The 72,089-nt window shown below is 37.3% G+C and overlaps 4 protein-coding genes across 5 annotated transcripts; 3 read left to right on the top strand and 1 right to left on the bottom strand.

Moving 5' to 3' along the window:
* Positions 1-12,542: 12,542 nt before the first annotated feature.
* On the top strand, positions 12,543-24,075 carry smad3b (SMAD family member 3b). Its single transcript, XM_041996699.1, has 9 exons — positions 12,543-13,058; positions 17,073-17,266; positions 17,358-17,492; positions 17,832-17,906; positions 17,999-18,049; positions 20,852-21,064; positions 21,185-21,322; positions 21,442-21,586; positions 22,423-24,075. Exons 1-9 carry the CDS (start codon positions 12,856-12,858, stop codon positions 22,544-22,546), a joined length of 1,278 nt encoding a protein of 425 aa, XP_041852633.1. The 5' UTR covers positions 12,543-12,855; the 3' UTR covers positions 22,547-24,075.
* Positions 24,076-24,226: 151 nt separating this feature from the next.
* aagab (alpha and gamma adaptin binding protein) lies at positions 24,227-27,633 on the bottom strand. Its single transcript, XM_041996700.1, has 10 exons — positions 27,433-27,633; positions 27,001-27,191; positions 26,808-26,904; positions 26,637-26,726; positions 25,877-25,960; positions 25,697-25,776; positions 25,412-25,499; positions 25,168-25,272; positions 25,025-25,074; positions 24,227-24,919 (listed from the first exon to the last, which is right to left on the bottom strand). Exons 1-10 carry the CDS (start codon positions 27,524-27,526, stop codon positions 24,842-24,844), a joined length of 957 nt encoding a protein of 318 aa, XP_041852634.1. The 5' UTR covers positions 27,527-27,633; the 3' UTR covers positions 24,227-24,841.
* Positions 27,634-28,088: 455 nt separating this feature from the next.
* iqch (IQ motif containing H) lies at positions 28,089-48,918 on the top strand. Of its 2 annotated transcripts, XM_041996697.1 has the most exons (21): positions 28,089-28,209; positions 28,520-28,642; positions 28,736-28,833; positions 28,971-29,043; positions 29,794-29,907; positions 31,224-31,296; positions 31,484-31,564; positions 32,022-32,209; positions 32,309-32,854; positions 33,875-33,941; positions 34,852-34,935; positions 35,017-35,192; positions 36,104-36,376; positions 36,519-36,707; positions 40,981-41,101; positions 41,353-41,639; positions 44,571-44,729; positions 45,881-45,997; positions 46,602-46,663; positions 47,703-47,811; positions 48,021-48,918. In XM_041996697.1, the coding sequence occupies exons 1-21, from the start codon at positions 28,159-28,161 to the stop codon at positions 48,099-48,101; spliced, it is 3,072 nt and encodes a 1,023-aa protein (XP_041852631.1). In that variant the 5' UTR covers positions 28,089-28,158; the 3' UTR covers positions 48,102-48,918. The 2 variants fall into 2 exon arrangements, with proteins under 2 accessions (XP_041852631.1, XP_041852632.1); XM_041996698.1 differs by lacking the exon at positions 36,519-36,707.
* Positions 48,919-49,988: 1,070 nt separating this feature from the next.
* c10h15orf61 (chromosome 10 C15orf61 homolog) lies at positions 49,989-51,138 on the top strand. The gene is made up of 2 exons (XM_041998222.1): positions 49,989-50,723; positions 50,832-51,138. The coding sequence occupies exons 1-2, from the start codon at positions 50,381-50,383 to the stop codon at positions 50,957-50,959; spliced, it is 471 nt and encodes a 156-aa protein (XP_041854156.1). The 5' UTR covers positions 49,989-50,380; the 3' UTR covers positions 50,960-51,138.
* Positions 51,139-72,089: the final 20,951 nt, after the last annotated feature.

Genomic DNA, 72,089 nt, shown 5'->3' with positions numbered 1-72,089 from the left:
CTCTGCAATGCTAGTACCCCAAGGGAGACAAATCCCACACTAGTCTCTGTAATGTTCCTCTTACCTTTATTGCTGCCACTGTAGTTTGACCCTATGATAGTTTTTATAAAATTTTCCTCAATCGTGCAAAGTTTCTTTAGTTTCTACTTATGTTACTGTCTTAAAAAAAACAATAAACATCTCTCTGTGTAACTTTTAAAGCACTCTGTGTAAAAAAAAGTGTTGGTATAAACTTGTAAGAATGTCACATTTTCTCTGACCAAACTCATTTCTGTTTTATCTGTCTCTTCCTTTGGTTTTTTCAGCTTTCCAATTTCCACTCTCCACCACATGAATTTGAGCTCTGGGAGAGTTTGTCCTCTTCTTGCCTCAGTTTTTCCCTCTTTCCATGCAGTCATGGAGATGGTTGCCTGTTCCCACACTGACAGAAAGTTGAAGCAGCAGAAGAAAGGTTTGTCTACCTTCCCACTGACTTGTTTGTTTTCCATCTTACGCTACACACTGAGAATGAAACCATACTATTTTAGAACACTTGAAGGAGGAAAATTCTCCACCTAGAAGTTATGCAATGTGAAAACATAAAAAAATATCTTCCACAATTTTTTCATGGACTTTTTAAAAATGTCCACATGTGGAGTCTGTGAAAGGTTTGCTGGACGGGCATTGTGGATGCACAACTCAGAAGGAGTGGAAGTGTTCTGTCATGGTTGAACATGGGCGTCTGGAGATAATTAGAGACCATTTGTTTCTGTCAGAGCACAAAGCTTTAGGCTTCTCTGTGTGATAGATAAATTAATGGAAGTTGAGAGGATAAAAGGGGACACATTCATGAATGAAATACTTTGACATGGAGACTCTGTGCTTCTTTGTGCTGGAAAGTACTTCTATGATTGGTAAAATAAAGACAAAAAGAAAAAGAAATTCTTTCTCTGTGTGTGTGTTCTGTTTTCTCTTGAACAAAATTTTCCATTTGTGTCTTGTGCCCCTGTATCCAAACTTTTCCCTCTTCCACCCCCCTTGTTTTTTTTCTCTTACTCTCTGTCTCTCACATGCACAGACACACATAGATACACTCATGCACATACATAATAAACATATTAGTTAATGACCTGGCTAATGCTTGTTCCTTGCCTAAAGAGTAGAGATAAAGACAGAGAGGAAAGCAGTGAGCGGTGCAGCAGATCCCCCCCTCCTCTCCTGTCCTCCCCAAGGGGATCGGATGTTCTCAGCCGTTATAAGCAAGCAAAGCTGGCGGCCGGCAGACCGTCTGGCTCCAGTGCAGCCCGGGCACACAGACAATGCCAGACCTTCTGTCATGAGGTTTGCTTTCACTGAGGTCAGCTAAACAAGCCTCCAGGCCCTAAACAGAGCCATGTGCACACACTCCTCCATCCTCATACACAACGCAAATCTGAACACTCAGTTTAACTTACTTTTTTTCCTCTACCTTAGGCAACAGTGTCAGTCTCTTGTTTGTGTTGTCTGCATCTGTGTTTGCAGTGTCACTCTGTCTTAGAGTCAATGACCTCCCTCTCCTTCTTGAGCTCAGAAAAGAGTCCACCACTGAACCTGCTCAACATACTCCACATACTGCGGCGAAAGCATTACTGTACGTTGTTGCTACTATTTTGTTTACCATATGTCAACAGCAAGCATCAGAGTGATCTGCAATAACCAGTAGTATCACAGTCATTCAAGTGTTGACAGCTGTTGAAAGGTTTATTAAGTAACTAGAGTTTTCATGCAAAATATTATGGTCACTCATCAAAATATCAAAGCTTGTTATAGACCTAACAAAGTTCTGCTTTACAATAAGTACAGTTTGTTTGTGTTCCACATGTAAATTTTATTTTTCCCAGTCACGTTACTATGAACTTCAGTTCGGTCAGCAGCCAACTGATTCAGAGAAGGTATAAAGCTGGGAAATAAAACATCTTCAAATATTGATGGTAAATAAATAAACAAATAAAATATTGACATGAAGTGGTCTTGTTCAGACCTGCTCAAACCAATCTCAGACACGAAAGAGACAACTCTGATGAACTATTTTATCTTCCAACCCTAAATACAGTCCCCCCCCCCCTCATCTATCTGTTTTATATTGTGTATTTTATATTTGTTAGTCTCATCCCTTCTTCACATCATAAAATGATTAAACCTGATAAATGTAGGTTTCCTTATTTCTTTACTGAGACATTACAAATTCTAAGATATTTCATGTTTTCTGCCTAATTTGGACCTCCACTAAATTTGAACAATGTTTTGCTGCACAGCATGCATTTGTTTAGACAGTCCTTTCCTGCATGACCAATTTGATGCTCAGACACACATTTTTTGCATTTAGCTACTTCTGTAATTCAATCCCACATTTAGCCTTTTTGTCCATAGTAAGAAAAGCAAGTTTGTTGCAACTGTGTTTTATTGCAGTCAAATACCTGAAGGGAGGCATGGAAGCGAGAGGAGGCCTTGGATGATTCTGGTCTCCCATGTTCAGGGATGCACCAACATACCTGCATTTAAAAGAGTAACATTTTGTGAGTGAGTTATTCCAGTGAGGTCTTCTTTGTAGCCTGCTGTTTTTGATTTCACAGTCCATACCCGCTCCTCTCTCCCAACAAGCATCTCAGTGCAGACTCCTGCTCCATTACCACCTCTATATGACACAATGATATTCAATCACCTCATGTTGAAATGGCAACATGCACCACAACAGGTGTTTACCCTCGCTTGTCTTTCTGTACGAATTCTGGGTTGATTTATGATCGATGGGAGGAAATTGGAACAGTGTTAAAGATTGTAGTGTGTGGAGTATTTATTTTATTTTATTTTAATTATTATAAAAAAAAACAATATATCTCATAGACAGCTTCTGCTATAGTGCACCATGTCCAAAGATGCTTGCAATGATGTGCACTTTAACTAAAAATCTGTGCAAAACATTAAAAAACAAAATCACGCTGTTCCAGCATAATTGTGATGTTTGATTTATTTATTTATTTAATTTTTTGAATGACAATCCCACTTTCATTTTGAGTCTGTCACAGCTATCAAAATAAAAGTTAAAAATAATGTTTAAAACAACACTGGAGTCTAACTATGGTGCTTTACGTATATAAAATACTCAACACAAAAGATTTGACCCAGAAAAACAAACAAACCAGTCATTTCACAATGAGAAGCCCACAGTGTTGCCTCAAGAGAAATCAAATAAATCCATACGCAAAAGTTTCCTTTCATCCTCTTTCCCCTTTGGCCGGGTCCCACTCTGCTTTTTAGTCCATCTTTCCTTTTTGTATCTCCTTCTCTTACTTCTTACCCCCCCCTTTCTTTTTCTTTTTTTTTTATCACTGAAGGAGCTGCCCTTGGATTACTGGGGCTTGTGGAGGTCTATCAGAAACATGTGTGGAGGTTTGGAGGCGGCTGATGGGAAGTCCTTTATGAAGCTGCTCGCCCTGGTTTCTCCCAAAGAGCCTGAGCCAGTGGGGGAGAAAAACTCTCAGCAAGTTCAAAGACAGAAACCTATTGGCTTTATACAGGATATTATTTTCCACTGAATGGATAAACAGGAAAACTTCTCACACTTAAGCAGTTCTCTATAAAATACAGAAGCCAGTTGGAAAACAGGATTGTTCAGCCCTCTTGGAGTCAACACAGCATTCAGTCACTTTTAACATGGGATTTGCCTTTTAACTGATCCTGTTTGTGTTTGGCTGCAGATTTTACAATCAGAGACTTGACATGAAGAGATTTTAGGTGATGACATATAACTATGAATGATTATGTTGAAACACAACAGTAATCATTAAAAAAAACTGTAGTAAAACCAGGATATATTATCAGGTCTGTTGACTGATTATGTCCCATCACATCACATTACATCATAGTAGCTAAGTGTGAAAAGTATGTGTGTATGGCACACACTGAATTTAATTTCACTTTGAACTCCTCATCTTAAGAACATAAACATATATTACAATGCCACCCTGTGGACTCTAACTGTACTGACTGCATAAACTTAGACAAAGCTTTTATGAGTATTTTCAAAGCATGGAAATGAGCAAACACATACTGAAACACTGCATGAGTGTGAGAGTGTTGGATTTGTACATAAGATAAACACATTTTATTTTGACACATGAGAGTACTCAGATTTTATACTTCTTCACATCTCATTAACAAAAATGCTGTGAAACTCTGAAGCAGGGGTCACTCCTGTCCTTGAAGGCCATCCTGCAGGTTTTAGATGTTTCCCTGCTGTAACACACCTGGTTTAAATTAAATGATTATCCAACAGTTGTTAATGACCTGTAAGTCAGCAGGTGTGTTGGACAACATATAAAACCTGCTGAACAGTACAGTAACCCTTGAGAATTTGACTGTATTTACAAATGCAAGACAAACTTATATAGAACTACTGACATTTTTTGTCCCCAAAATTTTGTTCTTGAGCACAAAAACCATGCCATGTTCATGCTAACGCTCCTCTGTTCCATTACAGAGGAGCGTTAGGAGGAACATGGCATGGGTAATCCACACTTCCACAGCTATACAGAGATTTTAAAGCTGCATATGACATGAACCACATAATGTCTTTCTCAGAGAAGGCCTTGCCTATTTTCTCAAAATGATCCCAACCACATTCAGCATTTCTTGTAACCATATGGTGCTACTGTAAAATAATCACAAGAGGAAATGCAGAAAATCTTTATCCAGCAACAACAGGAAGCATTGGGCCTCATTTACCAATATCCTTTCATGAATCTTCTTAAATTTCTTCTTATGTTGTACTTGAGAAGTGTTTTACCAAAGCCCTACATCAGATTTATTAATATGGTCATAGACCACAGAATTGTTTCTTATCTTTCCTCTTGGTGAAGTGAATATTAATCTTTCACAGATTGAAAGGATAGAACAGCCAGCTCTACTTTGCATAAAATGCCCCCAAAAAAGTTGTGACTTGCAGGATGTGTGCAAACAGAGGAGAACAGAAGAGGAAAAGTAACAAATAAAATGACAAAATGATGAATGAAAACACAAAATAAGAAAATGTGTGCAATGAAGCCTAATTTTCCCCATTTCAAAGTGTTTACTATGTCATAAATAATCATATGGTGAGTTTAAATAATATAAAAACAGCTTTATATACAAGGTCTTTTTTTTTTGTTGTTTTTGTTTTTCTAACTTGTCCTGTTCAGCATCATAGCAGCAGAATGATGGCCTGGCTGCTGTGTTGTGCTGAACAAACTTGCTTTGCCAAGGGGAGCTTCATGGGTATAAGGCTCCTCTTTATAATCTAACTTTTTCTTTTTCTTTTTCTTATTTATTTATTTTAAATTATGGAATTTATGTAATCTTGTTGGACATGACTGAAGGGGATAGAAAAAAAGAAGAATGAGAAAGATACAGTAGATAGAAGGCAACAATCTTCAGTCCAACCTACACCTGTAGAGAAACATAACAGAGAATTTCATACAGTTTTTACAGGTAAACTAAGCTGACAGTCATCAAGGGTTCCTCAAAAAAATAACCAAGACAGCAACAACAACTTGTATCACAACAACAACCAAAGAACCAGAAACACACACACACAAAAAAAACTAAACAAAGGTAACTCTTAGTGCATAAACTCCCTGGAAAACTCAGTGGTTGTGTCAGCATGTAGAGTATGAGGAATGCGGAGTGATCAGAGATGAGTGTGATTGTGCAAATGTGACCATGCCTCTATGGATGCTAGATGGTAGACTAGGGATGCCCAGAGACTCGATTGATCAGCTACAATCCCAGAGCATGAGCCCAAGCCACCCCACCACGAAGTCAACCCTGGACCCACCCAGAGGGTGGCAAAGGAAGCCCCATGGGTTCATGGAGACAGGCCCCGGCTGGCCAAGATTGGCATCCACCGACCCCGCCAGGCACCGCCCATCCAGGCCAGCCAGAGCGAAGGGCCCAGGGCCCCAACAACACACCAGCCCAGGAGGACCAGACCCCCCCAGACAACCATCTAGGGCCAACACTCACCCCAGTGTTCCAGCTGCATACCCGGGAAACTAGGGCATCATCAATCACCCTCCCATCCTCCTACACCCACCATTTTCCACCAATGAGTCACCAGCAGTCAATACTGTGGACATTATTTGCAGCAAATATCAAAAGTCTGTGGCCTTCTCCCGTTACCAACACACTTCATTTCTTTCATTCTGCTTGGTGTGAATTCACCAGTTACCTTATGCAAGTTTAAAAAAAAAATCTGGCCTTTCTGCTTATCGAGTACTAACCTCCCGAGGAATGCTGCTGAACCAAGAAAAGCTCCTCTGGGTCTCAATTTTGGCAACCAAGCTCACTGTGAGCATGCGAATGGTCCAGAAAGAGAATGGAAAAATCCACGGCATTTGGGTACAGCCATGTCATAAAGGAAACACTAATGAGCCAGAGGTTTTAAGAGAGGGAGAGGGGGAGGGAGGAAATGGTTTACATATGGATTTGAAAGGGCACAGGCATCACAACTATGTTGTGTATTTAATGAAGCAAAGTAATTCTGGTTTACATTTCTCTCCCCTGCTGCTGCTGCAGCTGCAGCTGCACTGCTCGTCCTCTTTTCACACTTGCATCAGTTTTATCTAAAATTTTTATGTTATTCACGCAAAAAAAAAAATTGTATGTTTGTGTCTTGCTGAAACACTGAAGAGATTCATATGATGGACCATGCATCACTGAGTTTTCTCACTTTATCTTTGTTTCTTCAGACTCTCCATGTCTCTGTATATGTGGCTACCAGCACTAAAACCAATAATTTGAGATCTGTTTTATGTCTTCTTGCTAAGCTGCTTGAGTTCAGTGAACGTATGGCTTGACCAGAGGCTGTGCATAATGATAAAAGCAGACTATTGCTGAAGATTACAAGAAGCCTGATTGCTTTCTTTTCCTTGAGCCACTTTGAATTACCTTCTAAGCCACATTAAACTTCACTCCCATTACAAAGATAATAAGATTGAAGTTTTAATGAGTTATAGGTAATACCAAGTATCATTCAGTTGATTTATCTACACATAAAACACATTATGAAAATTAGAACTGGTAAGAAAATCTGAACAAATAGTTTAATTACAACTGGGATAAGAATCTAACTCTAAAACTAAAAATCATTACCACTTAAACTGTTTTTACCAGTTTTGAAATCGATACAAAAAAGTACATTTTTAATGTACCTAAAAGTGTACTTTAGGATTTCTCTGAATTACCTCAGTTAATGCAATTTTATGTTTAGTAGAAATGACTTATGATTTATATTACAATTACAATGATATTTATTTGATATGTTAATTTTATATTCAAACAGATGTGTGTGTGTGGGTGTGTGTGTGTGGGTGGGTGCACGCACTGTTGAAGAAGTCCATGCACATCTAACAAAACCTACAGAAAAAGCAACCACAGTGCATTCCTTCTCCTGCAGCTTCCAATTCATCCTTACACTTAACGCTCACTATAGCCACTTCTACAACAAATCCCAGATACTGTCATGGTTATCACAGACCCCACACTGTTATTACTGCTAAAAGACCCTTATGTGATAACATCTGACTTTGCTATAATGATCTGCCTAACCCTGCTGGTTCACTTTTATGTACCAACATTACCATGGAGAGCATTTTTCTGTTTTGTATGGTTTGTCCAACAGTAAACGCTGCCTGGAGCAAAGCATTTCAGTGCCCGCTGAAATATCTTGTTTGAAGGCTTTTCTTGACATCATCATACAATACATTTGCATATTGCCTGACTGTTAGCTACTTTGCAATCTTGAACTAAGAATGAGCAGCTGTCTCAACCAAAATCCGCACATTCATAGGGATTTTTAAAAGCAGGTTTCCCTTCCTTATTTCTCAAAAAGCAAAACATTCTTTTAAGAAATAATCTAATTTCCTTCATCAGTTAATTTTCATGTGTGATCTTGCCTCAACTGCTAAGCAGTACAGCGTGCACACAACTTTTCTGACAGTGTGAGAGGTGATCTGATAAGAGAATAATCATATATTCATGTTCGAACAAGTAAAAGGCCTTGTTAGGTTGTCACAGCCTTACTTTGTCCACATCTACTGACTACACAACAACATTGCAAAAATTATGTTTCTAAATATTTTCACCCCCAAAAGAGTAAAATACATTTGGATGTGAATGTTAATCCAAGATGTACATAAAAAGATTATTTTCATTACAAATGTCAGTGTTGCAATTTACAGGCTGAGAATAATAATTTTTCTAAACATTAAATCTCTTTTAATTGAGCTGAAAGCATTGGCATTATGAACTGCAAACAACCAAATCACAACAGATGAATGACAAGGGTAGGATCTCCAGTCATCATTAATCATTGAGGAATGTGCTCATCTACTTCTAGATTTTTAAACTTACTTCAAATTTTAGATTTGAAATGTTTTACTAAGGTAACAACAGTAAATATACTCCTGCTAATGGAACTCAATTTCATGATACAGTAGAGAGAAGTAAAAGTTCACAAGTGCTTGCATACTATGCTAATGAGAGCACTTTACAAGGAAACACCAGAAACAGTGATGAGTCCAATAAGAGCTCTCTACTGCCTGCAGCTCTCTCTCCGAAATAAGCAAGTTTTAATGTTCAAGAGTAATGCTTAATTATCCATACATGGCCATTTACAAGCACATTGCCACAGGGCTTCAGCTTCACAACAGTCTAATAGAAGATAGCATGATTGCATGCAGTCAGAATTATTCACTGCATTACCCACGATCCATAGCATGTATTAACACAAGCAATTTCATGCATACGGATACAGTGGGTCTTAGCAGGGGAGCCTCTGATTGCTTTGAAACTAATTTCACAATCATTAGTTTTGGTGATGCTGTGAGTGACACAGTGCATTTACCAGATTTTAGAAAATGACAAGTTCCACACACTTTATGCAGGAAATTTCGATTCCTGTGAAGTTGTGTGTTATCAGAAGAGACGATGACAAAAGAAGTGAAAGCAGTTTCAGGAAATCTTTTGTTTTATTAAAACTGCTCTTTCCAAATACATACCAATAGAATAATCAAATAAAATGAAAGGTAATGATTCTTTTCTTCTTTCTGTCACTTAAAAGATCCATCCTAAATAAAGGGAGAGGTCTGTTACAAATAAAGGGTTAAGAACCTAAGGTGTAGGCCACACAAAAAGCCATTTTGCCTCGAGGTGAAGTTAATGATTCATAGCGAAATGCTGCTTTCCATATATGTAAGATGAGATATTTTGCAAAGCCTCTGGATCAACTTAATGCTGTCATGGGTCATTGTTCACAATAAACATGTAAATTGTGTTTAGGATGTAGCATATAAGTTAATGGTTTAATGGCACTGATTCACAAATAAATTATAATCACAGTGTGTTGTATGAGTTAAAGCTTGGATATGTGAAAAATAGGAATAAAGCTGGGAAAACAGCAAGCAGGGCAGAAAGGGCACATTTTAAAATGAAAACATTTTCATCATGAACGTTTTTATTAAGAACTCTTCCAAACAGTCATTTTGTTGAAGTAAAAAATAGCAGGTGCTTTTTTTCCTATGATGGCTCTGCTCTATTCAAGTGACCTAAAATGTGTGGCGGAGTTCAGTCATGCACAATGCAGGAATTCTGTAACATACTAAAACTAAATGGAATTAATTTATTTTTGCTTGATCGTGTTGTTTTTAGGATGCACAGGTGAAAAACTGGAGGAATGTTGCTCATATGAATTCTTGTGGGGAAAAATGAAAAACCTTCCAGAAGATTTGTACAGTATGTGTTGTATAAATTTCTTAGAATTTTCTATAAATACAATTTTAAATATTTTTTTAAATTAATTTTAAAATGTTTTTATTTGATTTTTAGTTTTTACCAATTGCATATTAATGATACTTTTTCTGTCTGTTATACTATTTTATTTATCTTTATGTTCTTTAATTAAAGTTTAATATATTGTATATTATTTAATAACTGTGATACTGCATTAATTATTTTTCTGCATATGCCATAGTCTTATTATTAAAATTGTAAATTCAGTCTTGTTTTCTAGTTAAGTACATTTATCAATCAATAAAAACACTTTTAAATTAAATTATTTGTATGAACGATGCTATTCAAATTAAGTATGATTAAAAGTTAGAATATGTACATCCTGGTACTCATCTGTGCTCTGTGGCATAGAGTAAATACATGACTTGAATTGTAGCAACAGAATAAATCCACTAGGTGGAGATGTGTTATTTATTTTCTTTGAAGTATACTCAGTTTCAGCCAAGTCAGTGACTTTAGAATCATTGTAATAAATTGGACCTTTTGCCTTTTGGTGCTCTTGATGTACAACTTCAGAAATTATCTAAAGACAATATTCTACAGTTAATGAATGAGAAATAAGTACTACAGATGTAATGTTCTATAATCAATTATATAAAGCACAATTTAATGATTGTAATAAAGTAATCAGTTGTGTATTTAAAAAGAAAAGGAAAAAGGGGATCACGAAACAACAAGAAACAGTGAGGAGGCAGGCTGAGAAAATGATCTCCTCTATAGATCTGAAACCAGAACGATGGAGGGAGGTTACTTCTGCCCCAGATTTGGAGTTGCCACTGTCTGGAGAGAGATTGATGGCTGCAAGCAACAGATAACAGCTTGCAGTGTGAAAAGAGATTAAAAAAGGAGGCAGAGATTGTAGGGGGAACTGAACCCCACCCACATGGAGCTGTCTTGAATGGCCATGTGTACTTGTAACAAACTGCAATTAACCGCTCAGGCAATTACAGGTTAGTGGAGGTAAATGTGACCTAGTCATGTTTTATTTTAATCATACAATATACAGGAAGGTGCAATTCATCCAACAGAAATATGCTTATAGCAGATCTGTCATTGTAACTGGAAAGCGTGTTGTAACAATCAGTCATTTTATATTTTCATATTAATTCAAAGCTCTTATATCTCTTTAAATGTCACCACAATTTGTCCATATGGACACACAGAAGACTATTTGCTCCAGCTGCCATTCAGGACTTGTCTAAATATTGATGTGACAGCAGACCAGCTGATTGGGCCCCTCCATAGTCATCATGCTTGTTTCCCACACTAGTCCACGAGTGGTCCTTTACAATGCCATTGTTATCCATCAGATTGCCTGCAAGCATTACTTATTCAGCCAGCCATCATGCCTTTTGTCCAAAATCATTCTACACCCTGTCCCTGAGACCTTCTCTGCCCACTGTGACCCATCTGCCCCCCTGTCTGACACATACTGCACGAGCTCTCCATTTTTTTCTCACACGAACACTCACACAAAAGCTCTCTACACCAGCTGTCCAGTTCCTGTCCCATGGTAGTAAAAGGTGTCAGTCCCAGAAGAAACTACCCAAGTGTACCAAAAAACAAAAAACAAAAAAAAAAAAAAACCGAAAAAAAAAAAAAAAAACCAGTGCTCACAAAAGCAGTAAAGTCTTTTAAGCTTTGATTTTGCCTAAGCAGAATAACTTACTCATGTTTATGCACTTGATATACTTTGTGCTGTTGGGGTAAACTGTTTAACTGCTAGGTGAACAAAGCAAGACATCTGAGAACAGGGCTGTAGAAAGCGGAGAAAAGATAAATTTCTGACACATCAAAACCAAATTAAAATTAGAATGTGAGACTAAAAAGGTCTATAAATCTATTATTAAAGTAATAATTATTAATAACTGCAACCATCTCAGTGTTTGGTGATGACTAGTTTTGCAGAACATACTCTTTCACTCTGTTATGCTGACTCTTCAACAGGAAGTCACAAAAGTGTCCTTTAATATTACCTTTCAGGTGACACTGCCAAAATAGCTGTAATATTTATTTAAGGGAGCATGAAGGAGCTGTGCCAAAAAGGTGCTTAAAAACAGAAGGCAGTCATTGATGGAGATTATAAATAGAAAGAAGGAAGCTTGGATCATCCTTTAGAGGGATATTTATGGTACTAACACACTGCTGTTTACTGGAGGCAGCCATGGAAGCGCTTATCAATAATACCATAAAATCTCAAATACCACTGGATGCATGGTCACCTCCCTCATCCAGTTCTGGAAAGATGCATCTGAAGTGAAATTAAATCACTTTTATGAGGGGATCAAAGGGATTACTCCTGGGGGTCTTCTATTCGTGGACACAGTAAATGCAAGAGTTGGATCACTTTTCAGTGTTGACATTTATCTGATTACAGTTTCTTTTCCATTTCTTTAAGTATGATGTTGATAAGATATATAAACGAGGCGTTCAAATGGTAAAATTATTTTATTACAATCATTACTCGATATAAGAGAAGGTTTAAGAGGACAATAAAATGCTTTATATATTGTATATTGCACATGATTTGGCAGTAAACACAAATAACCAAAAATTAGTTCACCACATGCATTTTTGTTTACAGTGGAACTGAAAGTTTGCTGGAGACTTTCTTCCTCCTTCATCACTGTCGTTAATTTAGCGTGGGTAATGACAAAGTTATGTCTTGAACACTTGCATGTTACAGGTGGAGGGCAGACCAGCTGACTCAGAGGCAGTAGGAGGGGCAGGCAAACAACCTGCTTGGTTGCCGGGGGTGCTGCTGCCGCTGTTCTCTGACAGTGTCAACCCGAACGGAGTGAACCTGCGACGCAAGCCGCTTCTGCTGAGCCTCGGGCTGCCTCCAGCCATTCGTCTGTCCGGGAGATCAACCCAGCACTCTAACTAGCTGCATTTATTTATTTTTTTTATGGTCATTCTTTTTAGGGAACTGCAAACTGTGCTTTGTGTCCTCTGGACTACCAAATACATAAATCAGAATACTTTATGTAGTTGATTTAAGTGCAGTTTAAAATGTCTATATTACCGTTCACTCCTCCAATTGTTAAGCGGCTACTAGGCTGGAAGAAAGGAGAGCAGAACGGGCAGGAAGAGAAATGGTGCGAAAAGGCTGTCAAAAGTCTGGTGAAGAAGTTGAAGAGGACGGGACAGTTAGACGAGTTGGAAAAAGCCATTACAGCACAGAATGTCAACACGAAATGCTTAACCATACCCAGGTAAAGAAATTGGGCTTTAACTCACTCCCTAGTACAAGTTAGCTAATCTAGCAAGCTAGTTGCTAATGACATTTTCGTTAGCCATGCTAGCTAGCTAGTTACATATAGCTAATATTAGCAACTAATTTTTTTTCAACTAATTTTGTGATCATGTAAGAGCATGTGATATACTATATTATTAAAAAGGGAAAACATGTTTTATGTTACACAATAGCCTTTGCGAGAATTGATGGTTATTAGCTTTAGCTAGCTGACTAAAAACAAACAGTCCTACATAGCTAAAAGAGCTAACATTAGCTCAACTTAGACTGTTCATTGATAACAACCATGTTGTGTAAACATGTAACCTTCAGTTATCTGTATGTATTAGCTTTGAATACATATAATTATCAACTACGTTACAGTTATACGATCTGATGCGCTTCAACCCATAATTTAAGTCTGTATAACAGCTGTTTTTCAGGGTTAGTTTGCACAGTAAGTGACCTGTGGACTAACGATAACCTTAAAGTGAGAATTGTGTATCCGTGGGGGAATGTGATGAACAGTAGTAGTTAATGTTTCTCTAATGTCAAAGCAATTGTTCAGAATGTGTTAGGCAAGTTTCACCTGCTTACACCCATGCTTCAGTACATCCATCGCTGCGTGAGCATTCCCACAGTTAATGTGTGATAAGCAGGAGAAGTAATTTGGCAGAGCTAAACCCTGACTCACACAGGATATTTAGACTGGAGAGTGTGCGCTCTGGGAAAGTTGTATTTGGAGTTCAATTTGGGATTCCCCATATGGGATACTGATCTGTCTTAAGAAAATAGTAAATCAGGTATGAGGCGAACTTGCCCAGTTTGATAGTGCACTGTGCAGACATCAGTTGTACTTCAGCTGGTTTGAATGAATGGACAGAAGTAGATGTACTTTAATAATTAAATTAGTCAATAGTAACAATGAAAATGCAACTCATTCAGAAGTTCATAATACTGGACAGAAAATTTATTACAATTATACTGCATAACTTCCTGAGCATTTAAAGTTTTTAATACAGACTTATTTTTGTCAAAGGTGAGTCCACATCTCGGTCTTACAGCCTTTATCAATATATATATATATATTTCTCAAGGGAATATTGAAAAAATCAATTTGTAAGCCAAATTGCTAACAAAGCTGGGATTCCCCCATTATGGTTTATGCTGAGGTCAAAACATGGGCAGTAACCTACATTAAAAACTTTTTCTCAGTTCTTAGGAATGTGCTCCAGGCTTTAGGGAGGGTGTGGGCCACTGTTTGGATATTAGTTCAGTCTCACTGGGTTTTGAGACTGCCACTTCACAGAGCTCAGCTGTCTTGCTCTCTCTAACTTTAATACACTGAGTAAATGATTTTTGTACTTCATTTGACCTACATTTTGCGATACTTTCATCACCCCCTTCAGATTTGGTTTAGAGGGAGAGGGGGTTTTATCAGCAATTTAAGCAATCAAGTTTGCTCTTGTGCAAGAATGGATTTAATCAGCAGGAAATTTTGAAATATGTTTTTTTTTTTTTGTCATTTGGTATTAATGGACAGATTTCCATTGACTTGGTGGATGAAAAGACAAAGCTCAGCCTTACTGATGCAAAGTTATATATTCTTTTTTGGATAAATAAAGCAGTACTATAGTTCCAGTACTGGAATATCAGCAGTTGATTATGCTGTGTAACACAGAGTTTCTAACTGACAGGGGAAGCCATATTATCCCACAAAACAAAAACTGGATTTGTAAAATAAGTATTATTGATTTTTAAACACAGTTTTTGGTTATTGACACAATACCACAAGATGCACCCTGAAATATCACATGTATAGATGCTTATTTATATAAATTCAATTGATTGAAGGATGGGATCAAGACAAAACATAGCTGTTGCCATTTTCCTATATGTTTTGCATACGTAGACATGCTGGCTAGTACCTCTGCTGAAGTCTCTTTCCCCCCAAAAAAACTTTTATGATAAGAGGTGTTGGACTGCTTTATGGGTGCTTTTGAATCTCAGGTAGGTGGTTGTTTTCACTCTTCTGTTGAACAGCAAGGTGGCCTTAGTTCTGCTGTGCGTCAGAGTGACAGACCAATGCCCTGCTCAGGGAAGACTCAGCAGAGGCATGGGAACGCTAACCTCACCTTACCATCTGGGTTCAAGAAGATGAGCCTGAATTAGGGATGGGCATTTAAAGTCGACTAGTCAGGCCTTTCAAAATTTATTAGTTGATTGGATGTGATGTTATCAGTAATGAAATGAAAAATGAAATGGGGATCTGAGTAACATCACAGAGTCGGAATACAAAACAAGGTAATAAGTGTAGAGACAGACAGTACATTGCAAAACTTTTACAGATTATTTATGACAGATGACACTCCTGAATGATTTCAATGAACTTATACAATGTTATATGACTTAAATGTGACTTTATTTGGAGATGATTTGGTCATTGTTATTTTAGTCTACTTTTATTAAAATGTCAAAATATCTTGTTTTTCTTTTCTGACACAAAGTATGGTTTGTGTTTTTAATGCTTTTTTTGTACCTTGGTTCATTTAGCAGTAGTATGACAACGAAACAAAGCATGAAAAGCTGTCATAGAACTTGCCTTCCTTTACAGGAGGATCAAGGAGTTGAACAACAGATGGCATTGGCAACACAAAGCGTTGTGCTCTGTTTCAATGTCATCAAATTAGTCTGAAATTACATGAGAAGAAAAATCGCCTAAAGAACTGTTGCAAATTGAAACCCGCTTGGTACCTGGAAAATCTAGGAAACTGGTTGGGAGAATTTATTGATTTTAATGGACAGATGAGCTTTAGTTTATATGAATGTATTGATACATAACTGCTCTTTGCATCCCCCCCCCTTCATTTTCAGTGTCCAAAGCATTTGCATAGTGCTCCACATCTTGGAAGGCTGAGGCATGAGAAATTTATATTTCTTCCCTAATAACTAAACAGTCGTCTGAAGGATGGAAGAAAACAAAGAAAAATAAGAAAAAAAACTACACATCGGCCCCTCCGTTTGTTTAAGCCATTTGTATTACATGCAGTGTACTTGTCAGGCTGTATATTGTGTAAGTACACAATTACTGTTACAGAATTACAGAACTATCAGTAGACTTTGTTTCCTGTGCATAGTTTGTATTTTATTTTTGAATTAGGTTTCCATAAGATCCTTTCTTTGTACCTATACTAAAATAATTTGAATTGGTCAGACATAAGGTGAATGTTCTGATGTTTTGCCCTAACAATAACACTTAGCTGCATGGGGCAGTTCTTCGATACAAAATCTAACAAATCCTTATTGAGTTTGGTAGGAAACTTACAGATCGCTTACAGGCTCTGTTTTGAAATTCAAAACATAGTTTAAGTTAAACCAAAGGAATTCTCACACAAGAACACTAGCAATTTTTTAGGAGAAAGTCTTGACAACTAAGTCTCACCTTCTTCCACAGTGGCTGTTCACACAAGTACATCACAGTGGGAGGCTTTCTTTTGGAGATGTGCTCTGCCGGCTGAAAAAGGCATCAAGGGCAAGATGCAGGGGAATGACTTATCTAAAGTTTTTATGACACAACACGCAATGCAGAAATTAGGCTTTTGACATCACTTTTTTCTTTGCAGAATTTAATAATGGAAAATAGTAGATGTGACTCGTTATTTTGTTGGTATTAGTACTGCATGTATCTTCACGTATCCACAGTAGCTGGGAATGGGTAAAAAGCAGCATCCAGGTCAGCAGAAAAAAATAAATAAAAATCTCACAAGCACATGCTCAACTGTCAAGCTGTCAATGAAGGGTTTGGATTATTTGCTGACATGTTTATACATGGTCTCACTCACTGTGATGTTCCAGGTTTTATCAGGAGGCCTGGGTTTTATTGTTTTCTGAGTGGATTGTCATTCATTTCACTCCAGAATATCTCTAGAACATGTGCGGACTCCAGTGGATTTGTGACAGTGGCTGTAAAGAACTTGCTGGTTGTGTCTTTCAGGTCATTAGATGGACGTCTGCAGGTTTCCCACAGAAAAGGTCTTCCTCATGTGATCTACTGCCGCTTGTGGCGCTGGCCAGATCTGCAGTCTCACCATGAGCTGAGAGCTGTCGACCACTGTGAATTTGCCTTTCACACCAAGAAGGACGAAGTGTGTGTCAACCCCTACCACTACCAGAGGGTGGAGACGCCAAGTAAGTAACTGACTGCTTGCTACATGATAGAAATCATTGGATGCTTTTGACAAATTGTGTACAAAATTGAAGCTGCTTTTTGTGTTTCCAGTTTTGCCCCCTGTCCTAGTGCCACGCCACACAGATATACCCACTGATTTTCCACCATTGGACGACTACAGCCCATCCATCCCTGAAAACACCAATTTCCCTGCTGGCATTGAGCCTCAGAATAACTATATTCCTGGTGAGAGGAACTGTGAAGAAAACAATTTTAAACTTTAAAGTCCACAATATTCTTTCCTTTTTCCTGAGAGATAATACAGTTTGTTACTTGCAGTGTATAAGAGTTTGACAATGGTTGAAATGAGTAACTGCAAGCTGAAACATTTCTCTGGGTAAACACCTCTGGATAATACTGTTTACACCTTGTCTTATCATGCTTTATTATAGATCAACTGCTTCTTTTTGTTTCCATAGGCACAAAAATGTGTTTCCGTTGCTTAAAATATATCAGTCAGCAGGTTTTAAATGTTATCCTGATTAGCAAAAACGAAAGCGTAATCTCTGTATTTTCATCCTACAGACACTCCCCCGCCAGGTTATTTGAGTGAAGATGGTGAAGCAAATGATCACCAACTCAACCGCAGCATGGACACAAGTGAGTGCACACCAGCAAAGCCTGTACTTTTCTAAGTACACTTTAACAAGCTCATAAACCTGCCCTCTATTTTCCTTCACTGTTTTGTTAAGGTTCGCCAAGCCTGTCACCCAATCCTGTGTCACCCACAAACAATAATCTTGGTAAGTGAAATCAAAAGCGTGATTTTTTTATTACTGAGATCATTTGCACTTATTTATTCAGTAACAAATACATGAGGCAGGATACATGTTACACATATCTGCCATTGATATCTAATGACATTTTTTTATTTAGCTTTGCAGTTTTTGCTGCCTGAGTTGCTAAAAATCATGGTGCCACACCCTAAACAGTAAATGGTATAGCGTGGCGTTTTTGTGTAACGAATTGGAGCTGCTTTGTATAATACTTAGCAACTGTAATAACAGCATTTATTTAAAAATATATACTGAATAATTCTAGGGTTTGTTATCAAATAGTGGAAATAAAGTGCAAATACAGAAAATAGTTCATCCTAGGGCAGTAGTGTTGTTCATCTGTACATTAATCTAAAATGGAACAAAAACATTTGACTCAGATGTGTCCACTGGAAATAAATTAACATTTGTCAGTAGGGCTGGGCGATATGAACCAAATCTTATATCTCAATATTTTTTACCTGAATCGCGATATACGATATATATATCTCGATATATATATTTTTTTTGTCAAGTAACCAAAGCCTTCAGTGCTAAATATACTTTTATTAAGGATTAGCAGCACATGTGCATTAAACAGCTGACTGAAATTAAAGTACCTTTATGTTAAATTAAATGCTCCTAAAACAAAATACATTAAAAATACTTTTCAATGACCATAACAAAAATACAGCTATGCAAAAACAAAAGAAAAGATGCTTTTAACTCAAAACAAGATATCTCTATATAAACTATATTCCCTCCTTCTATATTGCGTCTGATAAAGTCTCGATATATTTGAAAATCTCGATATATTGCCCAGCCCTATTTGTCAGTGTATTTACACATTGGCAGTTTTGCTTATTTAGTTGTATTTATTGAACAAACATAGCCCTTTTTAAACTACCATATTCCACATTGATTTGTCAGTTTTCTGCCATTTTTGCTTTAAAAAGAATAGATTCAACCAGTCATTAGCTACATTTACATTGACAGATATTTCATCTAGGCGTTAGTAATCGGTCTGATCAGAGATTACCGCTGACCTGTATGCATAGATGTTTGATAAAATGATCCGATCAGTTGTATTTACATGATAGATTTAATATGATTGTAAAGCTTTTGACATACTAGTTCAAAAGAAGAGGGAGTTTCTTTTTTCCCCATTTAAAAATTTTTGACCATTTAGACGCTTAATGCTTTCAGTTTCTAACAAAAATATTTAGTCCGCCACAGTTTCGTTCTGTTTTTACTTTATTTGTACCTTCTGTTGTCGTTGATTTGAGTTGTTTAATCTGTAAAGCACTTTGTAACATTTTTAAAAAGTGCTCTATAAATAAAGATTATTATTCTTACTGCCACCATTTTTCACCAGTCTTCTCTGAAACTGATCGGACCAGCTGACATGTTTACAATACACAATTTTTTGCATTAATATTCCTATTGGACATTCAATCAGATCAAAAGTGCCCCATGTACACACAGCTATTGTGTGGGCTATTTGAATATATACCACGCGCAAGCATCACCCATTCCTTCATTCAAATGTCGGGCTGTATGACAAAGCAGAAATTGTGAAGATGATCAAAGTAAATGTATGGAAAAATAGGGTAGGAGTGCTCCTTTCTGATGTGGTGAAACCTTTTTGTTCTCAGCAAGTCAGTTAACTTTCCCGTTGTGGTTGGCAGTGGTTAGAGCTGGCAACCAGCTCATCTCCTCTTGTTAACTTAATCATCTTGTGTGGTTTTCTCTTTTTTCAGTTTTGTGGGGGCTTCACTGTTTAGATATATTTAGTGTAAGAGGCTCCATGTCATAAAAGTAATTAAAGTTTGTAAGGTTGTTAGATGTTATGTGGGGTGTTTTTTAAAGATTATGCAAAATCATTTCCCAAAAAAGGATTTACTTGAATAGGCAACTTCTGCATTGTTTATTTTTGTAACCCTGCATGTGTTAGGACCTTCAGTGCAAACTGAAAGACTCAGTAGCCATGGTATGAATTCAGATTTATTTACTGAGCATCCCTTTGACTCCAGTGGCTAGAGCGCAGTGTATGATGTAGATATGAAAGTAAACTTCTACAAACAGGACCATTTCTGCAAACTTCTTAACATAATTTTTTTTTGTATTTTTCCATCTCTAAATAATGTTTACTACACAGCTGAATGTCAGTATACCAAAGCAAGCACATCTATCCCTTTTGTAACTTTAACCTACAAGAATGCCTCATTCTCCAGCATTAGACATTTTCTCAGTTACTCTAGATAAAATTTTCTTCTTTTGATTTAAGATGTTGCAACTCACCAGCATGGTTAGCAAAGTCTTAGGTTTTCAGTAATTGTGTTGTTTATGTTACCCCAGTGTCTAAACTTGAGAGTCGTTAGGGTGGTAGTTTGAGATGGATGAATATTATATGAGCAGTCAGTGCATGACATCTGAGAGGCTTAGACTTGAGACAGTAACAGTGTATAGTGCAAATGGAGTCTTTGCCTTGAGTTTCTCTGTGTCAGTGGAAAGGCATCTACACACCACTTTTTTTTTTTTTTTTTTTTAAATCAATGTGGAAACCACTGCAAAGATATCATTTAAGAGGGAACAAAAGGCACCTCTTGTCTGATCAGTTACTTTCTGGGACCACAAAGGACTTGAAAAAGACAATTTGAAAGAAAACTAAAAGAGATGGTAAACAGCTTCTATCTTAAGAAAATTATTTAACTTCAAAGTAGTTGGCCTGTTATTGTAGACCTAGCCTGAGCTTACATTTTAAATGTCTCTTCATCTCCACCAATCCAGGTTTACAACCTGTGACGTACTGTGAATCTGCCTTCTGGTGTTCCATCTCCTACTATGAGCTCAACCAGCGTGTTGGAGAGACCTTCCATGCATCCCAGCCTTCACTTACAGTAGATGGATTCACAGACCCCTCCAACTCTGAACGCTTTTGCTTGGGCCTGCTGTCCAATGTCAACCGCAACTCAGCAGTTGAGCTCACACGCAGACACATAGGTACTCATTTAGTTCCAAAGGGGCTACATAACCTTTGATTTCATTTGCCTTTTATGTTTGTGCTTGATATAATCAGCAGGTTGTGTGCTAACCTCCAGTCTTTCGTTATTCCCTTTCTAGGACGGGGTGTGAGGTTGTACTACATTGGGGGGGAGGTTTTCGCAGAGTGTCTTAGTGACAATGCCATCTTTGTTCAAAGTCCGAACTGCAACCAGCGCTATGGTTGGCATCCTGCCACTGTGTGTAAAATACCACCAGGTCAGTGTGACATTGATGCACACAAAGTAGTATGGCTAGAACAAAACTATGTTCTAATAAACCAGACACTCATATGTCTTTTTCTGCATTAATGAGTCTTGTAATCAATATCTTGTTAGGTTGCAACCTCAAGATTTTCAACAACCAGGAGTTTGCTGCCCTCCTCGCCCAGTCAGTCAACCAGGGTTTCGAAGCTGTCTATCAACTCACCAGGATGTGTACCATTCGCATGAGTTTTGTGAAGGGTTGGGGAGCCGAGTACAGGTAGTATTCTGTAAAAACGTCAGTTGACTATCAGACATCAAATATGTAAAGGTAGAACTGAATTCTCTTACTGTGACACTGCTTAATTTTTTAAGAGCAAATTTTCTACAAGTGTGATGAAATGAAGAAGAAAAAAAAGAATAAAGCTTTATTATTTTTGGAAATTATAAAGGATTTGATTATAAATGACATTATGTGATTACTTGATGTCCTTAAATTGTGTGATTCAGAAAGCATCTTGTAGTCAGTAAAATCTTGAAATGAGAAAAGAATCTGCGTATTCTTAGTCTGGGTAGACATAGGTATTATTAAAAATAAAATCTAACCACAAACTAACATTTTAATTGAAATCCTACTAGATATAACTTAAGAGTATATTTTGGATGTTTCAATTTAATCTGGCAGTTGTGCAGAAGTGACTTAAGAAAAAGGAGGGTAATGGGGGAGGGTGCAGCTGTGAGCTGGCAACAGAAGAAGAATGCAGCAGGCATGCAATGGTGTGGGGGACATTGAGTGGGAGGGTGAACATATTTCAGACTCCCTTTGCATAGGGGATTCCCACTGTGCTGTGAGTTGTGCGTGTTGTATTTCTGGCACCAAACACCTTGGAGGAAAACATCTTTGGTAAAGACTTGAATGACTTCAAAAATAGCCTGCTGAGTTGGCTTCACTGTTGGTGCTATGCAAAAATACTTAGAAGGCTTTGACTTAAAATTACATTACCAACTGTAAGTACTTGTCTCACAGTGACTTCCCATTTATAATACCACAATGTAGTATAAACAAAGCTATGGTGATGAGATATTGTAACTCTGGTCCTTCTCTCTATCTTGCAGACGTCAGACGGTGACCAGCACCCCCTGCTGGATAGAGCTACATCTCAATGGTCCCTTGCAGTGGCTTGACAAGGTCCTCACACAGATGGGCTCTCCTAGCATCCACTGCTCTAGTGTGTCTTAAGACAAGTAGTCTCATCCACATAACTGAATGCAAACCACATAGGAAAAGGCAAGTATTTCTGTGTGATATAGAAAGAGACACCTCTCAGAAAAGCATCAAAAAAGCATCAAAACACCTTTCATCACATATGTCACTTTTAGCATCATTCAGTGTCTCCATTTAAGTTATGTTTGAACGTGTCCGTTCTTTAGTTTTTATGTGCAAGACAGCCACATGGTATTTTCTGTGGGTGTTAGACGCCGGTTCCTCCCCACCAAAAAAAAAAAAAGAAAAAAACACATTTTCAAATTACTCAGACATTGTTATTCTTTGTCATTTAATTTTTTTGCTCCCTAAGATGAAGTCATATATTTGTAGCATGGCCATCTTCAAGTTTCAAGGCATTTTTAATTCTATGAATTAACTGAGAATAAGAATATGCTTCCATCATTGGTGTTTCAGTGTCCAACTACTACTCTTCAAACTCACTGAACTGTGAGGATAATTTATTGATTGATCCTTGAAATAACGGGGAAAAAAAACTTGTGATTCACTAGAATATATTTAATATTTCAAGTACAAAGTACTTTCCCTTTATTCATTTGCATTAATGAAAACATCAAAGGTCTAATAGATACTTTGACTATTTTATCTATGACATAAGAACTAAAATATAGTCACCTTTGTTTCTGTAAAAGATCCCTTGTATGAAAACTATTTTCCTCAGCAAAAGAGACATTTTATAAGTTATTTTTGCATATTGTCCTGCATGGGAATATATTTTTATTATTGCCTCAATACGATTGTACATAAATATTTATAGCCTTTAATTTCACCTAGATGCATTGCTTGAAATAGTGGACCTGACTGAACTTTAGCATGAAGCTAGCTCACAGTAAGATTTTGCTTCAATCACCTCAAACTTGGCCTTCTTAAATATAACTCGGGTCAACTTACTGTATCGGCTATTAATTAATTTCATATGTAATACCGAATGAGTCATCAAAGTAAACAGATTGAATTTTGACACCATGTGATTTAAGTGTGAAGGGCACAAAGACCAAGGCTAGTGGTATGTGAAATGAAAACAAAAAAAGCAGGTTTTCTTCATTAACAATACACCATGCTCTTTGTGAATAAATGATGCACTTCCATTTTGCTGTGCTGATCTGTGTAACGCTTAAGTTGTAGTGGTAATCTGCTTGTCCAGTAAACACTGTATATTAAATGTACATTGATTTAATATAAAGCATGTGTAATACGCTTGCTGTCCTTAGTCACGGTCTCTGATGCAACCACGTTAATCCTGCACTTACAGTTCACTAGACTGAGGCACCAGGTAATCTATAAGTTACACAGTGCTTTATTAAAACTTCTTCTGTAGATAGTTGGTAGATCTGTATCAACTCGTGTTCGATGATGTCCTTAGTTGGTTCTCTGTTCGAAGTCTTACGTTTTTTTTTTTTGTTTTGTTTTTCCATGTAGCCTAATATTTGTTCTCAAATTACCATTGTTTTAAATGTGAAATTTTAATAAACAAAAAGAGCAACGGGTTGTCTTTTTTTTTTCTTTTTACACCAGTATCTGTTATTCATTGATTAGAATTAAATAAACCCCTTTGTGATGAGTCATCTTCTTATTCAACTTTAGCCTTTAGTTGGTTCCTTCACAGGTCAAAATAGAACAAATACACCCAATACATCTGAATGACTCATTTTAATTATTGCAGAAATATTCCAATTTAGCACAAGTTGGAATTAGTCGAGTAGTATACACCCATGTAGTAGGACAGTGTTCATGATAAATACACATTCACTAAAATAAAAAAAAAAAAGAATAAATCACATGGTTTTATGTTTATTGGTCTAGATGTGCATTAAATCTGTTACAACTGTTGCTTCAAAGAATAAGGCACATATGTAACAAATAAAAATACATATGGCCACTCTACTTAGAGAAATGCATGAAAGCCCATATTAAATGTCTGCCACCTGGATCACCATCTTGGTTCTCTTAGGGCACAAACATAGTGAAAGACCCAAGGAAGAAGACTGAGGATCAGAGCCACTCACTGGCTTCTCCTCTAAAAAGGATATCCATCAGATTTTTTTTTATTTTATTTTTTTTCCCTCAATGCACAGATCACTTCATATCCAAAAATCAAAAGCTTCTAAATACCACTATGCCTACAGTACCATCTGTAAGCATCTCCACTTCCAATCATGAGCAGGACGTCATCAGGCGGTGAGTCTTATGTGAGGCCTGGGAAAGGCAGGAGGATCAGGAGAAAGAAGACTGCACTACTGGCAGTTGCTTCTAGCTTTCCTCACCTGATGATAACCCATCTATCTCATCATCATCACCACCAATGGCCATCCAAAAGGCTTTTGCCACCTGGAGAGCAAATAGGTCATTAATTTTTAACCAGCAGAGGTTTCCCATTAAAAAAAATGTTTGCGTTCCAAATGATCTGATCTAAAACTGATAAGAGTTACTTACCTTTTCAGCATGAACTTTCCTCTGCTCGTGTGGTAATGTGGAAGCTTTATCTGAAGGATGAAAGTCCAAAAAGACCAAATCACGCCAATGATACATGACATCAGGAACGCAAATATTTAACCTTCATGCCGGTTGCCAGTTACCTTTCATCTCCTTTAATTTGGTAAAAAGGCGCTCAAAATTATCCACATCTGCATCACCAGTTGTAAGATTGGCAAGCTCCTGAATGTCTAAATCAGTCATAGCATCTGCAAGAATCAAAAGGAGATACAATATTTGTATATGCATGGTTAATTGTGCTGGCAAAGAGATTTAGATTAGTTTGGGAAAATTACTTGGAGACACAGGCAAAAATTTAAAAAATTCTAACAGAAGATTGTTGCGTACCAACTGCTGAGTCCACCTGTGTGTTGGTGTTTATGCCATCTGTCTGGCTAACCTCCTCATTAGTGCCCTCTGCAGGCAAGGTGGAGGACTGCCACAGAAAATGAGAGTTAACATGACAAGTCTTATTTAAAAACTTTTTTTATGAGAATGATACATTATGTAAAACTATACACTGCATGTAAGACGTTTACATTTTATGACAATTGCTTCTTCTTTTTTACATAAAAAGCTAATGTAAATGGAATATGATGAATACAATAAAAATGAAAAGGGTTACAAAATTACCGGTGGGTCTTGGCAGCTGCGTGGGTTATTATGTCTGGAGGCCACCAAACTGCTCATTAGACCAAAGCCCTGATTGTGCCCTGTTAGATGAAGATAATAAGCTATTTCTATAGATCTATCCTTCTATACACTGGGACAGATCATACACAGCTGAATATGCAACTGGTTATTTCAACTCACCATCCTTCATCTCCACACTGGACCACACATTGGCATTCAGAGCCTGAACAATTCTTTTCACCCCTGTGGATTCTGGAAAATCATCTGAAAAAGGAAACAACAATAATTACTAATAAGAAAAGATATCGTAAAGATTGAAAATGTAAACATGAGTCATTTAGAGAATGTAAAATTTGACATCATACTTTAGTGTATTTAACCTATAAGAGCCCGACGTGACATATTTGTCACATACAGTTTGAGACATTTTGCTTCAATTTATGATATAAACTTTGCTCAAAATCCTGTTGAACACAATCTGATACTTGTCTTCTGTCCCCTAAAAGAAGCTGAAGACCATATTATAATATTTTTAATATATCACATGGTAATAAATGGTAGATATCCCCCCCTCCAAAAAATGTATGCAAAAATGTTGATTTCTAACTCAGGATAGGGATATGTGGGATATCTTCTTTTAAACTGCATTAAAAAAGGTCAGATTTAGCCAAGAATCAGCTTGTAAATGTTAATATCCTGTTTGAAATAAACCTATAAAACTAAATGAATGGTCCACCCTCCCTTTTTCTTTATTTGTCTCTTTTTCTAACAGATCTGACTGCTTTTAACCAAACAAAACAAAATCTAACCAGGAACACCAGTTGTAAACTAAGTATTTGGAAAACATTTTGTACATGATGGTGCTCCTGTCCCAGCATGCAACACAATATGATGTACCTTCACATTCTGTAAAGTAATTTCTGCTACTTGTAAAACTCACCCTCCTCATCTGGCAGCTCCTGTGGATTGAGCTCCACAAGTTCAAATGAATGAGCCAGACACCACTGTTGTGCGTCATGTCTAGTGATACCTTGAACACAAATTAAATAATTTGCTTAATATAATAACATCACCCAAACTGTATCAAAACTGTCTGCATACGGTAACTAACCATTTTCACAGACTTTGTCACACACTAGTATGAGCACCTCTGGGGCTAATTCTTCCACCACTGAAATCCACGGGTTGAGCTTTTCCAGACCATCTTTCTATAGACACAAAGCACACTCCATGTAAGCTACAAGGATATCACCAAGCAGGCTGCTGAGATTTTTCGAGATATGGGTTATTCTTGAGTTACATACCACTTTACTGTCAAAGTAAGCGATGAAAGCCTGCGTGGACTGTGCAATCTCTAATGACATTTGAAAAGTGCTAGGTACCACACACAATCTGACATCTGCTGTATAGTATTTGTTGTTGATGGTCCAAGCATACCAGGCTACTGTTTCATCTCGCTTGGTCGGCTGGGGCAAAATATTCGTATTGAGGATTTCTAAGGCAAACACACATTTGTTATCACACAAGCAAAGACACAAACCAAAATTTTACCGCGTTAAAAATAGAATTTGGAGCAGTTAACTCCTCCTGACAGCATTGGGAAATTAGGTATCAGCCTATATTATAACACGCAGGGAATTCCAAATGTAATCCGCAGTACTAAGAGTAAGTTAGGCTTGTTTGTTTAACATTAGCTCTTCTGCTAAATCATGCACAGAATGTTTTAAATAACTTACGTTTTATCAGCTCTTCTTCTTTAAACACGCTGTCACAGCTAGTGACAAGTACACATGGGAGTACGGTCTCTGTGTTTTCACCTGTCGCTGACATATTTAATAAATCTAAGAAGGCTTTTTTTTTATCCTGTTGCGGCTAGCTTGCCGAGTTGCTAACCAACTTGAAGAACCTTTCAACTTTGACAGGACTTCCGCTGCACGTTTCTTCCGGTGTAACGTCATACAGAAAAACTGAGCAACCTCGTTTAAAATCTGGGCTCGTAGGCTTGGTTATTAACATCCGTCAATACGTTTATTGGCGTTATTATGAAGCTGTTTATAACGCTACGACAATATTAAAAATGTATATACTGTGTAAACTGGGCGACAATCCTACATAATGTTAAAGTAGTTTGGTAAATTAACCCCCAGTGTAGTCTTATAGGCTAAACGGTCTTTTGATAGAACACGTTATCATATACATTTTTATAGATGGTTAGAGTTACGTACAGGTAGAGACTTGTCAGGGAATTTCTGTCAGTCGTAGTGAAAGGTGGTCGTTTGTAATCAGTGGGTGAGCCGAGATGCTTCCTGACAGTCCAAATACAGGGAAACAAAGCTCAATTTAAAAATTTTGTCGTCATGGTTACGAGTACTGTTTCAAGAGGTGTTCATTTCTTACTACTCTTTCTCGGCTCAGGAAGTGAACTAGTTATTTTATATGTTTATATTCAAGTAATGTAGAACATGTCTGAGATACATAGAAATGAAGACAATTTGGGAGCAATTATTGTCGAGGTAATATCTTCATTTTACAGTTGGCTTTTGCCAACTTAGTGTTGTTTGGCTTATACTTTCTGCAGCTAATGTAATAGTACACCAGTTAAATCCAGAGATTATAACCCAGTTATTGTTAAGATAATTACAACGACTTTATGCCAATGGAACCCTTAAAATTTTTTGCTATTGTAAATCCTATGGATTCCATGGTTTCTATGCTTGGAAAAAAAACTAATTTGCAAGTCGTTGCAAATTGTTATTATTTTCTTTCTTTTTTATTTCAGATCTTTTAATTATTTTAAATGCACCACAAACCTTTATTTTGCAGGTTCAAGATGATTTATTACAGCTAAAGTCTAGTCTTGAAAAAATTATTGTGAATGATAGAGGAACAACATTGGATATTCAAGCCCTGGACAATGCCATTTGTAGGACTGAGAAGAGCATCAGGGTGAGAATGCTTAATGCTGAATAAACACATTTCTATTAAATAGACATTGAGCAAAGGAGTTTTAAATTTTGTATGTTCTTTACTTGTGTTCAGAAACATGCTGAGGATTATTTGAAAACAGTTAATAAACAGCTGTATGTTCTTCCAAGCATTGAAGACTTTCCAAAACAGTCAGCAAAAATTCCTCAATGGTAAGACAGAAGAGGCAGGTCTTTCAACTGCCGACTTGACTCAACTATCACATTAGTTAAACTTTGAATACCAGTGTGTAGAGTTGTTAAAATTATTGTCTAGAAGACTGTGGGCCTTAAAGAAAGATTTTTCACAGGAAACCTCTTGAGGCTATTCCACATGTGCATCCACAAAAGAAGAACCTTCTAGGAGCCTCACCTGGGGAAAAGGTAGATAATTACTCTATTTTTTTGGTCAGTGATATTTAGTTCAAGCTAAAATATAAATAGTCAATAAGTAAATTGGAGTTCAACTGCTTTTAAACTAAAACAGAAAAGATACTCAAAGAGGAAACAAAACAATCATATTATGTCTTTTTAGCTAAACAGAAACCGGCATTTTGAGCATCAGATATGTTTTTGTCGTTTTAAATCTCTTTTCTATTGCATTTCGATACCCTAGAAAACCACCATGATTTAGCAATGTTTTTTCAGCCTTCTTTATAGTGTACTCTCTGGGCTCTTCTAACATATTTATTCGAATTTGTTTTATAATGGAATCCTGATTTTTTTTATTTATTTTTTAAAAGAGCTATTAATTTTTAATAATTGAATTATGCCCACATATTTTATAACAGAGTGCCAGACATCTCTCCATTTTAGTGAAATAATTCATCTTTAGAAAAAAATATGTATTTAAGCCCATTTCTATTCAATTTTTTTTTTTTTGCTTTTTTTTCTTTAAAGTATAACAATTTTTCCAGTCTTTCATTGCACCTGTTCTTTTTCTGATATGTGCTCCTGACACAAATTCAAACTATATTTGTCAATAGAAATTATATATATATGTATATATATGATATATACATATATCATTCAAATAATTTATGAATCATTGACTCTTCCTACAAAATCCACAATTTCTATAGTATTTATTCATACAATTTAGAATTGAGATAATTCCTTTTTTTCTCTTCTTAGCAAAAGTTCAACAGAAATTTGATGTGTAATCCTGCTAATCCAAGCAACAGACAAATTGTACCCCAAAAATGTGGGATATCACTCCCTGATGTTGTCAAGAAGAACATTAATACAGTAAGTGATCTTCCATAAATGTACAGTATTTTCACTTTTTCCTGTAAATCTCTGTCTATGTTTACAATGTTTTCTGTGTTTGATTACTATGTTTTTAGGCTTTGTTGAATTGTTAACACATGGCTTAAAAAATATTTTGATTAGAAACCATAGCAAGCATTACAAGACACAACTATGATAGATTAGCTATCATTTCTCTTTTCAATGATTTTTCTTCCCTTAATCCTCAGAATAGACACTTTATTCTGGAGGGAAATTGATGGTAGAAGTCTGCATTTCAGGTCTCCTCCTCAGACAAACTGTGACATAAAGGTCACTTGGCTTAGTGATGGTATCCAGCCCTTGTCACAGCAAACAAATTAATCTTTGCAAAGGTCGGCATTAGTTTTAGATGTATTTTACACACTTTCTTTTCCAATATGTTTTTGGTAATCTGAACCTGACATGAGAAATGGAGGCCAAGACTGTCACTCTGATACAAGAGAGATGGAAGTGCTGGCTGCAGAGAGCAGAAAGCAGCAGATTGCAGCACATCAGCATTCTTCTAAAGAAACAGGCGCCTGATTGCTGTGCTATGGGCTACTGGTTTACAGCTGTCTCAAGACAGAATCGGCTACCTGGTCCAGCATGCCAATAAGACAGCCGTAGCTTCCCCAACTGCTAACCACTGGCTCTCTGCCTGCTGCCGCCTCCTGCATTTCAGTCCAGCTTTTTTCTACTCCATACCCGTGCCAGGGAATGAGCTTTTGCATTTTAGCAATTTTACAAAAGGTGGCACCTTTTCCCAACCCCATATGAAACAGATGTGTGCCTTTGAGGGGAGAATCTCCCAGCACCTGGCTACTATCCGTGATCTGTCAGAGAGCTCAGTGGTCTGAGGAGAACGAAGGAGAGGACATGAGGACACTAAGAAATTAGTCCGGAAGACCACAAACTTTTATGTTTTATGAGTTGTGAATCATTGGAGTGTAGTTATAGCCCCAAGATCTGAGACTACAACTAAATTGTCTTCCTTTTACCTTAAATCAGGACATTAAATTAGCTCTTTACTTTTATTATAAAACTGTTTCACTTGGTGAATTAAAATGCTAAATTTTAAGCATTCTGGTAGTGTGCCTAATTGTTAAAAGAGAAGGTATTAAACTGTGAATCATTACCTGGAATGTCTTTACAGTGACATCTCTTTCTACTTTTTGTTGCATTTAGTTTAAAGAAGCAAAAGCCAGGACTCTGTCAGTGTGGATAACACTAAGAAATGTCACATTCATTGCTACGTTTTTATGTAAGATCTCTAATTATAGAAATATTCTCTTTAGACAAAACATCAAAGAAAAATTGTTGTCTCTGGATGTCACTTCCCATCTATACCTGAGGATGACATGAGGACAGGTTAACTGACTTTTACTGATTCAATTCAGCTGATATTAATAGTACTTTGTTTACACCACTACACCCACATGATGTATTACCATTTTTGGCACAAGACAATTGTACTTTCATAATGATGAAGAGTTTTTAATTTACAAGACAAAGCACAACATTTTAGTCATTTTTATGTATTTTGCACTGTCCCCAGTTTTACAACCAAGCTTGCTTTCTCTGGCAGTCCAGCACAAGGCTGCATCTCTTCATCCTAAAGAGGACACTTTTAAGACAGGTCAGTGCTCTAAAGACAGTGCTGGAGACAATACATTTTACTGTATATGGCCTTTGCAGCATTTGTCTATTAATCAAGGAATTATTAATGAATTTTAAAAAAATATCTTTGTTGGAAAATTTTCAGACATTGTTGACTTGTGTAGAGTCGATTATTATATACCCTGATAAAAAGATAGAAAGCCTCTGCCATTTAAAATGCCAAACTTTTAACAAAATTTTCATTGGAGTCTGGTGACAAATATCCTGCAGCTTAATCCTTCCACTATCTTTTCTCTTCTCTGTGTAGATCTCTTACAACTTCACTCAGTGTTTTTCATTTTGTATTGTTTTGTCTTAAATACCCACCTGATTCTGCTGAAGATGGGCAACAGCTGCTCTTTTATTTGACAGTGATTACTGCGTGCACTTTTTCAGTCATTCATGGTTGAATCTGTTTGTTGATTTTGGCCTGAAAGGATCAAATTCCAGGTGTGATGATCAACAAAAATGGGAAACAAATTCAGAATCCCCTTGTGTGAGGAAAGTTGATGAATGCACACCTCTTTGGGCCACCAAGACACCACTTCCATCCACAACCTCAATGAGTATGGGCCAAAGTGAAATTTTGAAAGGTACCAGCAGCCTTATCCCTAAAACCCCTCAGGTATGAACACCTTATAAAATTTAGATAGATTTAAAATTAAACTAATTAAGATAAGGTGATAAATTATTCACATTTAACTTGTTTCTGTGTGCCCAATAGGTTCCACCTGTGGAAGTTCCTGTAAACACTACCAAATTCCCCTTTACAATCATAAAGGGGCAGATTGACCCAATGGCGATAGATTTCTCTCATTTCAAGCAGAATTTTAGTATGTGCTGGAGCAGTGTGGTTGATATGCTGGAGGTGCTTAAAGAGCTGCTCGGGAACTTTGCAGTTCCTGTAGGTAAAGTTAGTGGAGAGCGGCTTGTGGAGTTATGTCGTGGTTGGGAAAATGGTTGGAGAAAGACTCCTTCAGTGAATACTCTCCTCTCAGTGCTTGAAAATCAGGAGGAAGTTTTTAATCTGGTCTCAAGCCCAGGTCAGCGTTACAAGGGAGAGGGTGGCATTGAGGCAGCTGCTATCCGCATCCAATCCTGCTGGAGGCGCTACTTAGCCAGGACAGCCTACTTGTGTCACTTGCGCCGCAAGTGGGCAGTAGACATTATCACCATCTCATGGAAGATGCGTGCTCAGATTCATCGCACCAGGAAGGCTCTACAGGCCCGGCGTAATAGTCAGCTGGAAAATAGTCGCAGCAGAGCACAGGTGATGTCCTATCTCATACCCAAATGCTTCTCTCTTTCTCTCTCACTTAATATTTCTTTGATTCCTTTTTAAAACACTTTTTTCTTTTTTTCTGCAAACTAACATCAAACTGAGATGTATTTCACTTGTAGGAGTGTGGCTTCCACTTCTTTTAAATAAAACCCTGTGCATAAACTTTAAATGTTAACGTATGTCTGTGTGAAGATAAAGACTTCTAAAACACTTTTCCTGAATAAAAGTGTTGGAAAAGTTGGGTGTGAAGAGAAGAACATGAGGAACAAACAGAGAGATGCAAAATAGAAAACTTCAAGTTATAAAACTACTGCCTCAGTACTTACAAAATATGATTAGAAAAGGGGAAAAGCATGGTAATAAGTAACCATTCAGACTGTCATATGTGTTGCTAAAATATATTAATATCACAGATAGATAGACACATAACGTTTTTTCTTTTTATATAAAGTTACAAATATTTGAGCTTCTCTTTGTCACAGCTGAATATCACAGAAAATAATCTTGTAGTTTCAGATAAAACTTGTTCTTCAACATAGCGAGATGACAGTGCAATTGCGCTGGAAGTGTTATATTCTGTAATTTTATTCCCGTTCAGTGTCGTTGTCATGTCTGCGCTGTCATATGGCCTGAACATCTTTACAGCGCTGACATAATATTAATTAGTGCCTACAAGTTCATTTAGTTTTAACATTGTTGTGTGTGTATACATGCACTAAATGTATGTTCTCACTCTTTAAACATCCATACCCTGTTAATTAAGTCTGCTAATCTTCCCCTGGCAGTAGCATCATGTACCTCGCTGATTGAATTAATTGTGAAAAGATGTTTCTAAGGTAAATGCTTAATTTAATTATGGTGGTATTTTATGCTTGGTTTGCTTCTGTGAGCCTACAGAGAGATTGGCTTGGTGTGTTTTATCCATGCTGTGATGTGATGATTTGTGCGCATGTGTGTGTGTATGCCCAGCCAGTCCCCTCTCTGATCACTTCTTTTCTCCGTCCCCAGCATCTGGCAGCCAACTGGAAACGCATCCAGTCGTCCAAGAGGACCATTATCCACATCCCTTCATTAGGTAGCTTTCGTTCCCTGCTGCACACACACATAAGCATACACACATTTGATCTAGAGGCAGCCATCCCCAGTCTCACCACTCTGCTGCCCCACTCTGTATCCCTGGTGCAGACACTATGTCTCGTTCAAATGACTCTCTGCAGGAAAGCACTCACAGGATGATGACAGTCCCTATGCCAGGGAACTGAACAAATTAGTTTCAATTGCCATTTAATTTGCAGATTAAGCAAATGAAAAACCATTATGTTGAATATTTACAAGCAGCACAAAGGCCTTATTTTATTGCTGCACAAAAAAAAACCCATGCACACAAGCAGACAAGAAAAAGACTGCTGTTTTTTTTTTTTTTTTTTGTAGCTTAAAGTAGACTTCAAGCACTGATCACTTTTTGTTCTAATTTCTCCACTGCGCTCACATTTAGACTGTAATCAGGCATGTGCATTGTAAATCATTGAGCGATTGTCTAAAATTATTAAGCCTAATTACTAGCAGATGGAATGCTTTATTTGCACTTGGGGTGGCTACAGAGAGTGCTGTGTGAGCAAGGATAATTAGAAAGTTGAACCCCATTGTTGTTAATTAGCATGAATCCAATCATTTAATTACCTTGATTCAGTTGAGGATTCTCTCTCAGGCAGAAATCTAGACATACATAGGCTGAAATCCTGGTGGTATCACAGGATGTAGTTCAGTGGTGGCTGGACATGGAGCAACAGGACTCCCAGCACACAAGAGGCTCTGCACCTGCTAGTTATTAAGCAGAATTAATCATTGGACTGCTGTACAGTGTGATTAGGCTGAACTCCCTTACTCCCAGCTCTAGTCACATGCACATTTTAAGGTGTGCAGAGATGTGGATTTTTTTGTAATTTTAGAGCAGATTTCAAGTTTTTGTGACCTCTGTTTGACAGGGTACTCTCAGAGCCAGCGACTGAACTTGAGGAGATTCGACATCCTCCAGAACATCCAAATAAGCAGACTCTTTGACATTAGAGGTAGAAGCTTATAAACAGAGGTCTGTATATTGGCTTCACTGTAAATGCGCAAATTATAAAGGTCTCTTTGTTTAATCGCAGATAAAAATGTGGAGGTTATCTACATATGCCCCCAACATCTGGGGGATGACATCTTGGACTATTACAACAGCCTCCTCAAGTGTGATGGAGCCACAGATGGAGCTGACACCATTCAGACCTTATCCTCCAGGAGGCGTTTTATCATCCTCACACCTGAGGCTGTGGATTATTTCCCCGTAAAGCATATTATGTTCTCTCATTTCTTTGCAAATGTTAACTTTTAAGTATTACCTTGACAGTGTCCATTTACAGAGGGTTAGAATTTAATGTTGTGGAAAAGTGAACTCTTTCATAGATGCCACAAGCATTTGTAGTTTGCTAAATATCCCCCAGAGGGTGCTATAGGGGGTTGTTAATATACATGTTCTCCAGATAGCATCGCTCCAACATTTTCATTTCCACACTGCCTTTGAAACTCAGCTTTTATATTATTTTTAAGTAAACAAAGTAAAGCTGTATTCAGTTGTACTTAAACATGTTTTTGGCTTGCATATGTTTTTCAAACATAAAAAGCCAGCTTAAATAAATATTTACTAGATCGAAATGCTGCATTTCTCTGATTACTGTGTTTACCTCAACACAACAGAACCATAAAATGGCTTGATTGTCTTTTATAAGCAGTTCTCTCCATCATCTTATATCCTTTTGTGCTAGACTGAATGTGCAACATAATGTGGTCTTCTTCATTCTTTTTATTGATTTTCCTGCTGTTATGTTGTTAAACTGTGCCAGACGTGTTGCCGAGATGAATCACTGCTACCCGTGGCTGGCAGCACATTCTGCCAGTGACAGAAGGGATAATTCCTTGTGGATCAAATAAATACAGATGTGAAGTAATTAGTTGTATTCCCAAGGAGCTCGTTGGTAGCACACATTAAAGATGTGAAGGATAGGCGAAGCTTCCCACAGGCAGCTTTTATCAATTCAACCTGCTAGAATACAGGAGAGGTCAAAACCCTGCTGGCTATTTCAATAATAGATCTGTTGTGTGTACACAGTACTAAATCAGGTGAAGAAACAACCCTTGGAAGACACACAGAGAAAGCTTAATTCCAGCAGTCATCTGTTTTTACCTCTTTTCTTTCAGACCCATAACATGTGTCTGTCTACATTACTGAAGTACAGTCCACGCACTCTGAAGCGCATCAGAAACCTGATCTGTGGGAAGCAGGCCTACATAGTGGGTGGAGTATCTCACATGGATGACCTGGCGGTGGCTGATGAGTTGGATGTGCCAATCTTAGCTCCAGATCCAGCTGTTTTTCAACTCAACAGCACCAAATCTGAAGGCAGAAGGATTTTTGATGGTGCAAAGGTTGATACGCCGCCTGGTCAAGGAGATGTTTGCTCACTACAGCAGGTCAGACACAAAAAACACTATTACATGCCCATAGCGCACAACACCAAGTGCACAATAACACAGATAAAGACATTTTCTATTTCATTCTATATTTTGATTGGATTGTTTAGTTTGTAATATACAATTTTCTCTCTGGGTTTAGCTTCATGAAACGCTGGCAGACCTTATGACTCAAAACATCACTGTGCAACGCTGGCTGTTTAAGATAAACTCAGAGCATGGTGGCCGTGGTAAAGCGTACTGTGATGCTTGCCATCTTAGGAGCTATAACTGGGCCCTGCAGCAGTATCATCATTACGGGCCTGATCTATGGAACGCAAAACAGATTCAGGTAAAAATGTTACCTAGAGCTTTTCATCTGGGCCTCCTTGACATGAAACATTGAACTACTTAAAGCACATTGTATATGCATAGTTTTATGCTATGTTTTTTACAAAATATATTTGTATATATATTTGTGTTTTTATGTTTTAAGATTTTCCTTCCTTTTTTACTTCTATCTAAATGGGTGCTTTTCACAGCTGTTTTCTGTTATGTTTTCCAGTGGTTTTGGAAAAGGGAATTACAAATTTCCCTAACTGTCTTTAGCTTATTGAGATTATTCATGCTCATACCAATAACAGGGTTTGCATCTGTCCCTCCTTGGCGTAAACACAAAGGGACAGAAAAAAAGGATTAGATTTACTTCCATCAAGAAACAAACAAAAGTGTAGGTGATTTGAGAGGCAATTGTTTAGCCAAGAAAAGGTTGTCCAAATCTGTCACTCACATTTCTGGACCCTGTAAACTTTGCCCCAAGTATCTACAAGCATTCATTTTTTTCTGTTCACAGTCATTATCAATTATCGAGACACTCACAGAGTTGGTACGTTAAGGACAACAGCAGCATGCCCAGTGATGGAAATGCTATAGTTTACCTGTCAACTGCTATTAAATCACAGTACATATAACTGGTCTCCAAAGAATTTAATATATTTGTAAAATAATTATTGCATATGTCAGTATCTATATATCTTCTGCAGATTTTATTTGTCTTGAGTGAACATAGAAATACATGACACTAAGCCTTTTAATCCTCTTTAGGAGTAGATGCTGTAGATTTTATTTATTGTTCTGGTGTTAAAACACTTAACACAGTTTGTTTATCATTCAGCCATACATACCATCAACATTTTCTTCCTCCTTAAATGATAAAGTCTGATTTAATCTCAAACCAATTCAAAACAAATAAAATGCATTTAATCCATGCTAAACTATTCATTTACTTCAGATGCAATCTGCACACAGATTCTGAGCCCCTGGCTCTTATTTCTCATATACCTACAAAGTAGCCTTTGATTTTCTGTCATGTGTTAATTACCGTATTTTGCCATTTAACTGGGAGCTTTGTGTAAACTAATTACAGGCTAATGATTGTGGGCTTGGAGCACAACGATTTTACTTTTTATTCCATTTGAAAGAACAGCAGTCATCGTGCACTTCTTATGGCTCACTCTGTTTCATTCCTATTAGCTTGTTCTTTGATTCATAGTATATGCATGGTGCGGGGCTGTAATTGTTGTGGCTTTGGTGCTGTTAATTATGGCAGAGAGTGGCTGAGCCACAGCCAAGGTCTATAATGGTGGCTGAGGCTGCACAGAAAAGTAAATGGGGTTTCTTTCACCAGCTGGGGTCCCATGGAGAGGGAAGAGTGCCGAGGCCCCCAGTGTGGGCCGACAGCCTCAGGGCTTCTGGGCCATATGGACACAACACTTTAACTGGCCTTTATTCTACACCTTGCTCTGTTAATCAAAGCAAAGCCCACATCCTGTGCTCTTCATTGCATGATTTGCTTTTGCGACTTTGTTTTCTCCCAATATGTATTGAATGTTTTTTTGTTGCCCTGCTTTGTGCTGAAGACAGCAATCTGGCTCTTTAGAAATGTTACAAAACGTGTTAATATTTTATTTCAGTGTAGCTTTTTGTTATTTTTTCCACACAGCAGAATTGTAGATCAGTGTTTACACTTAAGTTTAAGTTAAGTCAGTGTATTTCGAGATATTACATTCATGTTGCATTTTACTGAAGAAAACGGACCCAATTGCAGAGGTAAAAGAAAAAAAGGGAATCAGGTGTTTAATCACACCTCCACATGTTTTCAAATATTTAAAGTCATGAATTAATAGACTCTAAGATACACTAGCAAATATATTTTAATTATATTAATTATTAACCAAAACATATCATCACAGGAAGCATTATAATAGTATTTCATAATTTAACAGTTCTCCACTAAGATAATTGTTTACCAATAAATTACAAATATGGGGTGATTAAAATGTACATCGTAACAGCTCAGTGGAATGCCCCATGCCTTTAATAATCATAAAAGTTGAAAGGGGATTGGAGAATATAATTGCCTCATTGTGGGGACATATTTTTTAATTATTGCCTGTTCTGAAGGGTTCAGTATGAAGAAGGATGATTCACAAAAATACCATGTGGTCTTTCCAAATAATACCAACAATTACATCCCCTCTGGCTACGCAAAAGCAAGCCTACAACGATACAACAATGAGGTGAAGGAGGCATTGCATCCACATTAGAGCTTCCACAAAGCTCCAGGAAAACATGTGTTTCTCTAAATATTGTGAGACCCACAGCTTCCAGCACAATGTTTCAGCCTGAGGAAAGCCCCCAGGCCTCTTTTAGCATTTACACAGAGAGAGGTTAAAGACATGTAGATCTGCAACCATGCAATGCCTGAAGGGGGCCATACACACACTTAAGCGCTCACACAGCTTGCATATGGATCATTAGGCACAAGAGGGTAAAAATTACACCTAATAGCTTCAACAGATGGAGTATTTCTTTTTGTCATGCTGTGTACAAACAGATCTTGAGCAACACCTTATTTAGGTTAGGTTTGTCAACGAAATGGGTCATTTGATAATCACTACCACTGAAGAGGTAGAGGGACATTTCATACAGATGTTGTCGGTCTAAATATTGTGCAGTCTGTCCTTGCATGGAGGAGTTTAAATATCTAGTGATTTCCCTTAATGGGGTTTGAGGATTTTATGTGGCTATTGTTTTCTTCTATTTCAGTAAAAGTAATAGTTTATTTTGCAACATTCATATGGGATTTTTATGCTTCCGTTGTGCTAAAAATAAAAATTAAAAAAAAAAGTCCGAATTAAACACGCTTAACATGAAACTTATTGTGAGCTGTATCACTGACCTTAAAGCTTTAGTGGGACAGTGCTGCAGGAAATAAATGTTCATACAAAATAGCTAAAAAGTCAGATTTTATGTTCTTATTTCCTAAGATTTGCTGTAGTTTCTTAATATTCGCCTATACAATGGAGACATGAAATGGCAACCAAAGAGACAGGGAAATGTCTATTTTACTTATGACCAGATTGCTCAGCTTTATGTGAATGCCAAGCAAATATTGAATCATATCACAGGGTTCTGTTTGCAGTTTAAGTCCAAATAATTTATTGCAAAATACCTCTCCTTTTTTTCTTTCTGTCTTGCTGTTTCTCTGAACTGCACAGGCAAAGTCCTGGGGTGAGCTTGCTCTTCCGTTGAGAACGATAACCGTTTCTTTACACTTTTTGCCGCACCATTGTGTGCTTTATGGTTTGTATAGGGAGAATCACTGTGTAGCATTTGACCTCTCCTCTTACAGTACTTGAATATGATGATGGCTGTTACATGACTGGAATATTAACAGCATAATCTCTGGTCCCATCTCCAGTGAAGCCAGACAGCATACACTCAAAACAAAGTAATGCTCTAGATAGTACAAGGAAAGAATGAAGATATTATCTCCATTCAGAGGTCATTTATCTTTCACGCAGATTTCACATATTTTGTGGACACAGTACATTCATATGTAAAAGTGGTACACATTATTATGTACAGGACTGTGTATTCAAAAGATAAAGTCTTTATGCAGTTAGTTTAACTAACCCTTGTTGCTAGTTGCAGTTTTACATATTTTAAAAATTACATTAAGAGGCAGTTTAAATAGTTTAACTGCTCAGTACTTTAAGGAAAAAAAAAAACGCTGTTAAGTTGCTAAACTGTTCAAGGGACATGTAAAACAAAGCTAGAAATTAACAGCATAATTAAGTAGTGAAACCATTATGGCATTTCGTATTTACAGAAACAAGAGTGATATCGATCCCGGTGAAACCCTGATTGATCCCCAGATAGATGGGGTTACCTTAGGTATTCATCAGCTGCCCAGTGGATAGAGTTGTTATTGAGGGCAGGTGCTTTGAGGCTGTGAGTTAAAGCTATTAGACTCCTGAGGCCTTCTGATAATAGGCTGTCACTCACAGATAGACCCTCACGCAGTATCAATCAGACACTCACATAGAAATTGAAGCAGCCACCAAGGTCTTCAGGATAACAAGCAGTCACCAGAGTCATCCGGATAACACAGAGGGTTGCAATCATGAAGTGGACATCTACAAAGCTTGATAAAAAGAACAAAATGATGTAACTGATGTTTGTTATTTAAAGCTCAGTTAATACAAAGACATACATAATGCTCATATATCTGTTTTCAGTTTTAGTTCTACTGTTTTCTCTATCTAACTTTCTTTTTGTAGGAGCCTGTACTGCTCAGATATTTAGATGAAATCCCAGAATGGCTGGCCCATTATGCACAACCTGCTAAAACCTCCTGCTATCCCAGTTGGGCCTGCTTCCTGAAGACCTTCCTCAGGCAAGGTCAGACACCTATTGTCAAGCCCTGAATTCTTTTCACCTGCAACTACAGCCTTATGGAATATGTATTTCCTGTGTCCTTCTTATTTCCCAGATGTTACCTTTTGAAAGCTGACAAATTAAATAATTTTCATGTCACTTTCAGCAGTTGTTAACCAGTGGCTGGTAGAGTTCAGGTGCTGTATCTAGGGTGGTGTTTTGTTAAGTGTACTGTAGCCATTTTTTTTTTTTTTTTTTGCTCTCTCTATGTTCAGGTGGTGTAGTGGAGGCAAAACCCCCATCAGAGAGTGTCACCTATCTGACAGTTGATATGCTTCTGGAGCCTGGAGGTGAGGTGACCATGCTGTCCTGTGGAGACCAGCTTCATGGCTCCTGTCAGCTGGAAGCTATAGGAACCACGGTTCCTCAGACCTCTGTACACCCAGAGACCCTGCACTCTGTCTGCATGCGTGTGGGTCAGACTTGTCTGCAGCGCCTTATCGTAGGTTATGTCTCTGTGGACCTGGCTACCTTTTTGGACCACAACACCGTGGAGCAGAAGGTATGACACAGTCTGGGAAAAAGAAGGCCTTTTCTCCATGGTACATGGGAGTTTTTTAAGGGTGCCATAATAAATAATATTTGAACTGTTGCAACGTGTGCTGTAAAAGCAATTTTTTTTCACCATAATGGTGGAAAAGATCAATTTTTGGGCTGGATGAGGGATCCATATGAGCAGATACAGCACTGCTCTATATACTGCTCCCTTGGGATATTGAAAACAACAGAAGGTAAACTGTGGACACAGGGACTAAATGCGTCACAAGGCCATCTAATAAACTGTCAGGTCTTATTGTGTCAATACACTGATTCCACCATTTAAAGCTTGCCCTTTAACCTTACAATACAGAGAAATTCAGAAGTACCTATCTTTCATGTGATAGGTCATTCTAAAGTGATCTGACAGCTTACTCTGTTCATGTTTAACCCCTTGCAGGTTACCTGCCAGCATCTGATAGAATGTATCATGTTATAGGAAGACAACAAGGAAGCTGTATCTCATTTGTCAGGATTAAGATTTGATAAAAGCCTCGTGATTTATGATTGTTGAAATGGACTGGTTTATGATGGTTTAACCTCTGCTCCCAACATGTGGCTGCATTGACTGCCTATTGATCCAGAGCTGTAAAATGAAATGCTTTGTTTATAATATAGTCTATGAAGTACTATAATTGTAGAATGGCTGGAAGTGCACTGGAGCAACTTTACAGGTTTACAAAAGCATTGAAAACCAGGACAATTACATTTTTACATCTTTAAAATCCCATCTGATAGCTTTACATTGAATGTGATCTGGCTACGTACAGATTGTACTCATGACAACACAAAAATATCCCTTATATGCTTTTCTGCCATGATACAAGGGAAATTGTTTTATATTTGAGTTCATAATGCACTGCCAGTATTAAGAAATGGATAGATGGATTAGATATTACCTAAGGGCATACTTGCCACTAGAGGGTAGTATCTTCTGTTGTAGTAATACACTGTAACAAAGCAATGTTACATTTTTTTTTCAAATATTTTGTTTTCTTGTTAAATTCAATGTTTGCTTTTGTTTTTGCTCTTGTTTCTTTTGACCCTCAAAATAAATATGTAATATATAGTTATGTAAACTAGGTTTTATCACATTGTATTTATTCAATATAAAAGAAAATCAGTTATAAATTTATATGTTGATTTTAAAAAAAACTAACTTAATTACCTTTTTATTGCCAAAACTGTTATTTTCAAAGCAGAAAAAGTGTTGTTTTATAAAGACATATAGGATTAAAGCTAGTAACTGTTCGACTAAAATAATAATAGCCTTAAAATTAATTTTCATCTCAAGTGTTAACCCAAAATTGAAAGGGATTTACTGTCAGCATAAATAAGAATACACTATACAACAGCACATGTCTCAGTGGAGGAGGAACGTCAATGACAGCTTCTTAATGCCCCCCCCGACAAACACACACACACACACACACAAAGCTTAGACAAGGGAGAGCTACACAGTGAACCTGTCTGGATTTAAACATCAATTTAGATTCAAACCTGTTGCTAAAAGCTGCCTACTTTATTTGATGGGAAGAAGTGGGTCACATATGTTTGCCCTTGCAGTCTCTCCACACATTGTGGAACGGCAGGGCCCCAGCTGCAGCATCGGGCTTTTTAATGAAAATGCAAGGCAATAGAAAACAGGTACAATCCAGGCTTGCATTTCCCACGGCTTTGTTAAGAGCGACAATGGTACATGGGAGTTTTAGGGAGTTGAAAGAGAAGCTCAGACTGTCCATCACTCAGGCCCAGGTATCAACCTGATACATACAGAGTTTCATCTAACCATCAGTGGTTACTGTACATTTTACAGTAAAGGTGACTGAGTGCAGTTTATCCTGCTGAGTTGTTGATCAATATGGGTGTACAATGCACATCTTGGAGTTATATTTATTTTTTTTAAAACACTTAATGAATATTCAATATATTTTCTACTCTGTTATTCTTGTAGCTTGTATCTGCAATTATTAAATGTCTAGAAATGTCTATATGGAGCTCTGGAATTTATAAATGACAGCTTTTTATGTTTGAAAAATAATTCCAGATGACCAAATACAAACCTATAATTTAGTCTAAAACGATAAATCAGATTACCCAAATTGTTTCTAATATCGTCATACCTTTTACCTTTTCTCTAAAGAAAAAGCAGCATTTTTTAAAAAAATAGGGAATCATATTAACTGTTAGCTGAGAGCTGTGTTTCACAATATGTTTCAGTTTAACAAGAAGCCAGTTAAAGCCTTTTAGATATGTATGTTTAGGTGTCCACATCCTGGTGGAGATGAAGTGCTCAGGTTACAGAGACTGTGGATTCGGACAGGCAGTAATTTGCATGCAGTGGCAGGAGTGTTTACTTTGACAAATAGGAACAGCTAAAGGAGGCAGCCGGCTGCCACTTAGTTATTAACAACTCCTTCACTAGTGATTTATTTGCCACTTTTGAAGAAAGGGCATAGCTATTACGTTATTATAGGCAAAATTAGCCCTGTTTAAGCAGCAGGCTACATCCAGATCTGACCCCTTAATATACTTATAATGATGCCATTTACCATACATATCTGAACTTTACTTCTCATCAGATCTGAGCCAAAAAAACTGGCCCTGGGCAGACTGAATCCAAACACACAGGGAAGGAACTACTTTGTACACGTGTCACTACACAACTAAATTAGTTACTTCTGTCCCACATACACACATGTACTGCATTTTCCTTTTGCCTGCCTCTCATTATGGATAACAATATAAAGATCAAAAGGTCCTGACCCCTCCATTTATAAGGTTTGATGGGTGAAATGTTTTACATACCCATTTTTGTGATTAAACTTGAATTATTACCTTACCAGTGTCTGTTTTTCTCAGAGCTCACACAAAGTTCATGCTGTCTTGTTTGCAGGTGTGGGCTGTTGATCTAAACATTGCATACAGTGACCAGCTGGCCATGACCCAGATGCTTCTAATGGTGACTGGAGGAACGCTGAATTGGCACACTGGCTTTTTAGAAGTGCCTATGCCAGTCAGGGAGAAAGTCTGTGAACACCAGATTGCATCCAAAGTATGACAGTTTTGATTGTTGTTTTTTTTTGTTTTCTTTTTCAGAAGATACTGTATAAAGATATATAATTAGATTATGTATCTTTAACGTTTTTCTGCTTAGGTTTTATAGTTTATTTTTTGTCTGCAACAAGAAAGAAACTACCTCGTTCTAAATTAGTCTGAAAGTTGCACCACTACAGTAATCACAAAGATAGATCAACATTTCGCTCTTCATTATTAGTAAATACAACTAAATACTGTAATTACGTACTAAACTCAATTGGTGTTTAGGTGCTAAATTCATTAACATTTTGATAGATGAGCCTAAATAATCAACACATTAATAATTCATACCATTTTCATTATGCATGTGTATGCATGCTTGAACACCTCATCAACCTGGTGCCAGGCCTTAAACAATAGAGTTCTTTTATCATCAGTGTGCCTGAGTTTATGCTTGTTAATCTGCGACTAGTATCATTTTATCAAACATTCATTTAGCTTAGTGGCCTGGTGCTTCACTGCGGCACTGCAGTTCTTAATGGCTTCAGCAGTGGCCATCATTAGGGACCTGCATATTACAAACACAATTAAATCCCTGCTGGACACTTTTATTGTTGTGTAAGGGTCTTGCATTTGACAAGAGCAAACACATAGACTTCATAGCGAGTTATGGGCTATTTCCTGAGCTCACTGTGGCTTAGGTCTGCTCTTTTTGTCTCCCAAAGGTGGCTAACAACCAGTAACATTTTTATCCTCTTAAGCCCAGACACTTTTAAGTAATCAACCTCTCTAGGGTTACTTATGATCAGAATCATTCTATTATAGTTAAATGTATTATATGTTCAGTAGTTAAGTAGACTGGAATAATTTTCAGTCCCTATACTGTACTTTCTTTGCTTGCCGTTAATATGGTTAAGCTCCTTTTATGTTTGGCATGTCCTCTTAGCATTACCTGTTCCACACCACAGTTAATTGAAGGAGCCCCATGATCATCTGGTTCACTAATCACACAAATACAAAGAGTGTGTTTTGTCATTTCTACTTTGGACACCTTATTCCAAATTTATCAGTGCAAAATGATTTTTCTTGGTTTTGATTAACAGAAAGTTTAAAGCCAACAATAATCATTTAGATTCAGTGTCTCTTTCTTACTGTTATTTTTAACAGGTGGTTAATTGCTATGCAGTCATTGGGAGCCACTTGTTTCATTCTAACCTTTTCATGCTGTACCACAATACATTCCTGAAGACGTGCAAGATTCATGGAATCGGATTTAACATGAAGGTAAAAATTCCATGATTTGCATGTTTACCTTCTTATCATTTGTTCACTTTATTGCCAATTTGTAGCTTTTTAAATTATTTATTTATAGGGGACTCAGATTTTACCCACCAAAATCTGTTTGCTGGTTTTATTCAGAATCTGGCATGCTGGGATTATCTAAATTTCTGATCTTTATCACTCGATTTTCATGACTGAAGCATTCAGTATGATGATGTTATCATGATATTAGAAAATTTGTTACTATGAGTTATTCATCCTTGTTTTTTTTTATATTTTTTTGCAATTAAATTACTCTGAAAATCTGAGGTAAGGATATATCTAACTTTATATTTGATCATCTTTATTGACATTCCAAGTGGCGACATCAGCTTCTGCTAACATAAAACACCAAGTAGTTTAGGTAGATCAATCTCTCTTTTTGTGTAAAGAACTCCGTTTATGGTGAACACATGTATTATGAAGACCTGTCGTAGCTCAAGGTTGTGGTTGGGGTTAGATTAATGTTACTGTTAAGTTAGGAAAAAGGTTAACTTGAAATTGGCTTGTCAGGTCTTGACTAGACTTGCCCTTTCAGAGCTCTACTTTTCACTTTGTTACTTTTCAGAAAAGGCAAGGCACTGTTTTTGCTCTTTTTGACATGAGGGAGCGATGCAGCATTGGAATGATGTAAGTACTTATCGTTGTGTTGAATTTGTATATTACAGCTGCAAAAGTGAGCCCCCTTTAATTTTCTGGTTTTCTGCATCACGTGATCTGGTCCTGATCTAAGTCCCAAAAATAGGTGCTTGAAATAAACACACAAATAATTTTGAGCTTGTGTTTCTAGAATGCATTTAGAATGGATTTGAATAGGTTCAATTTCCTTGGCAGAATTAACCTCGACAAGCCATTTCAGCACAGATCAGACAGAGACATCTTTTATATTTGTTCTCATCGTTCTCCCTCATCTCAGATATGCTCTGAAGTGAGCTGCACTGTGTGCCACTCCAGCTTTTTCTTTATCTCAATTAATTCTGTAATAATGTGATGTTCAGGGTTGTTGACCTGAACATACTCTATATTTTGCAAGATTCTTTTTCCTTATGTGAAAAGCACATATAAAGTGTTTCATTCTCAAATTGTATTTCTGATTGGACTTTAGATTTGCTTATGTTGATGTAATTTGCCTTTAGATATTTATTGTGTAGAACTATTCAGTGATTTGTATGTTACTCATCAAAATACTTCTTATTTGTTCATAATTGTAACTAAAGTAAATACATGTAATTATTTTATTTATTACTTATTTTTACTTTTGCTGTGCATATAATTATAAATAATTTTAAAGTTATTTAGAAGAAAGAACACCGAGAACAAACAAAATAGTTCATAAAAAAGCTAGCAGACTAAGTAGATAGAAGACTTCACGAGTCTGGAGAAAAGACAATACTTTGCAGGATTAAGAGGCCACCTCTGGCTTAGTAAATGTTAGAAACTCTACAAACTTGTTAAGCAGAGGGTTGTTTAACATATTTATCAAAGAAATCCTTTAGGTACTCTGTGGTGGAGCAGTTAAATCAAGCTGTGCTCATCCCTCTATAGGCCAAAGATGTTATCTGCTGAAAGTTTCATTTACCCGCTAGCATCAGATGCACAAGTTGATTGTTTCTTAGCTGGCAACATGGGGATCATTAGTAAACTCGTTTGTTTGGGATGTCATTAATAGAACGGTCTCAGATGATCTCCAGGGAGCTCTGGTGACCTTTGCTCGGAATCTGTCAGTCATTTATCAGGAAATATCATCCTCAAAGATGCAAGGAGAAACCAATTTCAAGGTACCATGTTAACAACTTAATGATTTCTTCTCATCTGTTTCATGAAACTTGCAGATTCAGCGAGGCAGTTGTCAGTTGGAATGTGTGTGTTAAAGAAAATGTGATCAGTTAATATTCATAAAGTCAATTTCACAAGCATTGTTACTGATGAGTTATTAAGCATATTAATTATGTGCAGTAACTGACTTTAAATGTTGTCTTATTTGAAGGAACTGGTGAAGAACATTGAAGATGTGCTGCAGATGACTGTTCAGAATAAGAGGCTATTGAAGGATAAACCTGCTGCTTAGACAACAGACTCACTCAGCAGTCAATTCAAATAACACTATGAATACAATAACCTGATAAATACATGCAAGATGAAAAGATGATAAATTGATTATTGAATTTTTCATCATAAATCTGGGTAATTATTCACTTTTGTTTCAGTCTCTATAATAGAATATAGTTTGCTGTTGGAGAGCTCAAAATATCACTACAAAGAAGTCAATAAGCTTTTATACTTCATATTAAAGACTAAAAGTCAATAGTTGTGTAGATTCTATACACAAAAGATCATGATGACTGTATGGTTAAATTTTCATAGATAATGAAACATTTTAAACATTTTTCTGAGCTGGTTTAGATGCTGCACTTCTAGTGCCATTATTAATAATACGTTCTACTTTTTTAATTAAAATTGGGAAATTCAGCTCTGCATTTGACCCATCTCTACATGTGCTACAGAGCAGTGGACTGCTATTTCTCAGCACCCAGGGAGAAGTTGGGAGGGGTTAAGTACCTTGCTCAAGGATGCACAGTGGTTCACCCTTGTTGGCACACCAGGGATTCGCACCAGGATTCTCCAGAACATAAGTAGATAGATAGATAGATAGATAGATAGATAGATAGATAGATAGATAGATAGATAGATAGATAGATAGATAGATAGATAGATAGATAGATAGATAGATAGATAGATAGATTTTCAGTAAATTCTTCAGTAAGAAATTACTTCCTTGAACAAGAAGGTGCACATTATTTTGGTTCAGTAAAGATGTTATGGATTCTGACTGTGGATTTATTCTCAAACGACTTGTAAATACACAATAAAAAAGGTAGTTGAAATACTTTCTCTTTTCTTATAGTTCAAGGTTTACAGAATCTTGTAACGTCATCATTTTCCTGGGTTCATTGGAATTCCTCTTTTTGAATAGTCATTATTTTATGGTTTGCATGCTAATGTCATTCAAATCAAAAGAATATTTCATAACATGATTTGCAGCAAGGCCATATGTCTTTTTATTTGATCTTGGGGCCTTATGGTGTGAAATTGGTTAAGAGGGTGTTGAAAGCAGAAAGGTTAAAAGCAGAGCCTTGGACTTAATTTCACAGATTCTCTTACACTATTTAACATCCAGTCACCAGGACTCGACTTCATGAAGAATAATTTAGGGTAATTATCAAATTTAACATTTAACATTAATTTTCTTTGTTTTTATTACACCAAGTTGTATAAGAACATCGCTTAGACAGATGGAATTTTTGCTGGTTTTGGAAAAAGAAAAAAGAAAAAAAGAAATCATGGTTATAGTGATTAACATAACAGATATTGTGTAGCTTATGTGCAGAACATAACCTGACTAAAGAAGTTCTCATTTATTCAGCAGGCTTAGGTGGCACTTCACTATCTTGGATGAATGGATTTTCTTTTTTAATGGACCGATGCCACAGAAATAAAGAATACAGTATCAGTGGAATTGGTCTAAAATAGAACACTGAACCTTGGATATTTTAGGGAAATGCTTTGTCTTCTTTAAGTAAATTCATTTAATACAGACGGGGACAAATGTTTTTTTTTGTTAAAGAACCAACAAAAACACATGAGTTGTTTGTGAGTAAATATTTGCCAGTATTTATTTGTAGTAATATATAAGTAACTGTATTAAACAAACAGAACCTGTGCATCACAATGAAAAAAATATTACTTGCCCTATCTGTAATACATGTCTTTTGTAGTTTAAAATTTCAATAATATTTAAAATTCTAAATGGCAGATGTCTTTTTCCCCCCTTTTGTTTCGTAAAAGGTGTAGTTTTTCCACAAATCATTGGAATTCAACGTGATTCAAGTTGGATTCGTTACTACTACTTGGGAGGAAAACTGTTGGCACTGTGTTTCTGCCCGGATGACTTTAGAAGACGTACCACATTAGATCAACAACCTCAGCTTATAGCTAAAGCGTGCACAATTTTCAAGGATTTCAGGTGAAGAAGACAAATTGTGTGGGACGTCGACGTGCGTATCCTCACATGCACATCTGTGTAGCGGAATACTTTCACTAGAGTTTTTATTTTTAAGTGCTTAAACCGGTTTTGATATGGTTTTCTAACCATACGTTGAGCTAAAGTAGCTTATGTCAGCTGTTAAGGCAAGGTGTCTATGACTGACTCGTAGCGTCAGCTGATGTACAATGTTGGTCTATTACATCTGTGACTCGTCAGAGCTCAATTCCAGGGATCCGCATACATGCCAGATGGCCGTATACTTGTAACAGCGGGATTATATCATTTTTATTTTTGTATTAGTAATGAAGGAGCTTTTGAGGACGATACACAGCGTCATTTTAAAGATCGCTCTGTTTCCAAGCAGCCTTGGCAGGACAGGTCCGCGACCTGCGGCCTCAGAGGTGTTAACCTGCCACCTGCTGCAGCGCAAACTCCCGCCATGGACTTCATTCTGTGTCCGCTACAGCTCCGTCCACAATGACCAGTTTGGACTGTCCAACTTTAACTGGACCGTTCAGGGATCCAACTACCAAATACTGCGAACAGGCTGCTTCCCGTTTGTGAAATATCACTGCACAAAAGCACCACCACAGAACCTGGACTTTGAAGACAGATTTTTCACCATGTTAAAAGTTATTAATCTTGGTCAGTATGTTTTGATTTTCACATATTAATAAGATACAGACGATAGTGTCTCTGTTTTATCATTGAAACATCCCAGATAACAAAACGCAACATGTCACATTGTTGCAGGTATCCCTTGTTTGGCATATGGCTTTGGATGCTGGCTGGTGGTAGGCGCTGCAGAGACAGTACAGACAAGTGTTGGACCTGTAACGGTCTATTTTGCCTACAAAGAAGAAGAAGGTGCACAGTACTAAAAGGAGAAAAGTACTACTTTAAATATGAAAGGATATCATCTTTCAAGCTGCTGCATTTACATTATTCAGAGTAATGTTCTGTTGGAAACACTGACAAAAATGTGCCATCCCATGTCACTGGTGTCATTGTGTTATCGCAGAGTTAATGTGTGTTAATTTAATAAATACTTAAAGTTGAACTAAAGGAGTCAAATATGTGTGTCATTACATTAACATGTAGCTAATGTTTATATGGAAAGCTACTTTCTCTCTAAATTGAATGGCAAGTTTAGGATTTTGCTTAATAGAGTAAATTGATATTGTGGTTAGAAAATAGTTTTTTATACATTATACATGATTTGCACTAGGATGATTCAACTAATCAAGTTATTTATGATGTAAGTAGACATTCCCATTAGTACCTAAATTTATGTGGCACTGTTAAATCTTTGTGACAAATACAAGAATCTGAATAACCCTTGCTTATTTATTTAAAGTTAAATTAGTGGTTACTCCCCACTCAACATATAGTCAATATTGTTAAAGAAAAACCAGTGACAGGACAGCTCTGATAAAATAGGTTTTAATTACCAAAATGTGGCCTTTGTAGGGTGACATGTACAACCCTTCCTTCAGGCCTTCTCTAGTCTTTGATTTCTGGTAATGTGCTTTGCTGACAGGGCAGGCTTACCTCTGCCGCAGAGTTCTGCTCCCTCTGAGAGGCAGGTTGAAAAACTGCCATATTGATTTCTCCCCTCAGCATCTCCCGTTAATAGCATTTATCAGCGACCTCAATTTTCAGGCCTTGGCCTCTTCAATTTTAGCACAATTAAACTGAACGAATAATTTCTTGTTGTACATGGAAATCAATGTACCTTTTGACCTTTTTGCACTGAACGCTGCATTATCCACTACAACGCTGTTCACAAATGTTTTGTAAAGCTTGCTTATCATATGCATTAATATTTAACTGAACGGTTGCACGCCTAACCTTGCTGGTACAACAATAAGTCCTCCAAAATGAAATAAAACCATTTTACTTCAGAAACTAAGTACTTTAATTACTGAACTTGGCAGTGGCTGAATATGCAGTAACTTGCACAGCACCCCAGTTATCCTCCAAAAGGAGCAGTAGCTCTGTTTTTAATGTAAGCAAAGTAACCTTTGTTGTGTGCAAAATGTCTAAACTTAATGCAAAATGCATGAGCAAAATCCTCTTAAACAGCGTGATGACACCAAACTATCTCTTTAATCATACTAATTGCCTTGAACAAGGAACATTTAGACACACTTACAGAAAACTGATCCTTGGTATCAGGCTGCACTTAAACCCCCCTCCTTTCATTTCCATCCTTTCATCAGGACTGAAAGTGTGCATGGGGAATGCTCAGGCAACCATGTCTTAATTACTCATTGACCCTTTGACCCACGAGCTGCATTGATAGCGCCTTACTTCCCGACACAATTGCATGGGGTTGCAACTGACTGCAGCTTTGTATGTGGCTATTAAAGGATGATGTGAAATCCAAACTGTGGAGCATGTGAGTACATTGTATTTGTTTTCAGGGCTTCACCTTTGAGTCACTCTAAACTGCAGGGGAGCGCACCCCTTCAGCTCGAGCAGAGGCTTAGCATTACATATTGAACCTTAGTCACCATCACTGCAAGTCTAGGGTATCTGGGCTGCAAATGGACTTATGACAATTAAGAAAATGTGTCTGCATTTAAAGCAGGATTGATGCTTTTTAATAGTCTGATACTGTTTTGAAGTGGCTAAATTACCCAACAGACATCTAATGTACTGTTAAGCAAAGAATTAATGCCAGTTTGACACATTTAATTGCACGCCAGAGCTGGTAATAAGTTTTGTCAAGGTGAAATCTTTAAGTACTTGTACTATTTAGAGTTTAGGTAAGTAAAGCAATACAAGTGCTGAAATTGAGTGTGTTGTTGCTATACATTGTTAATGTCCAGGAGTGAAATTGCTAATCTAATTGCATAGACTTGTAATTATCCTCTAATTAGCTAATACGTTCTAATTTTTTTCTGTTAAAAATAAAAGGAAATGGAACAAACAGTGTTTGTCTCCTTGAAATAGTTAATGTAGTCACTTTGTGAATTAATTATTTAGTAGGAAAGTCACACCAACATTTCCTCTGTCATATACTAGATATATGGCTTGGCAGAAACAATTATTGTGTGAACAACCCCTGCAGCTAATGCTGGTGAGGTTATCATCATAAAGCCTGTGGATCGGCCACCAGCATCGTCTCTGCGCTTTCTCCACGAGCAGCAGGGGTACCCGAGCCATCACTCAGATCACTTTAAGGATCACACTGGAGTTATATCTCTATGCGTCTAAGTGTCACCCAACATTGTCACAATATTTACTGTGAAATGGCACCTTTTGAATTATAATGTGATGACTGAAACATGAAACTCATTACTTTTCATGTAGAAACATTTCCACTTGTCAACGTTTGCACACGTTGATCAGCTCTGAAAGATTAGTACAATAGAAATATTTTATGGTTATAAAATAGTTCAAATTTGCTGAGCTCTTATCAGTGATATTTAAAATATTGTCTTTCTCTTGTGTCAAGTGGATAACCATTAAGAATCTATTATGATGTGTTTTTTCACCCCAGGGACAACACGAGGCCCCATTATTCCTTCTTTTCTTTCTGTCTTTTTTTATTACTCCCCTTTATGAATGTGTGTATAAAGGTGTAAGGGGAGGACGGAGACATTTGAAAGAGTCTGTGCCCTTTGCCACTATTGCCAAAGCTTTTGTCAGTGGGTGGCTGAAATGTCAGTTGTGGCTTTTTTGTTCAAAGATACTTCCAGCTGACATTAAGACTGAACTGCAACTTATAAACAAATTAAGAAATAAGACAATGTCTTTAAGATTTATTATACTATTAAAGTTCTGGCTATAGTTTAATATGTCACTTTCTTTGCATATACTGTTTTAAGTCAATGGCCTTGAGCTTGTGCACTTATCTTTAATCCTCCATCTTTTCCCCTCAGTTGATTACTATTTTGCTTTTCTTTCATGTACGTGATGTTGTACCACATTCACTCCATCCATACTTAATGCTTACTCTGTTGACATTAAGAGAGAAATGGATTCTAATGGGTTTTTTTCAGGAAAGTGAAATGAACTATCCATTTTTATTATATATTATGCAGTATTTAAAGTTTCAGCTCATTAAAACACAGACGCCCTCCACACCCCTCCAGGCTGTCTTTTACCCCCCACCAGCATGCAGTCAGGCTCCTCTAGCCACAGGCTCTGCTTGATCTGTTTTTCTGGAATCAAAACTAAAATATTCGGAAATATTTATTTATTTGTTTATGCATTTTATTTCATCAAAGAATGGCATAATGTCTTTGTAGTTTAAACAAACAACATCAGTGAATCAGAGTAAGGGAGAAGTATATGCTTTTGTTTAGTCGATGTAATTTCCTATGCTGCATATATGTTTTTATCTTTCTGGTTAAGACCAAGTCTTATCATATAGAACACATAAGTAGGTTGTAAAATAAATCAAAATGCAATGATCTGCAAGTTATTTAAACCCAAGATTTACTTGGAAATATTGCAAATAGAACGTAACAAAGGTTTAAATAGATGTGCTCATTTTGACATTTGATTATTGTATTTCCTTTTAGTATTTATTGATTTCATAATGCACCAAATGTTTGAAAGAAGTGACAGGTCTGGACTGCAGGAGAGTCAGTTTAGCATGCAGACTTAAAACAAAGGCAAGCAGTTGTGTGATGTGCAGTGTAGTTTGACATTGTTTTTCTGAAATAAACAAGCCCTTCCCTGAAGAAGTCAGCATTTTCTTCACTATATGACAAACTGTAAACCTCAGACTCACCACTGTGAACTTCATTTTTGATTATGATGGTGTGATCTGGCAGCACGTTGGTGTACACACTGGTACAGGTTAATTTGCAAGAGCCTTTTTTGTAATGGACTCTGGACTCTAGTATCCGCCCCTTTTCAATTTCCTTCTTTCTCCTATGTGTGTTTGTGGGCTTGGTTGTTTCCTCAGACAGGTTTCTATGGCGCAGCTGTCATTCATCTAATCATCGCAGCTACCATCCATCTAAACATCACGACTACCAGTCATCTAGTCATCCACCAGCAGAGTATTTAGACCACATCCATCCTTAACATGACTCCAGAGTGTTAAACTACCAACACGTGGTATCTGGTCTCTTGTATTTGAGAAATTCCGTCTTGCTTGTGTTTCCTGGTTTTAAATCTGCATTGTCTTCCAGAGAATCCTATTTAAGCCTTCCAGATCCAGAGCCAAGCCTGCACAACTCTGCCCCTACAGACCGAAGATCAGCTGTCTGCCCACTTGCTGTTTCTACCAGCTTACAAGATGCTTTTTTGTCATCAGATAAACCTTTCTTGTTCTCAGTTCTAGAACTCTGTCTGTTCTTTGGGTCCACCATCTTGCCTTTGTGACATTCTTGTTCTTCTCTGTCCTTATATGTGTGTGTGTGTGTGTATCTAACAGATGTTTTATGGTCTTTATGCTTTGCACGCTCACGACCTGTACACACTGACTAGACCCTGTGTTAGTGCAGAGTGGGAAAATAGCATTAACTGTAATTATTTCTCATTTGTGGGTTGTGCAAGTGCTTTCTTGGCCTGGACTTCTTTTGAAAAGAGACTGTGATCTCAGTGAGACTTTCCTGGTAAAAGCTTGTCAGTAGAGAAAACATTGCAGATTCTGAGGGCATGCAGACGTAGAAATATTAACTCAGAGTTTTTCAGAGTGATGAGTGCCTCTTTTGAAAGAGTTTTGTTTGCTAGTTTTCTTGTTTGTTTTTCATAAATCCCATTCAGACCTGTGGCTTTATTAAAAACAGCCTCTCGAAGCTTCTCAGCTTTCTGGAGCCTCTAAAGAAAGTAGACACATAAAATACAAACCATTCAAGAGGTTAAACTTTCAGTTTTTAACGTAAAATATTGATTTTGCCCTCACTTTAATATATTTTTCAAAATAAAAACCTAAAGGGTAAAACAATTCAGATGTCACTCCAGGTTATAGCGGGTTAACCTAATAAGTTGTGAAATGTTCAGTCAGATGGTCAGTTTTAGTTTTTGGTGACTTTTTAGTTTTTTATTGTCCATTTGCCAAACCTTTTGGAATATGTAAGTAGCATTAAAAAAATAAAATTAGCACTTAACATTACTCATTTTTACTATTTGGTGTTCTTTAATATTAAATATGTATTGTGTTTTCTTATTTATATTTTACAAAGCAACCCATCTTATTTGGAAACAAGCTTTCCTCTCATGTTTAAAGAAATATAGCAAATACCTTAATTTTGCAGCCTAGCAATCCACATTTTGTGTTATTCAGTTCCCCCGCTCCTTATTTGCACAGAGTAGCAACCTGCACAGCAACTCTATGCTAGATTGGGGATTTACATTAAATACATTGATACTGATGCTGCATACAAACACAGAATTGGAATAAATCAATTTTGCCCTCAGAAATGTTTCACATGCTTTTTGATGCAGCGTGATCTCCAATCTTTCTGCAAATGAGCTCCGGTGCCTTGTAATGGTTTCTGCTCCTCGTGGGAGGCCGGCATCTCAGAAAAGCTGCTGATTGAGGGAGAAATGTAATACAGGTGTAAAGAAGACTTGATAGGGGTCTTACACGAGGGTTATGCATTTTAACAGTGATATACATACTGTTACATATTTATCAAAGAATATAGAATTTGCTGGGTTGACTCTTTCTGGCCCACAGAGATTTGAAGGTTTCTGCTAGAGTGTTGCTAATTCTGTTGGAGAAAGTGGCTATTATGTTGAATTAATAGAAATTAGGGGTTTAAATTGGTTAAGTAAGCACTTCATTAATCGTAAGTGGATTGCTGTGTGTGATGGGGTTTATAGGGGGTGTAGACTATGTGTTCAGAAAGTTAAGTGATGCTTGCTATGAAGGAAAAGACTAAATTAATTTTAAAGTGTAGAGGTAAAATTCAAAAGAAATAACAGTTCTCTGTTACAACTTTTTCTTTAACAGACAAACTAAAATTTTGTGTTTTATTTTAATTAAAGTCTCCCCTGATGGTGAAGCCTTTTAGCAATCTGTGACTGATAATGTGACCTTTGGCCTGCAGTTTACTGTGAAGCGAGATGTGTTATCAAACGTTGGAAGCCTCACTTGACAAGCTTCCTCTAGCTGAAGTGGACTAATTGAGGTGTGTGTTTTTATCTGTGCTTGCTAATGATGATGAGGGTGCTGCTGGAGAAGTAGTCTGTCCCCTCAGGCTGAGGAACAACATGACTTAGCCAGCCCTCTGTACTTATTGTCCAACAAAGGGGGAATTCACTTAATGCACTGCTTCAGAAAAGTGGATAATTGTGGCCAGGATCAATAAAGTAACAGAGCAGAAAATGAACGGCATGCGCAGTGTAGCCACGTTGTAGATATTTGCTGGAAATCGAAGGTTCTTGTTGATGTGGGGATCTTTTTTTCCAGTCAAGTCATCAAACGTGAAGACAAATCTAGAGTATGCGTCCAGTATACATATAAAAGCAGGAGAAGCTGCACATATTTACTGTGTGTGTGTGTGTGTGTGTTTGTGTATGAAAGAGGGGGTAGGTTTGGTTGGATGAGCCACATTGTTCCGGCGCGGCCTAGTGACAACGCTGGAGGGCAGAGAAGGATGGAACCTGAGAGGGGTGACAGTGATAAATAGCCCTTTTAATAACAGCTGCCCCACTTGGCCAGCTAGTCCCAGTCAGTGTCCTCTGTGTATTTTTGCCTATGTTTATTTATGCATCCATAGCATGCAGAAAATCACCACCGCAGGGGTACAATCACTCTTTTTTTGTGGTGGGGGTATTGCATTGGTTTAACTTTGGGTTGTGGTATAACTAACTTGTCTTAAATTAAGCTGATATTCATATAAACCTGAGCTTGATTTGTTGATATGTCTACCGAAATTTAAACACATTCATGTCATAGCATGGTCTCTGATGAAGAGCATAGAAAAAAAAGTTGTGAAAGTACAAAAAGCTGGATTTATCCGGTTTTGTCACAGTTTCACAGCCACAGATGTCTCATAATAGTGTCTTCTTGAGATTTTTTATAGAGTTTTCATTTGTGTGTGCATTTAAAAAAATAAAATGGAAATATTTTTTATGTTGTTTCTAAAGACAACTTTAATAGTCTAAATACCAAGACGATTTACTTAAGAGACAGAATTTCATTTCCATTTTTCAGACTTCTCTGATATTTTATGCAGCCTTTCTTTCTTTTTTTTTTTTTTTTTTTTTTTTTGGTTTATTGTTGCTGTATGACTGAAGTCAAAAACCTTTTGTCTACTAAAATATGACCTCAGGCCCGGGTCTGTGAGGAGGGAGAGGGAAAGCTGTAGATCAGAGGTGTCAAAGCTTCTTCCCGGAGGGCACTGCCGGCACTTTTCTCACTCAAACCAGTTCCCTCCATTTAATTGGTTCAATTAGTTAAGTATCCAAATACATTATCGTGTATGCATTTTTCATGACTCTTAACGCTCTGTTTAAACAGAACAACTTCCGGCTATGATTTGCCATTTGGAAGAATGTCAAAGAGACTAAATGATTGCTCTAATTGAGTAATTAAAAGCAGATGTTGGAGCAAAAGCCAACAACATACACTTTAAACACTTTGCCCTCCAGAAACCCTACACTGTTTTTGACACCCCTGTTATATATGGTTATCCCAGAGGTGCCTCTGTAATAGTTACAGTTTCACCCTTGTGATTATTCAGTTGAAGTCTTTGCTATTGAACCAAAATGGTATGTTTATGCTATTCTGACCACAGGAAATGGTCTGGAAAAGAAAAGCCCATCATGCTGCCTAATGGCTGGACTCTGCAATGGACAGATTCAACACAACCTCTGGACAAGCAAAGCAAAATATCTTTGTACTCACCCTATCATTCTTACCCCCCCACCCCCCATTGTCCTCTGTTGGGATACTACTGGTCTGTGCAAGACTCTTTAGAGGGAGATGATGTGATGTTGAAGGTAATTAACATTGGAAATGTGCCAGTAATGGGAATCAGTATGCCATCAAATCGCAAAGGAACAGAGTGTATTTTATGGTTTTGACAGCTGTGGTGATTGGAGCATCGCTGGAAGGCTTTACAAAGTGCAGATCAATAAGTAACAATTTTCCTATTAAAGAAAAATTACTTGGACATTGTATTAAGATAGCTTGTGGCCCTTTCACCTCATACTATTTTTATAGGAAACGTCTTGTTGAAAGAAGGTTTGTGTAATTTAATCATTGATGAAGTTTGCTGTTTTTTATTTTCACTTCAGCTTTTCACCCATTTTCTGAATAAAGTTAATATTTTAAACCAAACTATATATCCTGATTGGGGGAATAAAGTTGAATTTGGGTTTCACTCACATTTTTTTTTTTAAATAATACAAATGTTGCAATAGATGTAATGACAAATTAAGCTATATTATTTTATTCTAAAAAAAAAAAACTATGTGAAATGTTTCAGAATAACAAAAAATAAGAATCTTTAATTTTGACAAGGGACCCAAATTAAAAAAAATCAATGATTTGACATAATGTATGTGTACATATGCAGTATCTCACAGAAGTAAGTACACCTCTCACAATTTTTGCAAATATTTTAGTATATCCTTTCATGGGACAACACTAGAGAAATGAAACTTGGATATACTTAATTTTTAACTATAGAAACTAAACCTAGATATCTCACTTCTGTGAGATGTTGTATAGATAGATAGATAGATAGATAGATAGATAGATAGATAGATAGATAGATAGAGAGAGAGAGAGAGAGAGAGAGAGAGAGAGAGAGATAGAGAGATAGATAGATAGATAGATAGATAGATAGATAGATAGATAGATAGATAGATAGATAGATAGATAGATAGATGTACATGTACATATGTCAAATATATATGCTTTCATGCTTTCAGTGCACAGTTTATTAGAAAAAACACTGAAAAATAACAGTCAAATTGCCAACATTGGGTCCATTTCATTTAACATAAGTATTTCTGGTTTTTCTGTGTTGTGTATCATTTAAAATTGGTGACGTTTATCTTTAAGGCATGTGTAAGATTTTTAAAGGCTTCTCACTGTACTGTTAGAAAAACCTTTTTTTTTCCCCCAGTAACTGCTACAACCAAGCTTGTGGGCTGCAGCATATAGTAGAGTCCTGCACATATCTTCTAAAGTTTAAAGCCTGTAGGGTCAAGAATGCATGCTGGATCATAGCAGGGAGCGTTGAGTTGGTTGGAGTAATGAACCCATCTCTGCAACCAATTAAAACATTAAGAAGTAAAATGATAAGGTCGCTCTTGTCGTATTCCCAAAACCATTGCTGGTATTTGAAATCATGTTACCTGTGGTAATATCAGTGTATAAATATGAGTAAGTATGTGTCATTTTACACATGTGCATATTCAATTATCTCTGAGAAGACTGAATAAGGAAGCAGCTCTTTTTTGTTGTTGTTTGTTTTGTTTTGTTTTGTTGATATTGTATTATTTTCTTTTCCAAATGGGGGTGGGGTTCAATAAGTTTTACTTCTCCCTGCTCCTTTTCAAGCATCAATGTATAATTCTTATTTTGTATAACCTGATTCAAGTCAGTTGTGGACTTAACTGTATAACAAATGTTCTTTATATTCTTCTGTTTGTTTTGTTTATGGAACATTGTTCGAAGTAAAAAAAAGAAAATGGAGGGAAAAAAACACAGTTATGCATATGTAGAATCCAAAGACTCTTGTACAACCACTGGAAGGCCAGTGTTGATGCAGTGGGGTGCGAGAGTACCGTAATGGATAATTAAGAAAGTTATTTATTTATATTAGAAGTATGCTAACATGTTCAGCCTTATATTTTCATAACCCTTTGTGCACTGAACTGATTCATTATCAGCCATTTCTTTCTGGAAATCAACAACACTTAATTATTTAGACCCTGAAACACTGACCTCTGTATTAGGTTTTTGTCATTTAATCGTTCTTTTCTGAAATTTATCATTCTGGTTGTTTCACCTGTAAATTCATTTATAGATGAAACCAACCTTTCTAAAGTCATTCAAATAGGTTATGTTTAGATATATCAAATGTAGTCACTTAAGATGCTCAAAAACAGTGGGGAGAGCTGGTGACAAATTTACTTTCCGCAAATCTCTAGGCCACTAGCGTAGCTAATGAACTTAGTAATTACTCATCGCTGGTTGGGAGAGTTTAGACCGGGTGAGATGAAAGCAGTGGCTGCTGGGAGCCACAGGAATGGCACAACAGGCAACAATCAACACAGTGTCTGTGCCACAATCAATCACAACTGTCAGGCCCTTAACAGTCAGAGTAATTTGCTGGTGTTTTCCAGAAATTACTACACCTTGTAAAATGTAGCTAAGATCACTTTCCCAAACACCTTGCAGCACAATATGTTTAAACCAATGAGATATGTGTCGTATGATTTATCACACTGCTCTTAAAAAATTATTTTCAGCTAAGAAAGTGTTTTATGGGATCAAGCCCGAAGTCACATCCACATACATTGTGGTGTGTGGTTGAGTGTTGCATTTCTTTACAGCTGTTCCTCTCAGAGTTACAGCTCAGTGGTTTTTATTGTTTGTTTTGCTTTGTTTTTTATTGGGTAGTCAATCAAACATCTGATGTACACACCACATATCTATCTATCTATCTATCTATCTATCTATCTATCTATCTATCTATCTATCTATCTATCTATCTATCTATCTATCTATCTATCTATCTATCTATCTGTCTATCTGTCTATCTGTCTGTCTGTCTGTCTGTTAGACTACAGTAATATTTAAATACGAGTCAAAGCAGGATGGTGAGTAACGCTGGACTATTCGCAGATGCTCCTTTCTGCAGAGCTCTAAATCATGTTCCGTAATTCCCAGAGCCACATCTCAATCATACTCCTTGCTAATTTGAGAGTCACCCTCATTTCATTTTAAACGATTCATTTTTGGCAAATTTGTAAATGGCCCCGATGTGTTCTACAATTTAGTCAATTACTGTTTCAGCCAGCAGCACTCCGGGGACCAGGAACACACATCGCCTGGAGGTACCATCTCAATAATTGTTTCAGAAAAGTTGGGAATGGATTGCTAACACTCTGTTCCACTTATTGAAATGTCAATTGGAGCTGAAACCCTTTTACCTCTCCTCTCACTCTTTTTCAGTACAGTTTGACTGCTTTGCCTTTCCTGGCCTGAGTTCAACCCACTGCCAAATGATAAAACTGAGTTTGACTCTTCAGAATATTTACAAAATGACAAAATCTTCAGTATTCTCCTCCCAACAGGAAGATTTTAAAAAGGTCTAGATTCTTGTTATCTCTTTGAATTACTCCACGACTTGCACCTTTCCTGTCAAGTAAAAGTAACGGATCATTTGAACTTGACTGTATACTGAAATTGTAATTAATTATTAATTAGCTACATAAAATTAAGAGATTATGTTCATCAAAATTGGGTCTTGATAGGTACTAATTAAGAGAAGAAGCCTTCTGTATGGAATCAAACAGTATGACCCAAAGACCCCAATTAATTAAGTTATTATTAGCCATTTTCCTGCTTCTAGCTTCCATTTAGCTGAATGCATTGCAAAAATCTGAAAAATGTGTTTTGGTTTGTTTTGCCACAAGGTCCCTCACCCATCATTCAATCCAATTAACCTGAGATGAGCTGTTGATGAACATTCATTAATTAGAGCACCTCAGAGATCTGCATATGATGCAGTGATATATGTTAGTGGTTCTTATCTGCATGAATTGAAACACAAGAACCTCCACAGTGAAGTATGTAGAGGAAGCTGTTATTAACAAGTTGAAATGCAGGTTATAACTGATGGTGTCATTGTTAAAGGTTATTTATTGTGTCACATGTGTATCAGTGTTAGTTGCAGTGGTCTAAATAAAAGCGAAACTGATCTTCTTTAATGACATCCCACTACAAATTGAAACACTTAATGGTAAGTGGTAGTTGAGCACAAATTCTCATAATTCCTCCATTATGTATGTACGAAAAAATCCTGGGCTCCACTGCTCATTCCTGTGTTTTTTCTCAAGGCTTTAAGAAGCTAACATAAAATTATTTATACGACAAAGATTTTTACCAGCGTTTACAATGCTGGAATCGGGTGTTGTTTGTTTTCTTTAACTAACCACATTTAGCAACTAGATAAATCCTCATGCTGTCACGTTATTATGGTCAGTCATACAGCTACATCAGTGATGGTTCTCATGCTAAGAAAGTACCTACTGTAAAATATAAGATGAGAATTTCTTTTTTATGAAACCAGATAACGTGACATTTTAGAAGTATTTTGGAAGTATTTTGGAAGAATGTCATAAAAATGTCCTCTGGATTTTCAATGGAATTAATCACTTAAGTAATTCTAAATTCAGATTTCAGTCCCTGTTCTCCTCTTATACACAGAAACCAATGAAAGAGAGCTTTCTAAAAACATAAGAAAAACAAACCACAACTGTCAGAGCAGCTGTTTTCAGCAAAGTTCCCCATATGGTGTACATTACAGCACTTGTTATTAATAACCAGTGAATGTGTGGGGTTTGTACTGAGGGTCAGCTGTGTCTGTCTCTTCTGATTATTGGACGGGTAATTCTGTAGTTCTGTGTGTAAGACCTTCAGCTCTATTCTATAATTAACTTTTGCCTGAGCCCATCAGCTTCCATTCCACACTTGATGTGTCCACAGTGACTGTTACATGCAGCCAGCTTGCCATTCAGTATGTATTAAGCTGTCAGAGTGGGCTGCTCTCCCAAGCCGCCTGTCTTCACTGAACAACCCAGCCTATTAACTCCTATTGACTGTGACACACATGTCCCTCCAAAATGAGCGGTTCCGTATTGATTTTCCTGAGCGCTGTTCACTTCCCCTGTTTCATGCCGCCAAGGGTGAGATCTTTATCCTGATTGATTGTATATGTTCATCGTATCGGAGTATTGCTGCCATTTCAGACCCATGAACCCCCCCCCCCTTTCCACCTCCGTGCATCATGGATACTTGCATGTAGTCGCATTTCAGTGAGACAATTAAAAGCCCTGACTCCCTTGTGTCCCCTGTAATAGTCCAGTCAAATGAAGCTGCAGACCTTCCACACATCCCAGTCTCCCTTCAGGTTAATACAGCGCACAACAGAAAACATGACTGCCAGCTCCTCTCCCCCCACTAACACACAGACTCCCAATCAATGGAGCTGAATAGAAGGGTGCCATATCCTCTCAGTGATGCTCTTTCTAACAGCTTCAGCCAGAATGAACTCTGACAGCCTGTATCGACGTCATATCAAGCTCCACCATTGAGACAAAAATTATTATTTGCTGGTGAAATCAGTTATTGACATGCTGTGGAATAGCTTACCTTCCTTAGGGAATTTATTGATACAGTTTATTGCATATAAATATTTATTTAATATGTGTCTGAGATAGATTTGTCTAGTTTAGGTGTACAGTGCTTGTGTGTGGTCTGGTGTGTGGTTAGTCCATAGAGGGCTATCAGTGCCTTGCTCACTCTCTTTGCCATTCAACCATGACTCTGCCTCTCCTTTAGTTGGGTTCTGTTTTCACAGACAGCATGAAATTGCTTTGGCTGTTGTGACTCTGTCTTGAAGTTAATGGTAAAAACATGTTGTAATTACATTTTATTGCCTTTCTCCCAGGAAAATCTAAATGGCTTTACTGCAGCCATCATATTGTAAATGCATGTAGACGTGGTACATGTCACACCATCAGTGGAAGAGCAACGCAGTCCTTCAAAGATGAGTAAAACTAGAAATACTTTAATAAATATTAAAGTACTGCATTAAAGTTTGAATGCTGTTACAACTGTTTTACTATAAAGTATTATCTCATTTAGGACTGTTTTTTTTTATTTCTTTAAGATATAATTAAACATATATAACCCTTAAATCCTTGCAAATCTAAAACAAAGTAAAATCTAAATAAGTTAACTGTTGTTTTAATGCAATAGCACCTGCTAAACCTTTCAAACCATGCAATACTCTGATATTTATTGCAATCACCTTTGTTGATTAACTGAGAACACAATACAACATGTACAGGTTTTTGTGTTCACTGTCACAAAACAGCCAAACTTTCAGTGTTTGTGAAAGGGAGAACTAAAGGAGTGTCTGTAATTCAGTAAATTTATTCCAGTTTGTAGCAAATAATGTTTCACATACTCAACTGTAACAGTGACTCTTTAACTTCCACGGCACTCGTTTTCCACTACATGAGTTAATTAACAAAGTATTCATGGCAGACAATACTGGGCGCTAAAAGTTCTGTCATATAAAGTCATGGATAATGTTAAATATTTATCACTTTTCATGCAAATTGCAGGAAACAAACAAACAAACAAAAAAAAAACAAGTCAATATTTGGAGTTTTTACTTTTGGCTTTCAGGTGGAAACTTGCAAGAGTTTCTTGCAGGTTCAGCCTCTTTATATAATTTATGACTGAGTATTGAGATCAAGGCACCGAGAAAGATCAGTGGAAAAGGCTCATTCTTCTTACTAAAAGTAGCTATTTTGAACAAAACATTTTATACAACACTGTTCCTGCTTGTTTTCCAGCTGTTATTAACAACACGTTTGTAAGTAAGAATTAATTGTTTTCTTCTCTGCATATATCACCATGCTAGTGTCAGAGCTTTGTCTGATTTAACAAATTTGTCTTTGTAGTGTCTGTTAGCTTCATATAGCTGGTATCATATTCTTATCATAAACCAGCTGTTTTGATGATCTTCCTTTCTTCGTGAAGCACCTGAACCTAAGGTGACCTATTCTGCTGCTGTTAAAGGTTGTTATAGGAGGGGAGACACATCTCTGGCATTTCAATCACACAGCTTCACCTTTCCAATTTTTTTAACTACAGCACATGCACTGTTTTCTTTTTATTTTTTTTTTTAATTTTTTTTTTTTTGCAAAGGTTGCACCACAGCACAGAAAAAGGGCCAAGGATCTCCACATCAATCAAAAGAAATTCAAAATGACTTATTTTAAGGATGCTTTCTGATCATGATTTTGTTGGACATAGACTATACGCAGTGATATTGTGTCATATTGATTTTTGTAGACAAGTGCACGGCAGAGTGACTTTTTCTCCTGGATGATGCACAACCACGGCCTCGTGAACATGACAGGCAGTCTCAGGTCAAATACCTCCGTTTCCCATCCTCCGCTGTGTCTCTATTACAGTCTGTTGACTCTTTGGCTGACATATTGACCACCTCTCATGCTCGTGACTAAACACAGAAGTGCTTTGCTGTGATTGATACCATGACTACTCTAAGACCTCTCCTGGTACCCTCCTCCTCTTTGCTCTCCAAATCCTATCTGCACTTTTAAAGCCATGAGTGGTTTTCATTAATGGTCTCTCCTGTTTATGACACCATAATTAGAGTTGAGGAAAGGCACCTAACTACCACAGTTCCACCATACTGAGAAAGTCAATAATGCAAGCCCAACAACTTCTCACACAATTGAGCTCTGAGGAAAATCTATATGCTCTTCTGCTCTATGTCTTTATGGTGCTGTTTTAGAAGAAGCCACCTGATTTGTTAGTGTTTTATCCTCCACTTTTAACTAATCCCACAGAATTGATTATGAACACCAGCAGTATCATTTAGCTTCCAAAAGCCTCCACAGAATAGATGCTGTGTGGGATGTTTTGTCCTTTTGTATCTATGTTGTTTCAACAGTGTGTTGGCGCCTTGTGGTCATTTACTTACTTTATCATTTCTTTCGTACTTGCAGTTCATCAACATACAGTGTCTCTTGTAAAACCTAGCTAACCTGAACACTATGCATGGCTTATTTATGTGGAGCTGGTCATAGGGGACATTATATTAGATTGCTTTTCCAGAGAATAATTTTTCCAGTTGGTCTGTTGGGTTTTTCTTGTGTATCTGTCATGCAGGAATGTATACAGCTAAACAGAAAAAGGACAGTTTGAATACAAACAAATACACAGTTTTTTAATTAATGCAGCAACAAAATACAACTGAGGGAAAACAGGCACTTCTAAAAGAATGTATAATGTCATGGGGCTCACCCTAGATGATGAAATAATGTTATTACTTTACTTACAAGCTGGTTTCAGCTAAAAAATTATAAAGAAATGAATAAATAAATAAATAAATAAATATAAAATGTTTTCAATCATTTAGGACCCACTGCTTAAAATTGAATCCACAGCCTGGCACTTCATCAAGCTATGGCTTCTGCTTCCCTTCATAGCTTAGCATGTATGGCCCAAATACCAAACAGATGGGTTTCCTTTATCAGGACTGATATATCTGCTGTTATTTATTTATAGACTTGACAAAGGATACCTCGAAAGGCACCACAGGAAAATAGATAAAACTAGTGGTCACTATAACAGAAAAGTGCTTATCACAATTATTGCTTATTTTCTTGGTGCTATAGGATGGCATGTCTTTATTTGAGGCCATGTTTGACACCTGAAAGGTGCTTAAAAGCAGGAACAGCTGATTTCAGTATGTTTACATTAGCCCAGGTTTGAACATCAATAAAATTCTGGTGACTGTTTCAAAGATTAAGGTCGCTTCAATCCCTTTTTAAATGGCTTTTCAATTGTCACATCTCTAGTGAAACAAAAGAAGCAAGACCAAATTCTGTGTTCAGGCAAAAAGATGCATTATGGTCCAGTTTATAGGTCACATCCACAAGAACAAAACACGGGCAGTGCAGAAGGCTGTGGCAAAGAAATCTAGGCTTATCAGCTCACTCTCAGCCTGGCACATACAGGCACTTGGTCAAGACCCTTTGCTATAGTATTTCAGTGCATTGGGAACCCAAATACCAAAAGCTACAATTCACATTTGATTATTTACCAGAAAAATCTATTTATTTATATTGTTTTACTGAGATAAAGGCTTTGAAGACTGTTCTTATACTTTTATTTATGCAATCACTCGGTTGCATGAAACTTTCTTGCTTTTAAAGAGATTTTAGTTATTACTGTATGTTGAAGTCACAATGCAGCATGAGAACAATGTTAATGAGGCCAGGAAAACATGTTGCAATGACAGCAGTCTAATGACTTCCATGACAGTATACAGGCACTGGTGTAATCACAACTAAATGTCAGATACCATAAGGCCTGGTGCATAATGGCTTCAAATTGATACCTCTCTCTTGCTTTAATTATGAAATGCAAATTTGCTTAAAGGTATTGATTGGAGTTTAAAGGAGGAGTCAGCTATTAAACAGAAAGTGAGAGAGGACCCTGGAGTCATAACAGACTGAACATTTGTGGGGAGACAAATTTGCTTTGACAAACAAAAGCCAGGCAGCTTCTCTCTTGTTAGCTCCGCTGCTACAAGTTACATAAGATTGAATAGAGGTAAAGTAAGCATGAGGCTAAGATGAATGTCAGATATGAGCTCTACTGCTCACCTGCAGACTTCAGCCATTAATCAAAGTAGTCATTCAGAGACCTGTGAAGCTGTTTTCAGAGTAACTGAATCCCCCAAAGTGAGGTGCGTCACTCACTTTGCCAAGCAGGAGATGAACCGGTCCAGGCAGCAGGACAGTGGAAAGTTATCTATCATGAATAAACTAGGCCTCTGAGAGCAGAGCGACAGGCCTTGCTCCACAGAGATGAGTGGAACAGCAGGATAGGACCTTTTCCCTCAGGAGACCCTACACCCTGGGAGATTAAATGTTATTTGTTTGGGATCCAACATGTGCTCCTGTAAGAATAAACCAAACTTACCTCAGATCACTTCACCCTTGACTGGAAACCTAATCGCCGTGACTGAATGAACCGGTGTCATAATTAAATCATCACTGCTATGCTTTTTCTGTGCCTGCAACCCTAACCGCAGCAGGAGAAGGGGAAGAAGAATGTGTGACTGTCGGCCTGTGATGACAGCGTAACCAAGAGCCCAGAGTGTCACTGCATGGCCTGGCAGGGCAGGAGGCGGTGGGGCACCATCCACCCACCTAACACCAGCTCAGGCCTTATCTGGATATCTGTGCTATCGCTCTCTTAGTTACTCCTACATCACCCTTACTTACCGCACTCCCTTTAAACATTGTTCAATACCTCAGAGAGGAAAAGGAGGAAATGTAGTTATTACCAAGTAGATAACCTGTGCATCTCTAAACCCTGTGATCTGACACAACCAATTCCCCACTATCCCTTTCATTATTTTGCTTTATTTGTTTAATTTCTTGATTTGTATTTTAAGTTCTAGTCTCTTTTTTAAAGAAATTAAATGAAAAATATTTTAATAATAATAATAATAATAATAATAATAAATTAGAAGAATATAGTCCTTTGTTCAGGATGGCAATAGCTGCTGGCAGGAATTATCTTACTTAACGATACTGATACTACCCTTGGTATCGATACCATTGATATTTGGATCGATCCTCTTAGCCCTACTGAACATACTCTGTTGTTTCTTCACTGTGTCGTGTAGAGAATGTAAATAATTGTCTATTATTTTCAGCATCTTGTGTGGCACTCTTAAACAATCAGCTCCAGTGGTTCCAGTCATCCCCATCACAGAACCAGCTGTTTTGATTTTGTTTGTTCAGTCTCTGGCCCTGATGCTGCTGCCCCAAAAGATGGCTGCAAAGCTGAAAGATATGTAGCATCTTGCTTAAAAATTGAATGATCTTAGCTTCCTTAAGAAGCAGAGTCTTCTTTGTTCTTTCTGGTAGATGCTTCTATGTTGCATTTTCAGTCTAATCTGTTTTCTAGCTGAACTCCAAGATACCTCTTCTGCAGCTTTGTTTACTTCTTTTCTTCCTGAACACAATCAGTTCTTTTGTTTTGTTTCTATTTAAGATTAGGTGATTTTTTTCCGCACCATTACTGATACTCACAACTGCACGGTCATCAGAGTATTTCTGCAGATGGCAGAACTCGTATTGGAAGTCTGAGGTGTACAGTGTGAAGAAAAATGGTGAGAGTACAGTCCCCTGTGGTGCCCCTGAGCAGCTGACCATCATCTCAGCTACACAACAGATATTCAGCCTTAATTTATGGAGCTTTTCACATAACAGAGCAGGCTGAATTGTATTTAAAAAAATCTTGAGAAATCAAGTAATATGGTCCTCAAAGTGCTGCCTGATTCATCCAGATGAGAGTGGGCTCTCTCAAGCAGGTAGATGATGGCATCTTCAACCCCAAGCCCAATATGATATACAAACTGTCATGGGTCCTTAAGGAGTTCACTCGTTTATAGATGTTAGCCAATAACAGTCTCTCAAGGAGACCACAGCACGTGAACTCTTTTCTGACTCAGGACTGGTGCTGAAAAGGTGCTGAAGAATAGTTGTTCTGAGCAGGTTTTCAGAAATCCTGGAACTGACTCCATGGGGACCTGCAGCCTTGTTCTGGTTCAGTTTTTCTAGTTGATTCCAGTTGTGACCTTTTTAAGTCCTGACCACACATCCCTCACATTGTTCAGCTAGAACTGACTTACTAACTTTGTCCTGTGGTCCTCCTTACACTTCCTAAACTTTGTTTTAAGTTTTTTTTTTATGTTGTCTTTAATAACTCCCTGTCTCCCTCTATGGAGGCTATGTTTTTGATGTCGAGCAGCTTTTTCACGTCTCTGGTGATTCAGAGTTTGTTACTGAGGAAGAATCTCACTGTTCTTGTTGGGAAGATGTTGATTTAATCTGCCACACACTCAGTCATGGCATTGATGGTAGTCTCCTTGTGATTCACAGAAGACATTCCAGTCTGTGGCCTCAAAGCTCCCTCTCAGAGCATCTTCAACTTCATTAGACCAGGTTTTAATTATTTGTGTGATGACTGGTTACTGCTGAACAATTGGTTTGTAAGTGGAGGTAAAAAGAACCAGATTGTGTCTGATTTTCCTAAAGAAGGCAGGACGTGGGGGCTGTATGCATTTTTAACATTTGTAAAAAATAAGTCCAACATCTTTTTTTCTCTGGTGGAGCAGCTGACAAATTGTTGAAATGTTGGTATTGTTGCAGAGACGGAGATGTTGTTGAAGTCTTCAGACAATGAAATAAATGCTGACGCTGTGTTTGTAATCTAGCGACGACGGAGTGAGTGACATCACCTGCAGTGGTACCAAGTATGATAAAGACTGCTACTTGAAGAACAAAAGTAAACTTTCTGGATAAATAATATGGACAAAAATTCACAGTTAACAGTTCGATGTCCCTTGTGCAGATCTTCTCCTTTACAGTGACATGTCCAGGATGGCACCAACGGCGGTTAAAAAGCACTGCGATTTCACCTGTTTAGTTTTCCCACTGATTTTCTAATCGAGGTCTGCACGCAGGGTACAGACACATTAGAATCTGGAATGTGGTCTTGCAGCCTTGTCTCAGGGAAGCATGTAACAATGCATTCCTTGTATCCTTCTTGAGGCCTAGTTAGCGCCTCAAGCTTGTCCATTTTGTTAGCTAGCAATCTCATGTTACCCATCAGAATAACTGGAACAAATGGTTTGAATTTCTAGTGTGTTTCTCTGTGAGCAACCACATCTTCAGGACACATATTTTTAAGGTCAAAAAGTTGCAAAATGCTTCTTTAATGCTTTACATGCAGTTAAATTCACAACCACTAGAAGTTTCTTGTTTTTCTATCTTAACTATAGGCCTCATCTGCCAGCATGTACATATGATCTGTGGCAGGAGGACAGTCTCATATTCTTTCCCGTCGAGCAAGGGATTTGTCTTTGAAAACATAAACAAAACAGTATTTTAGGCTGCCTTTAATTCTCGTCATTACTGTTGAATAATTTTTATTCTCTGTGAAATTATTTGACTTTGCGCTTTTCTGTAGCTGTTTGCTTGTTTCTTGAGCTTTAAAATTCCTTCTTGTTTTAAGTCACTGTTAAGTAGTGGTTTTGAGTTATTTTTATAATTTCTTTATTGTTGTATTTAATATTTTTGTGCCTCTGTGGTGAAATGTTAACAGTCATATAAAATTGACTCCTGGCAGGTTACATGTATTACCTTAACAGCTAGCTTACACTGCATTGCAGCTGCACATTAGCTACATTTTTCTTAAATAAACTGCCAAAGCGCTGCTACTTATTGCAG

This window comes from Melanotaenia boesemani, chromosome 10, assembly GCF_017639745.1.
Source record: "Melanotaenia boesemani isolate fMelBoe1 chromosome 10, fMelBoe1.pri, whole genome shotgun sequence".
Classification (NCBI taxonomy): domain Eukaryota; kingdom Metazoa; phylum Chordata; class Actinopteri; order Atheriniformes; family Melanotaeniidae; genus Melanotaenia; species Melanotaenia boesemani.
The sequence above is the reverse complement of the archived record's forward strand: the minus strand, read 5'-3'. Positions and strand labels throughout refer to the sequence as shown.

Bases quoted from the DNA above. Each gene is read 5' to 3' on its own strand.
- smad3b (XM_041996699.1), top strand. From the start codon at position 12,856: ATGTCTATATTACCGTTCACTCCTCCAATTGTTAAGCGGCTACTAGGC. The intron at 13,059-17,072 runs GTAAAGAAATTG...TGTGTCTTTCAG, and splicing joins AAATGCTTAACCATACCCAG to GTCATTAGATGGACGTCTGC. The intron at 17,493-17,831 runs GTGAGAGGAACT...TTCATCCTACAG, and splicing joins TCAGAATAACTATATTCCTG to ACACTCCCCCGCCAGGTTAT.
- aagab (XM_041996700.1), bottom strand. From the start codon at position 27,526: ATGTCAGCGACAGGTGAAAACACAGAGACCGTACTCCCATGTGTACTT. The intron at 27,192-27,432 runs GTAAGTTATTTA...TGTTTGCCTTAG, and splicing joins AGAAGAAGAGCTGATAAAAC to AAATCCTCAATACGAATATT. The intron at 26,727-26,807 runs GTTAGTTACCGT...TTTGTGTTCAAG, and splicing joins TGACAAAGTCTGTGAAAATG to GTATCACTAGACATGACGCA.
- iqch (XM_041996697.1), top strand. From the start codon at position 28,159: ATGTCTGAGATACATAGAAATGAAGACAATTTGGGAGCAATTATTGTC. The intron at 29,908-31,223 runs GTAAGTGATCTT...TATTCTCTTTAG, and splicing joins TCAAGAAGAACATTAATACA to ACAAAACATCAAAGAAAAAT. The intron at 47,812-48,020 runs GTACCATGTTAA...TCTTATTTGAAG, and splicing joins AAGGAGAAACCAATTTCAAG to GAACTGGTGAAGAACATTGA.
- c10h15orf61 (XM_041998222.1), top strand. From the start codon at position 50,381: ATGAAGGAGCTTTTGAGGACGATACACAGCGTCATTTTAAAGATCGCT. The intron at 50,724-50,831 runs GTCAGTATGTTT...ACATTGTTGCAG, and splicing joins GTTAAAAGTTATTAATCTTG to GTATCCCTTGTTTGGCATAT.